Source organism: Monodelphis domestica, chromosome 5 (genome assembly GCF_027887165.1).
Source record: "Monodelphis domestica isolate mMonDom1 chromosome 5, mMonDom1.pri, whole genome shotgun sequence".
In the NCBI taxonomy this organism is placed as follows: domain Eukaryota; kingdom Metazoa; phylum Chordata; class Mammalia; order Didelphimorphia; family Didelphidae; genus Monodelphis; species Monodelphis domestica.
This window is the reverse complement of record NC_077231.1, coordinates 95900950-95973038: the sequence shown is the minus strand read 5'-3', so window position 1 is coordinate 95973038 and position 72089 is coordinate 95900950. Positions and strand designations below refer to the sequence as shown.

Sequence of the window (72089 nt, the reverse complement as noted above, 5' to 3'; positions counted from 1 at the left end):
TTTGCAACTACAAAAAGAGCTGCTATGAATATTCTTATACAAATAATAGGTCCTTTCCCCTTTTTATTATCTCTTTGGGATACATACCCAGTAGTGGTATTACATAATCAAAGAAAATGTATTGTTTTATAGCCTTGGGGAATAGTTCCAAATTACCCTCCAGAATGGTTGGATCAGTTCACAACTCCACCAAAAATTCATGAGTGTCCCAATTTTGCCATATCCCCTCTAAAATTTATCCCTTCAGGAGCTACATTTCAATGAGAAAGTAAATAGAAAAAAATTAATAATTTTTTTAAAATTATAAATGTTTTATTTTTACATCACTTCAATTTCACCTCTCATGCAGATTGGCTTCCTAGTGTTCTCTATACCTTGACCTTGGCTGTCTTTTCCCATTTCTTTTGTAAGTCTCTTCTTCCTTAGAATGTAAGCTCCTTGAGGGCAGGGACTGTATTGATTGCTTAGACTTCTATCCCTTGAGTTTAGCACAGGGCCCATACTACCATGCTGATTTTCAGCCATTTCAGTCTTGCCTAACTCTTCATGACCCCATTTTGGACCTTCTTCGCAAAGATACTTAGGTGGTTTGCCATTTCCTTCTTCATCTCATTATATAAATGAGGAAATTAAGTCTAACATAGTTAAATGAATTGCCTAAGGTCACATGGGTAGTAAGTTTCTGAGGTCAGATTTCAACTCAGGTCTTCCTGACTCCAGATTCCAGCTCTCTATCTATCATGTCCCCCAAGAATTTCCCCTCCACTACCTTTCCTAGGCTTGAATCTAGAAATGAAACACAGAGATTAATATTGAAATTGTTGAGCACTTAATAAAGAACCAATTGACTTCCAGGCTGAGAGCCACAGAGTAGAAGAAAGGGTCTTCTTCTCCTCACAATAGACCAATGTAAAGCGTCTCAAAAGGACAAAAATCAAAACTAGATGAGTGAAGGGGCTCTGCCTTGAAGATAGGCAAGGTTTAGGCATTTCCACACTATAAGCGGAATTACACCTACCAAAGAGAGAGCTGATCACCCCTCCTCCATACCACCTACTGCCCCAGAGTTAGGAAGGGCCAGGGCAGCCTCTAGGTTCTCAGGGACTGGCTGAAAGCACCACAGACTTACCCCTGAGAGCAGTGCAAAATCTTGGCAGCCAGACTTGGGACCTGAAGCTAAGGATCATGGAGCACGTGGGCAGAGATAGAGCAGAGACCAGCTGTCCACAGCAGACAAAGCAGAGACTGAAAAAATAGCCTCAGAGCAAAAACCGCTTGCTGCCTGCCCTTCTCATTCAGACTTCTGGCTGGGAAGGGAAGAGAAAATTAACATAGCAATGGTCACCAATATCCAAGAACTACAATCCACCATTACCAAATATATATATATATATATATATATATATATATATATATATATACAACAGAAAAAGTCTCTGACTTTGAAGAACTTCTATGAAGAAAATTAGCAGAGTACAGAGGTGACAGCAGAGAGTGACAAACAAGCAAATACATCCAAACTTTCCAAAAAGAGTAGAAATTGATCACAAGCTCTTGGGGAACTCAAGAAGGAGTTCAAGAACCAGGTAAGAAATATGGAGGAACAATGGGAAGAAAAGTGGGAGAAAGAAATTAAAGTAATTCAAAAGGAAAATAACAGTTTAAAAGACAGAATCTTCCATTTGGAAAAAAAGGCACAGAAATCACATGAAATAATAAGCAAATTAAGACCAGAATCGACCTGCTAGAAGCCATGAAAAGCAGAATAAACCAAACTGAGAAGGAAAATAAAAAGATCATAACTGAAAACTAATCTTTAAAGACTAGAATTGGACAAGTAGCAGCTAATGACCTCACAAGACAGCAAGAATTAATAAAGCAAAGTAAAAAAAGAATGCCAAAATAGAAGAAAACATGAAATATCTTATTGAAAAAAACAACTGACCTAGAGAACAGATCTAGGAGAGACAACTTGAGAATCATTGGTCTACCAGGAAACTTGGGAAAAGAAATAGAGGCCTTGACATCATATTACAAGAAATTATCCAAGAAAACTGCCTTAATATTCTTGAATAAGAATTCAAAATAAACATCGAAAGAGTCCATAGATCACCCTCTACATTAAATCCTCAAAAGACAACCCCCAGGAATGCCATTGCCAAATTCAAGAGCTTCTAAGCCAAGGAGGAAATATTGCAAGAAGCCAGAAAGAGACAATTCAGATATCAAGGAGAGCCAGTCAGGATTACATAGGACATGGCAGCCTCCACACTAAAGGACCACAAGGCTTGAAATATGATATTCAGAAGGGCGCAAGAGAATTGGGTCTACAACCAAATATCACCTACCCATCAAAACCAACTGTATACTTGCTGGGGAAAGAGTGGGAATTTAACAAAATAGAAAATTTCCAAGTATTCCTAAAGAAAAGACTAGAACTAAATGGAAAAATTGATATCCAAATATAAAATTCAAGAGAATGATGAAAAGGTAAACAAGAAGGGGGGGGGTGCTAAAGGCTTCAGTAAGGTTAGATTGTTTATATTTGTAAAGCTTAAAAAATTAAGGTTGGACTAAATATAAGAGAAATGTGGTTGCTGAAATTATTACTCAAGTCAGAATGACTATAGCAATTTAGTTATAAAATGGAGAGGGAAACAGTAAGGTAGAGAGATGAGAGAGAGAGAGAGAGAGAGAGAGAGAGAGAGAGAGAGAGAGAGAGAGAGAGAGAGAGAGAGAGAGAGAGAGAGAGAGAGAGTAGAGAAGGTATCTATCCTATCATACTAGATAATTACCTTGGCCCAGTTTGAACCAGGCAGGGCTTGTTAACCCTCTACTAGAAAACCATAAGTCAGAGGTTCCAATGGTGAATAAAGCAAGGGTTCCAGCCACAAGGCCTCCTTTAAGATAGGGAGGCCTCTCCAGAAGCTAGTCCCTTTAGGAGTCAGGAAAGGAGTCAGTCTTTTCACTCACCTACATGGTAGTCCTAAAGGAAGATCCAAGAGCAGTCTGAGGTCCCAAGTTGGAGCCCCTCCAAGGTCAAATTCAAAGGTGAAAGAGCTTGTCACAGGAAGTTGCAACTACTTTTAAAGACCCTTCTTTGCATCATTTCCTGGGCCTTCCTTCCACATTACATAGACCAATCATAGTTTTGGAATTTTCTCAGAACTGCCCAGTACTGATTCCAAAACCAAGCAGACAAAAAACAGAAAAAGAAAACTACAGACCAATCTCCTTAATGAATATAGATGCAAAAAATCTTGAATAGAATATTAGAAAAAAGACTCCAACAAGTGATCACAAGCATTATTATGATCTGCTGGGATTTGTACCATAAATGTAAGGATGATTTAATATTAGGAAAACCATCTACATAATCAACCATATCAACAACCAAACCAACAGAAATTACATGATTATCTCAATAGATACAGAAAAGGCCTTTTACAAAATACAACATTCATTCCTATTGAAAACACTAGAAAGTACAGGAATAGATGGGCCTTTCCTAAAAATAAAAAACAGTATACATATATAAAACCATCAGCAAACATCATCTGCAATAGGGACAAGTTAGAAACCTTCCCAATAAGATCAAGAGTGAAGCAAGGATGCCCAATATCAACCTCTATTATTTAACATTGCACTAAAAACACTAACAGTAGCAATTAGAGAAGAAAAATAAAATGAAGTGATTAAAACAGGTAATAAGGAAACTAAACTATCACTCTTTGCAGATGGTAGAGGACCTACTTAAAGAATACTAGAGAATCAACTAAGAAGCAACTAGAAATAATCAACAACTTTAGCAAAGTTGTAGAATACAAAATAAACCTACATAAATCATCAGCATTTCTATATATTTCCAACACAACTCAACAACAAAAGCTAGAAAGATAAACTCAATTTAAAATCATTCTAGACAATACAAAATATTTAGGGGTCTATTTGCCAAGACAAACACAGAAATTATATGAACACAACTACAAAACACTTTCCATACAATTAAAACTAGATCTAAATAATTGGAAAAATATTAATTGCTCATAGGTAGGATGAGCTAACATAATAAAAATTACAATCCTACCCAAATTAATTTACCTGTTCAGTGTCATACCTATCAAACTACCAAGAAACTTTTTATTGAATTAGAAAAAATTATAACAAAGTTCATTTGGAAGAACAAAAGATTAAGAACACCAAGAGAAATAATGGGAAAAATGGGAAGAATGGGGGCCTAGCAGTACCAGGTCTTAAATTGTACTATAAAGCAGCAGTCATCAAAACAATATGATACTGGCTAAGAGCCAGAAGGGAGGATCAATGGAATTGACTTGGGATAAATGCCCTCAGTAAGATAGTATATGATAAATCCAAAGATCCCAGCTTTGGGGACAAGAATTTACTGTTTGACAAAAACTACTGGGAAATCTGGAAAACAGTATGGTAGAGATTAGGTCTAGATCAACATCTCACACCCTATAGCAAGTTAAATTCAGAATGGGTAAATGACCTAAATATAAAGAAGGAAACTATAAGTAAATTAGGTGAATATAGAATAGTATACCTGTCAGATCTATGGGAAAGAAAAGAAATTTAAGACCAAGCAAAAAAATGGAGAATATCACAAAATGTAAAATGAATTATTTTGATTATGTAAACTAAAAAGATTTTATACAAACAAAGCCAAAGCAACCAAAATTAGGAAAGAAGCAACAAACTGGTAAAAAATCTTTATGAAAAAAACCTCTGACAATGGCCCAATTTCTCAAATTTATAAGGAGCTAAATCAATTGCACAAAAAATCAAACCATTCCCCAATTGATAAATGGACAAGGGACATGATTAGGCAATTTTCAGATAAAAAAATAAAAACTATCAATAAGCACATGAAAAAGTGTTCTAAATCTCTCATAATTAGAGAAATGCAAATCAAAACAACTCTGAGGTGCCACCTCACACCTAACAGATTGGCTAATATAACATCAAAGGAAAGCAACAAATGTTAGAGGGGATGTGGCAAAATTGGCACATTAATGCACTGCTGATGGAGTGGCAAATTGATCCAACCATTCTGGAAGGCATTTGGAATTATGCCTAAAGGGCTTTAAATGACTGTTTTCCCTTTGATCCAGCCATACTACTGCTGGGTTTGTATCCCAAAGAGATAGTAGGGAAAAATACATATACAAGAAAATTTATAGCCGAACTCTTTGTGGTGGCAAAAAAATTGGAAAAAGAAGGGATGTCCATCAATTGGGGAATGACTGAACAAATTGTGCTATCTGTTTGTGATGGAATACTATTGTGCCCAAAGGAATAAAGAAATGGAGGAATTCCTTGTGAACTGGAAAGACCTCCAGGAATTGATGCAGAGTGAAAGGAGCAGAACCAGGAGAACATTGTACACAGAGATTGATTAACTGTGACACAATCGAATGTAATGGACTTCTCCATTAGTGCCAATTCAATGACTCAGGACAATTCTGAGGGACTTATGAGAAAGATGCTATCCTCACCCAGAGGAAGAACTATGGGAATAGAAACAGAAGAAAAACAACTGCTTGATCACATAGGTCAATGGGGATATGATCGGGGATGTAGACTCTAAACAATCACCCTAGTGCAAATATCCATAATATGGAAATAGGTCTGGACCAATGATACATGTAAAACCAAGTTGAATTGCTCATTGGTTATGGGAGGGGGGAAGAAGGAGGGGAGGGAAAGAATATGAATCATGTAACTATGGAAAATATTCTAAATTAATTAAAGAAATTAAAAATAATAATAAAGAACCAATAAGACAGAAATCAAATCAAATTCTTAAGAATCAGAGGTCAGGAACCAGGAACAGAGACAGAGAGTGACAGACAGACAGACATAGAGATAGATATAGACAGATTGACAGACAGGACAGAGGTGGAGAATGAGAGAGAAACAGAAGACAAGACAGTGAAGATTCACCAGTTGGCCTCAGCAGCACAAATGATTCCAGGTACTTTTTCCTTAGTGTGTCAGCATTTGCTCCCATGTTAGTACACTCAGTCATAGTGGCAGTAATGGTAGGTCCTGATTTTCCTGACTATTTCCAATTGGCCACCCTTTTCCTTCTACTCATCTCTCTTTGGGTTTTTATTTTCCCTTTCTCTAATGAGAGGAAGATTTCCTTGTAAATCACATACTATATTCATCTATACAAGCGTTAACCCATTGCAGTTCCAGAGAAGAAACACCAAAGGAATGGCCATCGTGGGCAACTGACATCCATATCCAGTGTCCATATCTCTTTGCTACCCAAAAGGGTCCTACACAATCAAACCAACCATGGCAAACCATGGAAATCCCTAGACCACAGACCCAAACATTTCCTTTGTATGGTAGTAAGCTCCCTGTAACTTCTTGATTCTGAGATTGGTCCATCTTGATTCTGAGATTCTATGATTCTATGTGGCCTCAGAGGCAACTGGTGGTTCTCTCTGCTAGTGACCTTGTAAGAATCTGAGAGTAATTAGTGAATGAGTGAAAAAGCATTTATTACGTATTTACTATCCCTAGGGATGTGATAGCGATCACTTATATCTTGTAACAAAAGGAAAAAAAATCTATATTGGAACTCAAAAGACTTGAATTCAAATCCCACCTTCTTCCACTTGTTACATGCTTTTAAGTCAAATTATTTACCTTGATCTGGGTCTGTTTCCTTATCTGTAAAGTGAAGGTCTAGACAAGGAAGGTTCTGAACTGTCTCTGAACCCATTGCCCCATTATCCTATGATCCAAAATTCAGTTTGACTATGCATTCTGACTTGTTCCCTTCAAACACACAAACAGTAGGACTGTCATTGCCTTGTTCAATAGACACACACCAAATAATTAACTCACAATTATTAACTCACAAGATTTTAATGATGGAAGATGTCAAGATCAACACATCCCTGAACAAGAATCTACTCTGTGACTCCCCAACAAAAAATCAACCAGTCTATGTTTAAAGACCTCCAGTGACTGAGAACTCATCACCTCCCCAGGCAGTCCATTCGACTCCTGAATGATTCTGAGCATCATTTTTTTTGTCAGTTTTTTCCTGACATCCAGTCTAAATCGCCCTCTCTATACTCTCTGCCCACAGCTCCTAGTTCAACCCTCTGGGGCAAAGCAGAATGAGTCTTTCCCCTCTTCCATATGGTAGCCCTTCAAACATACTTGAAAGCAGTTATATCTCCTTAAATTTCCTCTTCTCCTGGCTAAATAGTCCCTAGATGGCCCTAAATTCCCTTTCAGCTCTGTGCTTATGATCCTAAGCCTATTCTTTGGGCAAATATTGTAGCAGATAGTGGCCTCATTATTTCCAAAGTGAAGAAAACAAGGAACAGAAAAGTTAAGATATTTGGGGTCACAGAATGCAGACGTATTAGCAGAGCCCGAGATGCAGGAGATTTCATTCTGTCCTATCTCCACCTCTAATGGGCGTTGTGGACTTGCTCAGAATCTTTAATACCTGGAGAATTTGTCTTTTCATCAGCGTGGGTATTCCCATGCCTAATGAAGATGGGAACCTCTCTTCACCTTAGCAAAAGATTCTTTGGAATTGCTGGTGTCAAAAATAAAATCATCTGCTGCTACTGTCTGAGGTCTGCCTCACTAAATCTGCATTTTTTAATATTCTGTGCCGAAAGAGGAAGAAAAAAGGAACAATCCCTAAAAAGATGCTTCAGGGATGTAGAGAAATAACAAACCTTAAAGTGCAGCATGGCTCCTGCTTCACTGCGGTCTTTCCCACATCTTCCATATTTCATATGTAATTATCCTTCCTGCTTACACACACAGTATAACGAGTACGAATGAAAAAGTGAGGCATTGACATAGCCTTCTAAGGCAAGGGCTTTGGGCTTTTTATGTGTGTCCTGGACCCCTTTGGCTGCCTGGCGATGCCAATGGCTCCTTCCTCAGGATGATGGTTTTTATATGTATAAAATAAAACATAGGATTACAAGGTGGGTCAATTATATTGACATAAAGATGCAATTTTCCCATCCCAAGTTCATAGATCTCATGAAATCTACCCACAAATCCTTTGGGTAAAAGTCTGTGATCCCCATGTTTCGAACCTCTTTCCTTAAGTCATGTTGAAGATCTGTAAGCACCAAAGAGCCTGTCATAGGGGCAACCCCAGCATCAGGCTATGCACATGCCAGTGGGTGAGTGCCATTATACATAATTAGATCATTACTTCCACAGTGGTCACGTAATGACAGACACACCAGCTTTTCTAGCTTGATTGGGTCTTCTAGAGTTTGAACTCTGCTGGCAGAGACTTTGGAAATCCACAAACGCTAGCACACAATGAAAAAGCTTCAGAGGCCATTAGCAAATGGCAACTTTTCTGCCTTCCTTTCCTCTATCTTGTAAAATGACATTGCTTAAATGGGTAACTAGGTGGAGCAATGGCTAGTGCCAGGCCTGGAGTCAGGAAGATTCTTCTTCCTGAGTTCAAATCTGGTATCAGACACGTCTTGGCTGTGTGACCCTGGGCAAGTCACTTAACCCTGTTTCTCTCAGTTTTCCTCATCTGTAAACAAGCCAAAGAAGGAAATGACAAACCACTCCAGAATCTTTGTCAAGAAAACCCCAAATGGGGCCATGAAGAGTTGGACATGACTGAAATGACTGAACAATAATTGGTTAAAATATTGCATACATGATCATAAAAGAATGTATAATTTAATTAGTCCACTAGTTTCCAAATCCAGGTCCTATATTAAGCACAATAAATATAAGTAAAAAGAACCAAACAATATCTACTTATAGCTTGGACCTAGGCTGGAGTGGCTTGTTCCAAATCCCATCATGGATAGTGAGTGGTCTGCTTCCTAGGAACACAAGTTTAGACTAGACTAGAACTCAAGGTCATTCAGTCAAACTTCCCCATTTTAGAAGGAAGTTGAATGACTTGCCCAAGATCACACCAGTCATAAGTAGCAGATGGTCATGTAACACCAGGTCCTTCTGTCCCATAGCCAATGCTCATTCCATTGGACCATGGTTCCGCCCAGAGTGAATAGAAAAATTGGATGGCTTCAGTTTCAATAATTTAATAAATTAAACATTTATTAGGCACTTCCAGTATGCAGAAAACTCTGCTTTCTGGGAAAGAGCAAATGAAGCATGGACCCTGCCTTCATGCTGCTCCCCGTCTAGCATGTTGGGGCACAGAGAGGGATGCCTTTGAGTTTTTTTGTGACAGATTGTGCTGGTCTTTCACAGGCAATAACAAAACTGAAATACCAAGTCTCACTTTTTTCTGCTCATATTCTTTCTTGTAACATGTAGTTTTACATATTTAATTGCCCATGAAATAATGGAAAATTTCATGCTATACCAGAGTACCCGCTCTCTCTATTAATGGGTGCCGTACTAGATGACAAAGTGAAGCAGGTTCACTGAAGCAGCCCAAAAGGAAAAATTAGAGGTTATCAGAATGAAAAGTCTTAGAAATCTTTGGGGTTTTTTCCTTTCCTTTCTGTAAAAGGAGCTAAGCATCTGACTTAGGGAATCAAAAGTATTAACTATCAAATATGTTAAAATTGGAAAAGATCCTGAGTATGTAATTTTCCAAGCCAATAGGGACCATCATTCTGCCTTCCCAAGCTGCTTCTCTTCTTCAATCATTTTGTGCCTGAGATCCACCTCTTTCATCAAGGCCTTCTGAATGGTTAAGAAAGGGAAAATGTTTCATACAATTATTTTACCTCAGAAGAAGATTTAAGGGATAAGCTAGAGGCCTCGGTGGATAGAAAACCAGACCTAGAGATGGGAGGTCCTGAATTCAGATCTGACCTCAGACCCTTCCTAGCTGTGTGATCACTTAACCCCCATTGCCTAGCCCTTACCATTCTCCTGCCTTGGAACAAGTACCCAGTATTATTGATTCTAAGATGGAAGTAAGGGTTTCAAAAAAGAAAAGAAAGAAGACTAACTTCTCTCCCCCTCTGCCCCCTTTCCACCATTTCATTTATCCCTTTCCCACTTCTCCTTTTATTAATTTCTATTTGTGTACATGGCCTCAAAGAGGCAATTTAGGATGACTCAAAAGTCAGCAGAGAGAAATTGGAAAGACTGGCCCCGAAAAACTGAGCTGGAGACCTGACTTTTGCCCCTTTATATTCTACTGGACATTGGGCAGGTCCCATCGAACTCTCTGAACCTCAATTTCTTTAAAAAATGAGGCTACAAATGCTTGTAATTCCTATGTCACAGAATTATTGGGGGATCAAATTGGTTGATGGAAGTCAAACACTTTGTAACTGTAAAATATTTAAATGGGAACTTTTATGATTCCCTTAATGTCCAGGAGAACAGGGCAATGTCTACTTAACTTACTTGGAATAGACCATTTACAAGAGTGTTTTAATGCTCTTTTTGGTAGCAAAAAAAATTGAAAAATGAGGAAGTGTCCATTGATTGGGAATGGCTGAATAAGTTGTGGTATATGTTGGTGATGGAATACTATTGTGCCAAAAGGAATAAAGAACTGGAGGAATTCCATGGGGACTGGAACAACCTCCAGGAAGTGATGCAGAACGAGGGGAGCAGAACCAGGAGAACATTGTATACAGAGACTAATACACTGTGGCACAATCAAATGTAATGGACTTCTCCATTAGTGGCAATACAATGATCCAGGACAATTCTGAGGGACTTATGAGAAAGATGCTCTCCACATCCAGAGGAAGAAGTATGGGAGCAGAAATGCATTAGAAAAATATGTGATAGATCACTTAGTGTGATAGGGAGATGATTGGGGTTTTGATATTAAAGGATCACTCTACTGTAGATATGAATAACACAGAAATAGGTTTTGAACAATGATACATGGATAACCCAGTGGAATTGCTTGTTGGCTTTGGGAGTGGGAAGGACAGAGTGGGGAGGGGATCATGAATCATGGAATCATGGGGAAATATTTTAAATAAAAAAGGAGAAAAACAAGTGTCTTGACCCTGAAGGAGAAGTGGAGAAAGAAGAGGTAAATGGAAGAAGGAAAGGGGGAAGGCAGGGAGAAAGGGAAGAAGGGAGTGAGGAAGATGGAGAGGGGAAAATAAGAAAGAAAGGACAGAAGGGAAGGGGGAAAGGAAGGGAAAATTGAGGAAAAGGAGGAAGTAGAAGAAGAAAAAGGAGAACAAGGAAGGAAGGAGAGAAAATGAGGAAGAAAAACAAAAGGAAACTCATCTTTTTAAAAAACCCTTACCTTCCATCTTAGAATCACTGCTATGCATTGGTTCCAAGGTCAAAGAGTGGTAAACAGATAACACTGGCTAAGTGACTTTCCCAGGGTTACACAGCTAGGAAGTATCTGAGGCCAGATGTAAATCTAGTACCTCCCTCATCTTTGGGTCTGGATTTCAATCCACTGAGCCACCTAGCTGCCCCAAAAAGAAGATAATCTTAGAGTCCAATAGATGTCATGGAAACAATATACTTTCACATACCTTTTCTCACCTAATCCTACGAAAAAACAGCTCCATGAGGTAGATAATACTAATATTGTCCTTTTATTTTATATATGAAAAAATTAAAACTCAGTACCACCAAATAAATAGCAAATTCATTTCTTAAATTCAAGTCTTATAATCAGTTAATGAACTGTTAATAAAGCATTTACTATGTGCCAGGCATGATGCTATAATTCCATATCTTGTGAGTAACCATATATTCTTAGTTTCAAAAAGTCAACATGGGGCAGCTAGATGATGGTTCAGTGGATTGAAAGGCAGACCAAGGAATGGGAGATCCTGGGTTCAAATCCTGCCTCAGACATTTTCTAGTTATATGCCCCTGAGCAAGTCACTTAACCCACATTGCCTAGCTTTCATCACTCTTCCGCTTAGGAATCAATACACAGAATTGATTCTCAGATGGGAGGAAAGGTGTTTTGGTTGTGTTTTGTTTTTTTAAGTTAAATTTACAAATACAAGACATGGGAGGAAGGGCTAGACAGCTGATTGGGGAGGGAAATATGGAGATTTTAGTTGACTGTAAACTGAAAAATGAGTCAACAATGTAAGTTAGAAGCTTAAAATATAAATCTAAGAGAAATCTAGGTAGCATTGAAAACTTCAAAGGTGCCTCACTTCCTGGAATAAAGGGCTGATAGTCAATTACACTCTGCTCTATCCAAGTTGGATTTCATCTCCAATATTATCTTTAGTTCTAGGTACCAGAGTTTCAAACTGGCATTGATTAGCTCTATAGACTCCAGAGGAGGGCTACCAGGATGGTGAAGAGTCTTGTACTTATATCGCATGAACCTTGGGGCAGCTAGGTAGTTCAGTGGCATAAAGAGAAGAGATCTTGGATTCAAATCTAGCCTTAATACTTCCTAGTTGTGTGGCCCTGAACAAGTCACTTAACCCCCATTGCCTAGCCCTTAGCGCACTTCTGCCTTGAAACGGATACTGAGCATTGATTCTAAAACAGAAGGTGAGGCTTTAAAAAATAATAATAGCACTTTCCCCCTGAGTTGGTGTGAGGATAAACTGAGGTAATATTTGTAATGTGCTTAGCATAGTTTCTGGCACATAGGTACAAACAGACACAGATAGCTATGACAATATAACCATATAGGCAGTCATCCCCTCCTATCTATGATTTCATTTTCCAGCATTTCAGTTACTCATAGTCATTCCAGGAGAAGGAGGGGAAGAAGGAAGGGGGGTCACAGGCAGATAAGGGGGAAGGCCAGCACATGATTCAAGGACTTAAGGCCAGGACCCAGCACAGAGGGAAGACAGATGTGCCTAGGCAGGTAGGTGGGCAGAGAATGGCAAAGATCTCCCCTCTTTGCACCAGAGGTCTCCCTGTGGCAGTGGTCTACCCATATAGAGGGCTCTCCACTGTCAGTTCTGCTTTCACTTAAAGGGTTTTAAGAGATTTTTTGGAGGAATAGAGTAGAGTAGAAGACCCCAGGGCACCAAAGAGAGGGGCAGGAGCAGGGAGAGAGAGCTCAGTACTGTAAATAAAGTTAATGTAGGCATTAAAAGTTCAAGTGAGAATTGTCCATGTTTCTAAGCATCCACTGGGCATCTTGGAACTTAAACCCCAGAGACAAGGGAGGGATTATTGTATAGAATTTTATAATAATGTACAATATACTTTATTACTACTATATTTGATGTTGGTAATACTGTACTATATGATTAATATATCAAATAAAACTATCATGCATGTGTCTGTACAAGAAATCACTTAATATATGAGGTCAGTAGATATTTGCCCATTTCACAGTTTCAGCCATCCACAGTAGGTCTTGGGAAACATCCACTGTAGATACAGGGGCCCTGCTTTATAGCTATTGATATAACTATATATCTAGATAGATAGTTGAATAGATAGATGGATGGATGGATGGATAAATGGATAGATAGATAAATAGATAGATGGATGGATGAATGGATGGATGGATAGATAGAGTGATAGATTTTCTACAAATTTTTATCAATAAATAATTTCTATCAAATCTTAAAAACCTAAATATATATGTATATTTACATATATAAATGTTTTACATTGGGGAAAGTTGATTACCAGAATGTAAAGACAACTTATCCAGAATCATACAAATACCATGTGGCGGCATTTAAACTGAGGGTTTTGTGGTATGGTAGAAAGAAAGCTGAACTTGGAATCTTAAAATATGAATTCAAATCATGCTTTTAAGACAAAGCATCAAATAGATCATTCAACTCTCTGGAGATCATAAAATCAGTGGACTCTTTAACTAGATGGCCTCTGAGATCCTTGCCAGTCTATCATTCAACCAGACTATAGGCATTGACTTTAAAAAAAGATTTTAATTAATCTCTTTTTGTTGTTTATATATCACCTGGATATCACTTTGTAACATTCTCTATCTTCTTTCCAAAAACTCATCTCTCTCTCTCTCTCTCTCTCTCTCTCTCTCTCTCTCATCTCTCTCTCTCTCTCTCTCTCTCTCTCTCCTCTCTCTCTCTCTCTCTCTCTCTCTCTCTCTCTCTCTCTCTCTCTCTCTCTCTCTCTCTCTCTCTCTCTCTCTCTCTCTCTCTCTCTCTCTCTCTCTCTCTCTCTCTCTCTCTCTCTCTCTCTCTCTCTCTCTCTCTCTCTGTCTTTTGAAACCCTTACCTTCTGTCTTAGAATCCATTCTAAGTATCAGTTAAGAGCAATAAAGTCTAGGTAGGTGGGGTTATGTGACTTGCCCAGGATCGCACAACTTGAAAGTATCTGAAACCAAATTTGAACCCAGAACTTCCTGTCTCCAAACCTGGCTCTCTATTCATTGAGCCACCTAGCTGCCCCAGAGCCAATTCTTTTAATAAAGAATTTTTTAAAAGGAAAAAAAGAACAAGAAGAAGAAAAAAGAAGACAAAATCAATCAATTCCTGGAAAAAAATCTGACAACCTATGTAATGTTCCAGTATTCTATAAATATCTCCTACCTCTGGACAGAATTGATGGAAGAGAAGGGAAAACTATCTCCTCTTATCTCAGCTCTGCTTTGGGGCCAAACTTGTTCTTTAGTAATTTCGTAACATTCACCTTCAATTATGTTGTGGGCTTTGTTCTTTCTATTTACATTGCTCTAGTCATAATGTGTTTTCTTTTCCTTCCTCTTCCTAATTTACTTTGCATCAATTCATTTAAGTCCAAGCTTCCCTGTATTCATTATGTTTCTTTCTGCATAGCAATATTCCATTACAGTCATGTACCGACATTTGTTTAGTCATTCTTTAGTCACTGGTTATCAACGTTGTTGCCAGTTCTTTGGTACCACAAGAACTATTGCTATAAATATTTTGATCTAGATGGAGCCTTTCTTTTCATCACTTACCCCGCTGGGGTATATGTCTAGCAGTGGAATCTCTGCATTAGAGGATATGGATGTTTTAGCCATTTTATTTATATAATTCCAAATTGTTTCCCAGAACAGTCATCCTAATGCACAGCTTTTCCAAGAATTCATTAGTGTATCTAGTTTTTCACATCCCCTCCAACATGGACAAATTCCATCTTTTGTCAATCTTTGCACACATGTTCATTTTTACATATGTGTCTGCACAATGTGTGGTATTTTGATATGGACACATGTGTATATACATGTATTTGTTCAGGCATTTCAATCTTGTCTTGTGACTCCATTTGGGATTTTCTTGGCTGAGATACTGAAATAGTTTGTCATTTCCTTTTCTAGCTGATTTTACAGAAGAGAAAACTGAGGCAAACAGGGTTAAGTAACTTGTCCAGGGTTGTGCAGCTAATAAATATCTGAGACCAGATTTTAACTCAAGTCTTCTTGATTCCAGGCTTGCCACTCTATCCACTACACCATCTAATGGTCCTCTACACATGTATACATATATGCTTTTGATTTTGTAAGTTTATTTTGTAGTCTGCAACCTTGCTGAAGCTATTTATTTTTTCAGTTTTTTTTTTTTGTGGATTCTCTAGGATTTTCTAAATTGAGCACAAGGTCAGTAGAAAATAGAGAACATTATCTACTATTTGTCTGTCTTTACATCTTTACTTCTTTTATTGTTCCTTACTTCTATTGCTGCATTTTTCTAACTCTATCTGGTAATAATGAGAAAGGGGACATTCTTGATTTTCTACAGTATTTTGGAGAACTTCTAGCATATCCTGATTGTGTATGAAAATTGCTTATGAGTTTAGATAGACACTTTTAAATGACTTTTTTGTTGTTGTTTAAAATTTCTCTCTGTATATCTTTCCTGGAGAGTTTTTATCATAAATGGTTATTTTAATTCACTTATCCTAGAATTCTCTCCTTCCTTTTTTTGTCCATTTTAAAAAACCTTTACCTTCTGTCTTAGAATCAATAATAAGTTTGGGTTCCAAGGCAGAAGAACAATAAGGGCTAGGCAATTGGGGCTAAATGACTTGCCCAGCCCTAAAAGACTGTCATTTGACCCAGTCATACCACTGCTGGGTTTGTACCCCCAAAGAGATAATAAGGAAAAAGACATGTACAAGAATATTCATAGCTGCGCTCTTTGTGGTGACAAAAAAAAACTGGAAAATGAGGGGATGCCCTTCAATTGGGGAATGGCTGAACAAACTATGGTATATGTTGGTGATGGAATACTATTGTGCTAAAAGGAATAATAAAGTGAAGAAATTCCATGGAGACTGGAACAACCTCCAGGAAGTGATGCAGAGCGAAAGGAGCAGAACCAGGAGAACATTATACACAGAGACTGATACACTGGGGTACAATCGAACGTAATGGACTTCTCCATTAGTGGCAATGCAGTGATCCTGAACAACTTGGAAGGATCTATGAGAAAAACCACTATCCACATTGAGAGGAAAAACTGTGGGAGCAGAAACACCAAAGAAGAACAACTACCTCATTACCTGGGTCGAGGGGATATGGTTGGGGATAGACTCTAAACAATCGCCCTAGTGTAAACATCAACAACATGGAAATAAGTTCTGATCAAGTACACATGTAAACCCAGTGGAATTGAGTGTAGACTATGGGAAGGGATGGGGGTGGGGGAGGGAAAGAATATTATTCTTTTAACCAAGGAATAATGTTCTAAATTGTCTAAATTAAATTTTCAAAAAATAAAATAAAATAAGGTAAAATTGAAAAAAATAAATAAAATAAATTACTTGCCCAGGGTCACACAGCTAGGAAGTATCTGAAGCCGAATTTTAATCCAGGACTTCCTATTTCTACCCCTGAGGTCTTATTCACTGAGCCACCTAGCTGCCCTGTCCATTTCTTTTCCTCATCTCCTGCCTTCCCTGGCACCTGTTGAATCCCTACCTTCTACAAGAAATTGTTCTCAATGTTCCTTAATGGTAATGGATTATCTCCAACTTATCCCGTCTCTATCTTGTTTGTACATGGTTTACATGTTGCCTCCTGTATTAGATTATGAGTCCTTTGAGAGGAGACATTTTCTTTTGCCTTTCTTTGCTCCCTCAATTCCTGGCACATAGTAGGTAGGCACTTAATAAATGCCCATCAACCATATAGCCTATCAAATGCTTTTTCTGCACCTATTTGGAAAATCACATAGTTTGAGCTATTTTTGCTCTTATACAATTCATTATGTTGATTTTTTTTCCTTCAGCAGCCATTTATCAAATACCTACTATGTCCCAGGCACTGTGCTAGGGTACCATCCCCACTCATGAAGCCTTTACATCCTAATACAGGCAACAACAAGGTTATAAGTTTATACAGAATAAATCTGTGATACCATGAGTCCAAATTCCAGACTTTTTTTCCAAATCCCAACTGCCTGAATATTCATAGAGAGAGAATATAGTAGTGGCATGCATTAAAATGCCAAGGAAAAGGAAATTTCAGCTTATTTTATGATGCATTTTTCTCTGGCTCTGAACCTGGCTCCATATCAGAGTGACATATCTCCTAGGAGCTGAAAATCTAAATGAAGCCTATGAAAGAGCTCCTCCACCTATAGCTGGGGGCACAAGGGTAGCCAGAGAGATACTTGCCATGTTTCAGGGATCTTAATATGCATCCAGTGCATTTATGAGCAAACAAAGGCTCAAGGCAGCTCTCAGAATCTGCAGAAATGCAATCTACTTATGGGGCGGGGGTGCTGAGAGATTGGTGAGTTTTGACAGATTTATTTTCTCTTTAAGAGCCTTCCCTTCTCTAAGTGGTCTCTGAGTGCCAGTATGCTAAAACCTGGGCTAGAGGAATTAAAATATTTTCAGCAGCTACCTATGGGACCAATAAAATCACTCAATAAGGGAGGTATAAAAGAAAAACAAAAGAAAATCCACTGACTGAAGGCCTGGGCTTGAGCTGCAATGGCCAAACCCCTAGAAAGAAGGCAGGGCTATCAGGGAACTCAGATGAGACAGGGTCTTCCTGGGGAAAAAAAAGATGCCAGGAATCAGAGACCCTGGAGTGTCAATTGGAGAGCTATTGTCAGGGGCATGTTTTATTAACCCTTTCCTTCTGATTCTAAAAGCCGAAGAGCAGTAAGGTCTAGACAACAGGGGTGAAGTGACTTGCCCAGGGTCATACAGCTAAAAAGTATCTGAGGCTTACTTTTTAAAATGCATAGAATTACAAAGGAAACCAATACTATCAAAATACATTTGTTAAAATCATAAAATTTCCTAATTCGCTGGTGTTTTAGAAATGTTGGCAGACTTCATGGGGGTCTTGATCCCCAAGTTAAGAACCTGGATACAGATTATCCTTTTTTATTTTTCAAATGAGGAAACAAGATAGCCCAGGCCGCAGAGTAAATTGTATTTGGGATTTGAATTCGGGACTTCTGACTCTCACTGTTTCCATTGTGCCATACTGCCAACCTGGGGGGAGGAGACAAGGGGGCAGTGTAAGCAGAGATGTATCAAATAGCAATGGAAGGTCGCCTCCAAAAATCAAGCCAAGAAAAATCCCTGATCACTCCCTCCTGAGTCTGTGATGACTGGATTTAACCAGGCACCGTTTCCCCTTCTAGCTCTGCCTGGCATCCTAGAGCTGTGAGAAGCAGAGTTAATCCCCAGGGCTCCTTGACTCCCAGTTCATGTTTCTTTGCACTTCAGAGAGTCCTTTTCTCCATTTGTTACGGGAGATCTGAGCGCTGGTGAGCTGCCAGACCGCTTAGCTTTCCAACAGGAAAGCTCACCTTGCAGGGGCAGTTGTCTCCTGCTTAGCCAAATTTCAGACATCAAGATTTCCTGCAGACACCTCCCAGGAAAAGGGCTTGGGTGCTCTCGATTGCAAGGGCCAATGCTGCCACCTTGTGCCTGCCGCTTTGCGCAGCTGCCCATTGCACAACCAGCTCCCCTTAGCAGAGACGTGGCGCAATTCCAGGAGGCAGCCCAGCCCTGAGAACTAGCCGCAATCTGCCAAGCTCAACAGACACTATTTAAAAGAGCAAATGATCTCTAATAAGGAGGGCGATTAAGTAAACGAGGAGACTGGGAACAAAAGAATTCAGCACCAGGACAGCGCGGCAGCTGGAGGGGAGCCGAATAGGGGAGCCACCTGCCAGACTGTAGAGACCCAGGGACAAACCGCTCAGGTCCCGTTCCAGGTCTTCCCTCTGTGGCTGCCCGTCTGCAGTGATGCTGACATTATTTCATAGGTGTTGCTGGTGAAGAGCCCAGGAAGACTGAACACAATGAAGAAAGCAAGAGAAAACTTGGAAAAAAATATCTTTAAAAGAATTCAAAAATAGTAAGGTGTGATCAATTGAAGGCGATGCCAGTAACTCCAGGGACTGTGACCTCCCCAACAGCATTCATTTCCTTTGTTTAACTCTTACCTTCTATCCTAGAATCAATACAAAGAATCATCTCCAAGGCAAGGGTTGACAAATGGGTTCAGTGGCTTGCCCAGGGTCACCCAGCTAGGAAGTGTCCGAGGTCAAATTTGAACCCAGGACCTCCCATTTCTAAGCCTGGCTCTCAATTCACTGAGCCACCCAGATGCCCCCAGGTCATTCATTTCTTCAAAGATTTAATATTTGCAGACTACAAGTACCTAGTACAAGGATTACTGCCACATCATAAAGATTACAGATCTAAGAGTTTAAGTGCCTTCTAATGTTGCAAAATTGCCCACTTAGAGCTAGACGGGACCTTATCAGGTTCATTCCTTTCAACCCCCACATTTTGTAGATGAGGAATGGAAGTGTAAGTAAAGGGAATGATTTTCCTAAGGTTGGACATATAAACAGTGTCAGAATTAAGGTCTTCCTCCTTCTAAGTCCAGGATTGCAAATACTGTCACTTTTCTGCCAGTTAAGCCCACAGCTAATAAATCTTAGAGGCAGAATTTGAACCTAAGCCTCTTGATTCTTAGTTAAGCATTTTATCCACTGGGTCACTTTGCTAATACTCAGATTGTAGGATTATTGATTTAAAACTGGAAAGAGAGTGGTGAGGGAAGAAATGAGCATTTATTTTATTAAGAATGTACCACAATCAAACGTAATGGACTAGCAGCAATGCAATGACCCAGGACAATTCTGAGGGGCTTATGAGAAAGATGCTCTCCTCATCCAGAGGAAGAACTGTGGGAGCAGAAACACAGAAGAAAAACAACTGCTTGATCATATGGGTCAATGGAGATATGATTGGGGATGTAGTCTCTAAACGATCACCCCAGTGCAAATATCAATAATATGGAAATAGGTCTGGATCAATGACACAAGTAAAACCCAGTAGAATTGTGTGTCAGCTATGGGAGGAGGGTGTAAGGAGGGGAGGGAAAGAACATGATCCATGGAACCAGTGGGAAATAGTCTAAAATTTTTCAAATTAAAAAAAAAAGGAATGTGCCAGTCACTGTGTTAAATTAGGACTTTACAAATATTTCACAATGAACCTAGGGGATAGATAAATATCTAGACATCTAAACACCTATATAAATATTGCTATATCCATTTTACAATTGAGGAAACTAAGGTAAACAGAGGTTAAGTGACTTTCCTGGGTTCACACAGTGAGTAAATTTTTGAGATTAGATTTGAACTTAGATCTTCCTGAACCCAAGTCCAATGCTCTGTCCACCATACCATCTAGCTGCCTTAGAGTAGAAGAACTAGTAGAGATATTCAAGTCCAACTTTTTTTGCTCTATAGATGACAAAACTGAGGCTCAAGGAAGGAAATACTTGTCTAAGATTACACAGGTATTAAGGAATACATTAGTAAAAGCAGCCTAAAACAAATGTTCCCGTTATCTGAATTTCTTTCAATATTTTTGTCATTTATGGGTTTTTTAAAAACCTTCACCTTCCATCTTAGAATAAATATTGTGTGTTATATCCAAGAGTAGAAGAATAGGAAGGGCTAGGCAATAGGGGTTAAGTGACTTGCCCAGGATCACACAGCTAGAAAGTATCTGATGTCAAATTTGAACCCAGGACTTTCCATCTCTATGCCTGGCTCTCAATCCACTGAGCAACCCAACCACCTCCCTGTAATTTATCCTACATGTGATGAGAATCACTAGACCTCGTAGCCATATTCAAATTCAGGAATTCTAACTCTAATGTAATTATAATATAATACAATAGAATTAATAGAATAGAATAGAATTGTGGTTCTCTGAAAAGTTACTTCACTCTCAGTACAGTGAGCAATTTTCTAAGATTAGCAGGTACAAAGGAGCTATTGGTCTTCATCTGTGAATGAGGAGTTCCATACTGGGAGTTCTCTATGCCAAAGAAGTAATAAATAACTCTGGTCTACAAAAGGATATATATATAATCATATCAGATAGATATCATTGATTCATTTTATGATATTATTCCTTCCCCAATGTTGTCTTATTTTTAACTTTTACCTTCTGTCTTAGAATCCATATGAAGGGGGCAGCTGGGTAGCTCAGTGGATTGAGAGCCAGGCCTAGAGAAAGGAGATCCTAGGTTCAAATCTGACCTCAGACACTTCCCAGCTGTGTGGCCATGGGTAAGTCACTTGACCCCCATTGCCTAGCCTTTAACACCCTTCTACCTTGGAACTAATACATAATATTGATTCCAAGATGGAAGGTAAGAGTTAAAAAAAAAAGAATCCATATGAAGTATTTCTAAGGCAGAAGAGTGGTAAGGGCTAGGTAACTGGGGTTTAGTGATTTGCCCAGGATCACACTGAGGAACCATCTGAAGCCATGTTTGAACCCAAGACCTCCTGTCTAAACTAGTTGCCCTTTCACTAATTCTTCTTCTCCTCCTCCTCCTCCTCCTCCTTCCTCATTAATATTGATTCAAATTTAGCTACATAGTTTTATTTTTTAATTAATTCAATTAATTAATTTAGAATATTTTTCCATGGTTACAGGATTCATGTTCTTTCCCTCCCCTCCTCTCTTCCACCCTCCCATAGCCAATAGGCAATTCCACTGGATTTTACATGGGTCATTTGATCAAGACCTATTTCCATATTATTGATATTTGCACTAGAGTGATCGTTTAGAGTCTACATCCCCAATCATATCCCCATCAACCCATGTGGTCATGCAGTTGTTTTTCTTCTGTGTTGTCTACATAGTCCCACAGTTCTTTCTCTGGATATGACTAGGGTTCTTTCTCATAAATCCCTCCGAATTGTCCTGGGTCATTGCATTGCTGCTAGTAGAGAAGTTCATTATGTTGGATTATGCCACAATCTATCTGTCTCTGTGTGTAATGTTCTCCTGGTTCTGCTCATCTCACTCTGAATCATTTCCTGGAAGTCATTCCAGTTCATATAGAATTCCTCCAGTTCATTATTCCTTTGAGCACAGTAGTATTCCATCACTATCAGATACCACAATTTGTTCAGACACTCCTCAATTGAAGGGCATCCCCTCATTTTCCAGTTTTTTGCCACCCCAAAGAGTGCAGCTATAAATATTTTTGTACATGTATTTTTCTTTTTTGCCTAAAATATGTTTATTTTAAATATTTATACATTAATATTTAACACATTTATAATAATATTTTAGCATTTATGTTTATACATTATGATTATATTTTAGTGCCAATATTTTTCTGTTTTTTATTTTATTTAATTAGTTAACTTAGAATATTTTTCCATGGTTACAAGATTCATGTTCTTTCCCTACCCTCTCACCAATTCCTTCCCATAGCTGACATGCAATTCCACTGGGTTTTACATGTGTCATTGATCAAAACCTATTTCCATATTATTGATGTTTGAACTAAGGTGATCATTTAGAGTCTACATCCCCAATCATATCCCCTCCAAACCCATGTGATCAAGCAGTTTTTTTACTTCTGCATTTCTGCTCCCACAGTTCTTTCTTTGAATGTGGATAGCATCTTTCTCATAAGTCCCTCAGAATTGTCCTGGGTCATTGCATTGCTGCTAGTAAAGAAGTCCATTATATTTGACTGTACCACAGTGTATCCATCTCTGTGTATATAATGTTCTCCTGGCTCTGCTCCTTTCTCTTTGCATCAATTCCTGGAGTTCATTCCAGTTCACATGGGATCCCTCCAGTTCATTATTCCTTTAAGCACAATAGTATTCCATCACCAACATATACCACAATTTGTTCAGCCATTCCCCAATTGAAGGGCATCCCCTCATTTTCCAGTTTGTTTGGGTTGTTTTTTTTTTGCCACCACAAAGAGTATGGCTATAAATATTTTTGTACATGTATTTTTCCTTATTATCTCTTTATAAACCCAATAGTGGTATGGCTGGATCAAAGGACAGGCAGTCTTTTAAAGCCCTTTGGGCATAGTTCTAAATTGCCCTCCAGAATGGTTGGATCAATTCACAACTCCACCAGCAATGCATTAGTGTCTCAATTTTGCCACATCCCCTCCAACATTTATTACATTCTTTTGATGTCATATTGGCTATTCTGCTAGGTATGAAGTGATGCTTCACAATTGTTTTGATTTACATTTCTCTAATTATGAGGGATCTGGAACACTTTTTTATGTGCTTATTGATAGTTTTGATTTCTTTATCTAAAAACTGCCTATTCATGTCCCTTGCCCATTTATCACACCAATGTCTTCTAATGACAACTCATTAAGGATACCTGGGTTCTCAAAACTATGCCAAGTAGAGGGCAAGTTCTGGAAGCATCTATTAAGTTACAAAGGTTTTGAGTCTGGACTCAGATAGATCTTAGAAATGTTCCCCAAGTTCCCATCTAGGTAACTACTGTAGTGTGTGTCAATACATGATGTCCAAAGCACCCTATGGAAACTCTCAAAGCACAAAATGGCACTTAGTCTAATGGAAGCTTTGAGTGACACTACAGGGGGAGAGGATAGAGAGTTCCAAGTATCATAGTTTTTAGACCACTTACACCCTTAATTCAATTGTTATCATTCTTGATGTGCAATATTTGTCCAATAACTAAGCATCGACACAATGACTATGTATCTAGATTGCCATGACTATGATAATTTAAGATGGACATCAGAATTTAGTTCCAGTTAAATAGAAGTATTGTCCAGAAAATTATGGAGATGGTGAGTGGAACCTTGGGAGAATATATTGACACAGTCTATCCAGGAAACAATAGAGTTGATGTGGACATAGTTCAAGTTTCCAGAACTTGATGAGGGCTGAAGAAGGGTGGGGAGAAGGAGAGGCTCTGACCACAGATATGGTGAGTAATTAAGGGCAGCTAGGTGGTACAGTGGTTAGAATATTAAGCCTGGAGTCAGGGATACTCATCTTCCTATGTTCAAATCTGACCTCAGAAACTAGCTGAGACCCCAGGTGAGTGACTTAACCTAGACTGCCTCAGTTTCCTAATACATAAATGAGCTGGAGAAAGAAATGGCCAACCACTCCAGAATCTCAACCAAAAAAAAATGGGATTATGAAGTGTAAGACATGACTAAAAATGACCAAACAACAATAACAATAAAAGGTGGCTAGTAGAGAGACAATGGTAAAAGTGTCCAGAAACTATGGGAGTTAAATGAAACATAGAGCTCTCCCAAAAAAAGTGTTCTGGGAAAGAAAATATTAGTCAAAAAAGTGGAACTCTGGGGCAGATGTACTTCAGGGCATGAATTCTAAAGTGAATGTTGAGGTTGTTGGTGATTCAGTCATGGGGGTAGGAAGGAGAGATCATAGATTAGGAGTTGGAAGGGACATGAGAGATCAGCTAGTCCAGCATCCTCTTCCTAACTGCGTGACCTTGGGTGAATCACTTAACTCCCATTGCCTAGTCCTTACCACTCTTCTGCTTTAGAATCGATTTTGATTCTAAGACAGAAAGTAAGAGGTTGGTTTTTTAAAGTGTATGAACTTGAACAAATATAAGCAGAAAAACATCTCAGCTAGATGTGATACAACTTTAGAAGCTGTTCAGTGAACAATTTTCAAGATACCTCAGAGAAGAAAAGATTTCAAAAGAAAGAAAAAATATCGTCAATCTTTTTATCACTATCTCCTCCCAATATAGGCTACCAAGAAGACATAAGAAACTACCAACCCATATGCCTCCGTTTTCATCTCTATAAAAGCCTTCATGAGAAAGAATGATCTATGTTTGCATTGAGGGGATCACTGATAAGAATATAAGCAGAGAACAGGCTGGATTTCACAGACAATTTTCTAGAGCTAAGCACATCTTTATGGTCATACAAGTGACTGAGAGTGTAGGGAATATAAATGAGCTCCCTTAGCATTTAGTGTTCATTGATTTAATGAAAGCATTAGTATAGGAGAACAAAATGCTACCTTGGAGGCTCGCCTTAGACAAAGTGAAACTTGCATGTACATTAAAATTATATAAGACAGTGACAGATACATTCACAGACATAACTTTGTTCATTGATCTATGGGGTAGTGGCATAAATCCAGGTGCCAAGAAGGCAGATATGTTCATGTAAAGTGACAGGATCATAGATTTCAAGCTGAAAAGGACACCAAAGGTCATTTACTCATAGGATCATAGCATCAAAGATTGAGAATGGAAAGGGACCATGGAGACCAGCTGCTCCAGCTCCCTGACTTTAGAGAGGAGGAAACAGGAACCCAAGAAATAAAGCAATTTACTCGAGATCATCCAAGTAACAAAAAGGAGAATCAGGATCCTCACTCAAGTTTTCTAAGTATGAATCCTGTATGTTGTCTAATGCACCACAATGGACATTGTGTTCAACGATGTCATGGTGATCTTAAGTACCCAAATACATTAAAAGTTTCAAGAAACTTTATCTTCGTTTTTCCCATGAGGAAAAATGAGTTTGGGGTACAGGATTGTCCAGGGTTACACAACTAGTAAGTATCAAAGATGAGATTTAAACACAAGTTACTATAGAACCAATTTTTTTATCTTCCTATTTCCATGCCTTTCTTGGAAGATCAAAATAGAGATAGGAACAGAGACTGTTTTATTAGAGAACTCCCATTTGAGGAAATTCTCTTTACCAATGAAAAGAGCCCTCTATATTGATTTAGAAGACCTAAATTCCAAACAGGGCTTTATCCTCGCTGACTTTAGTGGGTTTTAATAAGTTGTTTACATTCTTTTGACCCTCAGTTTTCTCATCTGTAGTATAACCTATTGACTAGAAGCCAGATTTAATTAAAAAGACATGAGTTCAAGTTCTTCCTGTGCCACATCCTGTTTGTGTGTCCTTGGGTCAGTCATTTAATCCCCTTAGCACTGCCATTCTCTCTAAAGTAAATTGTAGAGCAGGTATCTTGGATGGACATTTAAAATGAGAATAATAACAATTAAAGAAGATTATTGACAAGCTCATAAAGTCAAAATGAAATAAGTTATGTATAGTGTTGTATAATCCTCCAAGCATAATAGAAATGGCAGTTAGAATAACGATCTGAAGTCACATGGGTGACCTAATATCATATATTTTAATGCTGTAATTTTTCTATGTGGGTTATTTCTTGGCAAGAATTATTTCATTTTTGCTTTTCCCATCCCAGTACATAGAAGAATCAGAGTGGGAGCCTTATATGGAAGGTATTGAAGGAGGGACAGAGGAAAGGAAGGAAGGAAGAGAGAGAAAAGAAGGAAGAGAAGGAGGGAGGGATATGCTTAATAATTGCTTATTGCATTGCATAGAGTACAGAATTAACCATTATATTTTCTGGCTAATGCAAAAGAGATCATTATATAGATAGTTTCCATTGGCTTACAAAAGACAGCACCAGTATTTTTTCTGTAGAAAGAATATTAAATGCCAAGAGAAATGCATGTGTGTATCCTTGTAGAAAAGACTTAGGATCACCAATGGACCATGTCTTTGATTTAGACTTTTGAGAAAGGTACAGAAACTGTTGAAATGGGTCTTTCTTTGGTATGTTCTTTATAGAGGTTGAAGGCATCACATTAAAGTATTAACTCAGCAAGGATAATGTCACTGGGTCATTTAGCTGTCTGATACTCTCAGTCAGTGATTTCAAACTCAGACAGAAACAAGGGCCATTAATCCATATATTAAGGATCCCTGTAGGCTACAAATTGCCAATTTAAAAAATGTAATATTATTTCTCTTTCATTGTATTTTTATTTATTTTGTTAAATACTTCCCAATTTTAATCTGGTTCAGGCAGCACTTGGGAATGTTGTGGGCCAAACATGGCTTGTGTGTTTGACACCAAAGTTGATGCAAAAGGAGTCCTTAAATTGCCCCCCCCCCCCAATGGACTGGACTCTAATGAAATAATAATTATCCTCAAAGGACTTTTGTCAGATGTTAGATCTCAAATTGTTTTTTTCCCTCATTTTTAAAAAATTTTAATTCTCTCCACAGATCAATCACATTCATTTTTAGTCCCAGGAAATAGTTGAGATCCTTGTATTGTCAAATATTCTTTGGCCCAGTGACTTTGGACTATGACCTACCAAAGATACAAAGAAATTACAGTGACCTTTAGGGGCAGAACTTTATAGTGAGAACCTCTGTTCTAAACTGTGGTGTGTGCTGGTAAATGTTTGAGAAGTAGCTTTTTGGGGAATAAATGTGCAGGCAGCACACATTTAAGTTTAACTTGCGTCATTAACATTTTCTTTATCCCTTTAAAAAATCTAGATAATCAGCAAAACCAAACAGTAGAAAAAAAATCATAAGAGAGTCCTTGCCCTTGTTACAAGGGAATCACTTTAAAAGACATATATATATATATATATATATATATATATATATATATTAATTTAAGGTCGCCAAGGAATCAGCTATGTAATTCCTAAATGAAAAACTCAAGTCAGCCGTCAGCCTTTTTTGGAGTTTAATTACAATAGGAGCAAGAAAGGAATTAGAGATATATATAGAGAGAGAAAGGGGAGAGAAGGGATAAATAGGGCTTAAATACCCCTTCTGTTTAGGCTGGGCCAAAAGGCCCAAGCCCTTAGATAGCTGGGGCAAAGAAAAAAGATCAGTCCCTATTACTCACGTGTCCAAAATGGAGAAACAGTCTCAGAGGCCCCCACCTTCAGCTTCCTTCAGAGCAAGCTTCCTCAGACCCCAGGAACCACAAAACCAAAAACTCAACACCCCCTTCAGTCTCCAGACCCTCCTATCTTTAAGGAAACCATCCAAGTTGCCTCCCCTCAGTCCTCACATCTACCAAGCACTCTTCATCAATTTCCCTGTCAATGGAGGCTCTCGCTTAACCCAGGACCGCCCAGAGGTTTCTGGCTTTTGCACATGTCTGTTGAAGGTCATATTTTTCAAATGATTAAATCTTTACTCCTTTGCTACAGCCCTTTCTAAATCCTGTTAACTTGAGTATGGTAGAGATTGGAATAATTAAATTTTGATCTAGGCTGCAGCCCTTACTCAATCCTATTAGGACTGAATAGGGTGGAGATTTATTCCAAGTATCTCCATTGTATCAATTCTAAAATCAATCAAGACTCAAAGAAATTCCTGTTCTATGCTTAAGCATAGGTCAAAGTCCTTTCCATTGTTCAGCAAAAGGTTTCTGTCCTAAAGTAATCTTAAGAAGGGAAGAGAAGGAACCTCCCATGCCAATGGGGTTCCCATTCCAATAGACTATCAGTAAGAAATTTTCCAAGTATGAAATATCCCAATGGTGAAATTACCAACATTTATAAGTCTAAGGAAATTTGAGGTTTACACCCTCAAAGAGCTTATAATCTAAGGAGCGAAGACAATTCATTTGAAGAAGCTAAAGAACAAGAGAAGGAGATACTGGCATGTGCTAGGGGAGCACATGATGAAGTATTACAACTGGGGAGGGACATGATCTGAGGGAGTGAACATTTCAGAGTTGCAGAAAGAGGAGTTTCTCAAGATCATGAAGTCCAGGAAAGCATGGAAAATAATGAAGCGAATTCTCTGAGATCCCTCCTAGCGGAGGATCAAGGAGGAAATCTCCAAAGTCCATGGTCTTCTCTTCCCAATCAAAGGGAGAAAAAGGATTCTGGGGACAGAAAGTGCTGAGGAGCTGAGAGTTTCAGTGTTGATTTCATCTTGCCTTACAAAGGGTACTGCTCATTCACTAAATATTACTTAACACCCCCCATCTACTCAATAAAAATCCTTTACAATTTACATATGTATAATTTGTGAAAAAAATCATGATAATAACAACAATATAATTAATGTGACTTATGAACTGGTTCAGGGAAGCAGAGTTTCTCAAAACATGATATTGTTGTTAATATTAATATTCATTCTTGCTCATGCTTTAATCAAGATCAATATTCTGTCTGTACAACAACCACCTCAGAAAACTCATTTCATATAGATAAGATGCTATGAATAGTTACTAAATTTGTTCTGCTTTCTTTGACATCTTGGAGGATTCTTTACTTACCCGTGGACAAAACATAATAAGAATTTTTTTATTTTGGAGTTTACATGCTTCTTGTCCAAATGCAGCAAGAATCAAGACAATACAACTCATCTGTGTTGTGAGCCTGCCCTGAAGGGTGATGCTGGTGGCAGACCGTGGCTTTGTTGAGATTTCTGAGGCGCGTGTGTGCACACACACACACACACACACACACACACACACACACACCTACTTAAACTTGGCTCCATTTGTTCATATTGTCTTATCATTGAGTTGCATTGATGATAGAAAAGATTCATCATGTTAGTTTCTCTTGGATCTAATATGATGTGAATTTCGTTTTAAATTAAAACAATAAATATTTATATGCTGGCATGATTCTCAAAACCATCATTTTGACCTTAACTTTGTACTCCCTAATATTTCCATCCCTACAGCATGGGAAAATTCTGATCTCAGGCTGTAAATTGCACAATAGTTGCTAATCTGAATTAATTAGGGACCTGGGGTGGGGGAGACATCTAATTGGGAATTCTCTCTATAGATAAATTTAAAAATCACTCTCTCAGAAAAGAAAAGGAAAAGAGTTTTTAAAAGGACAAGGACAAGACCTAGGTTTTCATTTTTAGGGAACTTCCAAGGAAAGAAACTTCTCTTTCCAATGGAAGTTGACAACATCTCTACAAGATATGTTCTTTGATAGTGCCTTTAGCATTGAGGGTTTGTGACTTGTACAGGGTAATATAGCTAGTATTTGTCAGAGAAGGGACATGACCTTGTATTTCATTTGAGGCCAATTATCTATCCACTAGCAGTCATACTACCTTACATGTAGAATACAATATAAATTATAGTTTTTAAAATTATTTTTCTGGGTAATCTATGACAAAAAAAAAACCCAAATCTTTGGGAATGGAGGTTTATTTATTCCCAAGAACCCATCTGGCATATTGATTGGGTAGCACAATGACAAATATCAAGCCTGCACCTAGAAAGCTGATAAGACATCATAAGTTTCCCAACAAGCTTCTGTGGCCATGTCCCAGTTCTTGTCATCTCTTTGTCATATCCAGTAAGCATGGTGTCAGCAGCCAGCTCTCTGCTAGGAAGTGAACTGGTCTTGTTTCAAGTTCCACACAACAATGTTTGTAAGAGTTCAAGCCTAGGAAATAGAGAGAAGCAATATATTCTTGAAAATATCTGGGATGGAAATTTTTATATCTGGTGTCACTTTGAGATGACCATAGAGAATTAGGAAACCTCCTTGTCATTTCTCCAGTGAATTAACCTTTGGGTAGGGGTTTGGACTAAGTGGATTCTTCTTCAGAAACTACAGAGCTGGGAGGGTGGAGTCAAGATAGCAGCCTAGAAGGAGAAGAAGTTCAGACCTCTGAATACCCTTTCTTACCTATCACAAACTGAATGCTCCAAGGGGACTGAAAATCAAACCTAACAACAAGACAGAGCCAAGGAACCCTCCTGCTGGACTCAATTCAAAAGGTATGCCCCTGAAAGCTGGAATCAGAGAACACTCAGGTTTAAGGGGAAGGCAGAAGAAAGGTCCCAAGACCCATCCCCCCCACTTAGGGCGCTAGGCCCCCAGTGGCAGCAGGAACCTCTGGGTGGGCAAAGGTGCTGATCTGGAGGGTGTACCTTGAGGCAGGGCAGTGCCAAGCTTGGATTGTCAAGCACAGATGGCGGTGAAGGAGCTGGAGAGGGAGCTGGCAGCCTGGTCAGAGCCATGGAGATCTTCCATACTGCTCCAGCCTTCCAGGATATTTTTAGTCTCAGAGCACACCTAGCCTACCCAGCTGAACTTAATCTCATCAAAAGTCTTCAGAACTCAAGAGAAGCCTTAGGCTGTAACACCACTCCCTCACAGACTGCTGGACTTTAATCCAATCAAAAGCCTCCAGAGGACAGGGAAGAGCAAATTCCAACACTCCTCCCCCAGAGACTGCACTGAGAGATCTGACAAAGCTCCAAGAGGGGAGACTGACAGAAAGCCCCAAAACCAAAAAAAAATGAGGAGCAAGATCACAGACAAATACGGGGAGCAAAGAAGGGGTAAATATAAGCAAACAACAGGAAAAGAAGAAATAAATTACAATTGACAGCTTCTGCACAGGCAACAAACCAATAACAAACAATACACAGGAGGACACAAGTAATTAAACAGAAATACCAGCGAATTGGACACAGGCTTTGGAAGAACTCAAAATGCAGTTCAAAACACAATTAAGAGAGGCTTAAGACAATTGGGACAAGAATTTGAAAACTAAGATAAGTCATCTGGAAACAGAAAATAGTGTCTTGAAAGCCAAAATCAATCAGCTTGAAAATGAGGAAAAGGAGATTAAAGATGAGGCAAAGAAGATGAAAGGTGAGGCAAAGGAGATGAAAGGTGAGGCAAAGGAGATGAGGGATGAGGTAAAGAGAATGAAAGATGACCTCCAAAGAAAATCAGACCAGAAGGAGAAGGATGACCAAAAAGCCAGAGATGAAGTCCAGTCTTTAAGAACCAGAATACAACAACTAGAATCAAGTGACCTCACAAAGCAGCAAGACACTATAAAACAAAACAAAAAGAATGAAAAAATTGATGAAAATATGAAGTATCTCATTCACAAAACAGAGGATTTAGAAAATCGTTCCAGGAGAGACAATTTAAGAATCATTGGTCAACCAGAAGACCATGACAAAAGAAAAAGCCTGGACATAATACTACAGGAAATTATTCAGGAAAACTGTCCTGATATTCTGGAACAAGAGGAAAAAGTGGAGATTGAAAGAATCCACAGATCACCTCCTGTTCTTCATCCCCAACTGACAACACCCAGAAATGTTATAGCCAAACTCAAGAACTATCAGACCAAAGAAAAGATATTACAAGCTTCAAAGAAAAAGCCATTCAGATACCATGGAACCACAGTGAGGATAACACAGGATCTGACTACCTCCACACCAAAGGACTGAAAGGCATGGAATACAATATTTCAGAAAGCAAGGGAACTAGGTCTACAACCAAGAATCAACTACCCATCAAAACTGACTATATTCTTATGGGGGAAAGTATGGTTATTCAACAAAATAGAAGAATTCCAAGAATTTGTAAAGAAAAGATCAGACCTGAACAGAAAATTTGGTGCCCAAGCACAGAACTCAAGAGAATCATCAAAAGGTAATTTTAAAAAAGAGGGGGAAAAGGAAAAAAAAAAACCTTTTTTAAAAGAGACTCTGTAAGTTAAAATGTTATGTATCCCTATAAGAAAAGAGGTCATTGGTAACTCTTAAAAACTGTTGTTCTCATCTGGGCAACTAGAAGAATTACACTTAGAGGGAACAATGACAAACTCTATAGCATGAAAGGACAAAACAGAAATAGGTATATAGATATATGCATGTATAAATACATATACATATGTGTATATGCATACACATATATACATATATATACAACTAGAGCTTTAAAAAGAGGTTAATACTAAAAGAAATGGGAAAAGAAAGAAACAAATGGGGTAATTTATATGTCACAAAGAAGTTCATGGCGGGAGAGGGGATAACATCAATACACCGGAAAGGTAAAGAGGTTGGAGATAGGAAATAATCAACTCTTATATGCATTGAAATTAACCCAAAGATGGAAGAACAATCCAATCCATTGGGTCAGAGAATAGATTTGCGCCTTATAGGGGAGTAGAAGGGTAACAAACGGACTGGTGGGAAGGGAAGCAGTATAATGGAGAGAGAGGGTGGAGGTTAGTTTTAGAAATACTACAGGGAAAATAAGGGGGGGAACAAGAAGGGAGTTGGGTAGAAAGGGAAGTAAAATAAGGATGGGAACTAGGGAGACTGATTAAAAACAAACATTGGTGTAGAAGGAAATAGTGAAAGAAGAAAAGGAAGGACCAGGAGTAGAAATCAAAATGCTGGGAAATACACAGCTAATAATCATAACTCTGAATGTGAACCCATAAAACGTAAGCGATTAGCAGAGTGGATTAGAATCCAAAACCCTACCATATGCTGTCTGCAAGAAACACACATGAGGAAAGTAGATACGCATAGGGTGAAAGTAAGAGGATGGAGCCAAATCTATTGGGTATCAACTGATAAAAAGAAGGCAGGAGTCGCAATCATGATATCTGACAAAGCCAAAGTAAAAATAAATCTAGTTAAAAGAGATAGGGAAGTTAATTACATCCTGATAAAAGGCAGTATAGACAATGAAGAATTATCAGTACTCAATTTAATGCACCAAATGGCATAGCATCCAAATTTCTAAAGGAGAAACTAGAGGAGCTCAAGGATGAAATAGATAGAAAAACTATACTAGTGGAAGACCTGAACCTTCCTTTATCCGAACTAGATAAATCAAACCAAATAATAAATAAGAAAGAGTTAAGAGAAGAAAATGAAATCTCAGAAAAAATAGAGTTAGTAAGCATGTGGAGAAAAATAAATATGGACAAAAAGGAATACACCTTCTTTTCAGCAGCACATGGTACATTCACAAAAATTGACCATGTATTAGGGCATAAAAACATTGCAAACAAGTGCAAAAGAGCAGAAATAATAAATGCAACCTTCTCAGATCACAGTGCAATGAAAATAATAATTAGTTAGGATACATGGAGAGGCAAATAAAAAATTAATTGGAAATTAAACAATATGATTCTCCAAAACCAGTTAGTTAAAGAACAAATCATAGAAATAATAACTTCAGTGAAGAAAATGACAATGATGAGACATCCTTTCAAAACCTATGGGATGCAGCCAAAGCAGTACTCAGGGGAAAATGTATATCCTTGAGTTCATATATTAACAAATTAAGAAGGGCAGAGGTCATTGAATTGGGCATGCAAATTAAAAAACTGGAAAGTGCACAAATTAAAAATCCTCAGAAGACTAAATTAGAGATCCTAAAAATCAAAGGAAAAGTAAATAAAATTGAAAGTCAAAGAACTATTGATTTAATAAATAAGACCAGAAGCTGGTACTTGGAAAAAACAAATAAAATAGACAAAGTACTGGTCAGTCTAATTAAAAAAGGAAAGAAGAAAATCAAATTGACAGTATTCAAGATGAAAAGGGAGACCTCACCTCTAAGAGGAAATTAAGGCAATCATTAAAAACTATTATGCCCAATTATATCACAATAAATATGGCAATCTAGGTGATATGGATGAATACTTACAAAAATATTAACGGCCTAGAGTAACAGAGGAAGAAATAAATTACCTAAACAACCCCATATCAGAAAAAGAAACTGAACAAGCCATCAAAGAACTCCCTAGGAAAAAATCTCCAGGTCCAGTTGGATTCACAAAAGAATTCTATCAAACATTCAAAGAACAACTAATCCCAATATTATACAAACTATTTGACAGAATAAGCAAAGAAGGAGTTCTACAAAATTCCTTTTATGACACAAACATGGTACTGATTCCAAAGCCAGGCAGGTCAAAAACAGAGAAAGAAAACTATAGACCAATCTCCTTAATGAATATAGATGCAAAAATCTTAAATAGAATACTAGAAAAAAGACTCCAGCAAGTCATCACAAGGGTTATTCACTATGACCAGGTAGGATTCATACCAGGAATGCAAGGACGGTGCAATATTAGGAAAACCATTCGCATAATTGACCATATTAATAAGCAAAATGACAAAAATCACATGATTATCTCAATAGATGCAGAAAAAGCCTTTGATAAAATACAACACCCATTCCTATTGAAAACACTAGAAAGTATAGGAATAGAAGGGTCTTTCCTAAAAATAATAAACAGCATATATCTGAAACCATCAGCAAACATCATCTGCAATGGGGATAAACTAGAAGTCTTCCCAATAAGATCAGGAGTGAAACAAGGATGCCCATCATCACCTCTATTATTTAACATTGTACTAGAAACACTAGCAGTAGCAATTAGAGAAGAAAAAAAATTGAAGGTATTAAAATTGGCAATGAGGAGACTAAGCTATCACTCTTTGCGGACGATATGATGGTTTACTTAAAGAATCCTAGAGAATCAACCAAAAAGCTAGTTGAAACAATCAACAATTTTAGCAAAGTTGCAGGATACAAAATAAACCTGCATAAGTCATCAGCATTTCTATATCTCCAACCCATTTCAGCAGCAAGAATTAGAGAAATTCCATTTAAAAATCACCCTAGACTATATAAAATACTTAGGAATCTATCTGCCAAGACAAACACATGAACTGTATGAACACAACTACAAAACACTCTCCACACAATTAAAACTAGATCTAAACAATTGGAAAAAAATTGATTGCTCATGGGTGGGATGAGCTAACATAATAAAAATGACAATCCTACTCAAATTAATTTATTTATTTAGTGCCATACCCATTGAACTACCAAAAAACTTTTTTACTGAATTAGAAAAAACCATAACAAAGTTCATTTGGAAGAACAAAAGATCAAGGATATCCAGGGAAATCATGAAAAAAAAATGCAAAGGAAGGAGGACTTGCAGTCCCAGATCTCAAACTATACTATAAAGCTGTGGTCATCAAAACAATTTGGTACTGGCTAAGAGACAGAAAGGAGGATCAGTGGAATAGATTTGGGGTAAATGACCTCAGCAAGACAGTCTATGATAAGCCCAAAGATCATAACCCACTATTTGATAAAAACTGCTGGGAAAATTGGAAGACAGTATGGGAGAGATTAGGTTTAGATTAGCATCTCACACTCTACACCAAGATAAACTCAAAATGGGTGAATGACCTGAATATAAAGAAGGAAAGTATAAACAAATTAGGCGAATGTAGAATAGTATACTTGTCAGATCTTTGGGAAAGGAAAGACTTTAAAACCAAGCAAGAGCTAGAAAAAAATCACAAAATATAAAATCAATCATTTTGATTACATCAAATTAAAAAGCTTTTATACAAACAAAACTAATGCATCCAAAATTAGAAGGGAAGCAACAAATTGAGAAACAATCTTCATTACAAAAACTTCTGACAAAGGTCTAATTACTCAAATTTATAAAGATCTAAACCAATTGTATAAAAAATCAAGCCATTCTCCAATTGATAAATGGGCAAGGGACATGAACAGGTAATTTTCAGTTAAAGAAATCAAAACTATTAATAAGCACATGAAAAAGTGTTCTAAATCTCTTATAATCAGAGAAATGCAAATCAAAACAGCTCTGAGGTATCACCTCACACCTAGCAGATTGGCTAACATGACAGCTATGGAAAGTAATGAATGCTGGAGAGGGATGTGGCAAAGTAGGGACATTAATTCATTGCTGGTGGAGTTGTGAATTGATCCAACCATTCTGAAGGGCAATTTGGAACTATGTTGGGCAATAAAAGACTGTCTGCCCTGTGATCCAGCCATAGCACTGCTGGGTTTGTACCCCAAAGAGATAATAAGGAAAAAGACTTGTACAAGAATATTCATAGCTGCACTCTTTATGGTGGCCAAAAATTGGCTTCCAAGATCCTCTCCAGCTCCAGGATTCTAGGATTCTCTATCACCAGGACCTTGTTCTATACTCCCATATAATGTCTATGGACAGAAATATGCCTTCTTTTTTCCCCCATCTGAAACACTGGACTATTGCTGTGGCAAATATTCATTCCTAGGAACCTAGACCTGGTGCTAGAAGGGTCTTTAGAGACCATCTAATTCAAATCCTATGTTTTACAGATAAACAAATTGAGGAAAAGAGATGTTGGATACCTTACTAAGATCACAGAAGTAGTTAGCTTCAGAGGCACAATTTGAACCCAGGTCCTCAATGCCAGAGCCAGCACTTATAGTTCAATTAAGTCAGGCAGTTGCTACTATGTGCTGGTTTCATGTTCTCTCTTCTATGACCCAGGAGGTCACTTATTTTGGGAAGTGACTCTAGGAGCAAGTATTAATCTATCCGCTACCATTTTAGTTTTGTTCTGGTCATGCAACACAAGCTGCATTATCCTAGGTAAATTGTTTCCCCACTTGTTCCTTAGTTTTTCCTTTTAGAAAATAGTGAGGATAATGCAGTTATCTAATATTCTCCAGTTTTTCAAAAGTAACAATCGTAGTAGCAGTAGCCGTAGCAGCAGCGTTAAGGCTGGCACAGTACTTAAAGTAATATTATCTCATTTCATCTTCTCAACGCCTTGTGAGATGTTATTGTTTCACCCATTTTCTAAATGAGAAAGCTGAGGCTCATCAAGATTGTGTCATCCATGGTAACACAACTGGTATCACTTGGAATTCAAACCTTGGTTTTTCCTGAGTTCTAGAGTTCAGTGCCATATGCCATCCTGCCCTGTTCTTAGCCAGAACATCATATTCTGTTGCAAGGAAAACTCTTTTTTTTCCTACTCCACTTCTTCCATTAAAACGCTTACCTTCCATCCTAGAATCAATTCTGGTTATCAGTTCCAAGGCAGAAGAGTGGTAAGAGCTGGCAATAGGGGTTAAGAGACTTGTCCAGAGTCACACAGCTAGGAAATATCTGACCCCAGACTCCTGTCTCTAGGCCTGGCTCTCTATTCACTGAGCTACCTTAACTGCCCCTCTTTCACTATATTTCCAGGAGAGCAGGATTCCTTTCTCAGGCCCTACTTCTTTGACACACACCAAAAAGACTTCAGTAACTATCTATTAGGGCCAGTGTAATATGGTGGCATGAACATTATTTTTGGAGTCAGGGGACCTGGGTTCAAATGCTTGCTCTGCCACTTGGCATATGGGTAACCCTGAGCAAATCCTCTGATTCTTCTTGGCCTCAGCTCCCTCAGCCATAAAGTTAAAGTGTTGTGCTAAATTAAATTTCCAGCTCCAACCCTATAATTCTAGGGTTCTCTTGCCTGCAGAAAAAAACCCATTACCTCTTTAACATAGGGTTTAAGTCCATGAACCTTCTGCCTCCAACATCTTGCAGTCTTTGATCCTGGGATGCAACTTTCTCTGCCCTTCAGGAAGGAAGCCTATGGGCACCTAAGACAAGGTGATTGCCATAAATGACTTTAGGATTTTACTTTGGAATTCCTGATCCCCAAGGAAAAAAGGAAACTCATGGATTATGTAGTTTTCTTCTGCCTGGCAAAAATAATCATACTCACTTGTCTTTAAAGGTCATAAGAGATATGCAGAATCAAGGAATCTCAAGAGTTGGATTCAGTCTCCTGAACCATCTTGTCCAATCTGTACCTAGAAAAGCCTCTTTTCTATTCCATCCTTGGCAAATGGCCATCCAGACTTTTCTTAAAAACTTTCAGTGTTTGAATGTAGTGACCCTTTCCTATAATCTCTGCTACGGAGGAGACTGAGGCTGAGGGAGCTCTTGAGCTCAGGAATTTTTTTATTTTTTTTTACATATTTTTATTTATTTCATTAAATTTGCCCAATTACATTAAATTTTTTATTAATATTATTTTTTTTAATTTTCCAAAGTGTTTTCCTCCCTCTGGCCCTTTTCCCATTCCTCAAGAAGGCAAGCAATATGATATTGATTATACATCTGAAGTCATACAAAACATATTTCCATAGTAGCCTTGCTGCAAAAGAAACACACACACACACACACACACACACACACACACACACACACACACACACACACACACACACACACACACACACCAAGAAAAATAAAGTGAAAAAACATGCTTCAATGTGCACTTAGTTCATCAATTCTCTCTCTGGATGGGGCATAGCATGTTTCATCATGAGTGCTTTGGAACATGAGTGCTTTTAGATCATTGTCTATAAGAATTGTGAAGATTGGATTTGACTCTCTCTTGATTTTAACAATGAAGGTACTTAGCTCTTCCTTTATTGTGAAGATTAAATTGTAATCCCCTGTCTATTTTTAGATTTTAAGCCCCAAAGTGTAAACCCAGTATTTAAAGTAGATCTACCCATTTTAACAACAAAAAGGTATGAACTAACCACAAAAAGGTATGAACACTCATTTCATACATTGAGTGGGAGGTCTATGACCCACATGTGAAAGAGTGGGCAGTCCTGGTGTGGAGTGTCAACTGTGATTGGTAGACATAAATTTTAGGGGAGGGGACACAAGAGAAAAAAGACTTTAAACATTGGGAAACAGAGACACAGAGGATCATCATCGATTGGTCAGTCACTCAGAATTGGATTTGGAGTGAAGTGAGACACTTGAGGAGAGCCTGGAAGAGAGACATTCAGACTTGGAGTGAAGAGACTTGACTGTGGAACTGGACCTCTGGAGGAGCTCATGCAAGAGACCTCAGACTGCTTTCCTTTTATACAGTCATCGTGGTGAGTGAAAAGGTTGACTTCCTTCCTTGCCCTTTCTGGAGGTGTGAACCTCTGAGAAAGGCCCATCGTCTTGAGACTCCTTTCCCCTGACTGGTGCCTTAAAATTTCTACCTGGCTCAGAGGAAGCCAAAGCTCTCTCGCTCTCTCTCTCTCTCTCTCTCTCTCTCTCTCTCTCTCTCTCTCTCTCTCTATATATATATATATATATATATATATATATATATATACATATATATATATATATATGTATGTGTGTGTGTCTCTCTGTCTGTCTCTCTCCTCTCTTCCTTAATATCTTCCCTCTATTGTAAAAATAAATTACCATGGATTCCATTTACTTGAGTAGAAAATTTAGAAATTAAATCCCTGGCAACCACCAATTTAATATTCAGTCCAACCATATAAATTTAACAGAATAGTGAACTTTTCCACAGTTGAGCATCTTTATAATATTGCTGTTGATGTGTACAAAGTTCTCCTGTTCTATTTTGCATCCATTTGTGTAATTTTTCCCAGGTTTTTCTAAAATCAACCTCTTTCTCATTTCTTCTGATGCAATAATATTCCACCACAATTATATGCCACAATTTGTTCAGCCATTCCCCAATTTATAGGCATCCTCTCCATTTCCAGTTCTTTACTCCCATGAAAAGGAGATGAGGAGTTCTATACTCCAGTGGGCTAAGTCAATGAGGTCTCTTCATAACATCAACATTGATATGGTGAGCCCTAATTCCCCTGGAAGGGAAGACCACAAGGTTGCCCAAGTAGGAGCAAATTGATGCAGGTAGGACCCAAGTAAGTCAAGGCTCCCATGTGGATTAGGGGTGTGATTTTGCTTATGAGTAGCCCCTACATTTCTAAGTTGCAGGGATATCTTACTGCTTAAACAACAATGACAACAAAAAAACTCATTGAAAGGGAATTGATTCTCTCCCAAGGAAGTTCATTCTATTTTTAGACTTTTTCTATACCTAAACTTAAGGAAAAATTTAACACATGAGTTCTTATGCAGGATTCTTCCAGTCTTCGATTAGAAAGTGTTCTTGTTTTTGGCTCTTAAATCTACTTTGAAGACACTGTACAAATGGTTATTTCTTGCAATAACTTTCATAAAGATGAAGGCATCGCATTTAATTGTAACTTGTTAAAAGGTCTCTCTAGGAAGGCCTGAAACAATGTGCTCCAATAACCTAAAAATACTTAATAGAACATAATAAAATGAGTCATCCAAATATATATGAACTGCCTCTTTCAAATATCTGAGCTTCTATGGGAGTTAATAGCAAGTGCTGGACCATAAACAATCTCAAATCATTATTTGCTTAAAAAAAAAAAACCTTACCCTTTGTCTTAGAGTTGATACTAAAGATCAGTTCCAAAGCAGAAGAGTGGTTAGGGCTAGACACCTAGGGTTAAGTGTCTTGTGCAGGGTAACACAGCTAGGAAGTGTCTGTTGCCAGGTTCAAACCTAAGACTTCCCCTCTCTATGCCTGTCTCTCTAAACATTGATCTACCTAGCTGCCCTCATCACTATATACTTTTCAAATTTTTCCCCTATATCAATAAAAATTGGTTTTTAACAACAGGAAATTGTAAGAAGGATTTTTTCCCTAAATACATGCCTCAGAGCTCATTAACTTTTTATTTTAATTTTTTTAATTAAAAAATTTTTAATAAGAAATTTCTACATGAGTTTTCCAAAGTCATATGACTCAAATTTTCTCCCTCTTTTTTTCCTTCCCTTCTACAAGAGCTGGCAAACAATTCCATCTGGTTTATACATGTATTGTCATACAAAATATGTTTCCACATTACTCATTTTTGTAAATAGATAATCTTATAAAACCAAAACTCTAAAACATATACCCAAATAAACAAATGATAAATCATATGCTTCCATTTGCATCCATACTCCCACAATTCTTTCTCTAGAAGTGGATAGCATTCTTTTTCATAAGTCTCTCAGAATTGTCCTGAATTATTGCATTGCTTTTAAGATTGGCTAACATGACAGCAAAGGAAAGTAATATATATTGGAGGGGATATGGCAAAATAGGGACATTAATGCATTGCTGGTAGAGTTGTGAATTAATTCAACCATTCTGGATGGCAATTTGGAATTATTCCCAAAGGGAATCTAGAGTGATTTCAAATGGAATTTCTCTTTCTAACTCTTGCTGCTGAGCTTTGTTAGAAATATATAGAAATGCTGATGATTTATGTGGGATTTTTTTGCATCCTGCAACTTTGCTAAAGTTATTAATTATTGCAACTAGATTTTTTAGTTGGTTTTCTAGGATTCTCTACGTATACCATCATATATCCACAAAGAGTAATAGTTTAGTTTTCTTATTGCCAATTTCAAATTGTGAAATTTGAAAAGAAAGAGAATCCTTTATTTTATTGTCTATTCTGAGTTAACACTAACTTAAGTACCCCTACATAGTACCTCACTAGACTGAAGACAGGATTAACTCCCCCTTGTCTACTTTTGAATTGAATCAACAAAAGATTAAACACCCTACTTAGAACAAGTAAGGTGAAAAGCTAGCAAGGTACTTAAAGAATTCACACTCTTAGAAATTCAATCAGCTGGGAATCTGGGAATCTTTTTGATGAGAACTTAACCTTCAGAAGGTGAGAAGTTGATCCTACATACACTACCCTCTGGGCAGTGCTAGACAATATGGAAATGGTGATTTGCCCCTGTGAACGGGGAGGGGACAAGAAGTCACCATAAAAAGCAAGCCCTGAACTCCTTCAGAGTAGATTGTCTTTAAGAAGATAGTCTGAAGAGATTGTCTTCTGGAGATAGTCTTCTATAGTCTTTGAAGGAGCTTTGCAAGAAATTACAGCTTGGACGGTGGGCTTGAAGTTCAGCTTCTACTTGGATTCTGACTCTTGGATTACTTAATTGGGTGAGTAAAAGGCTAATCCCTTTCCTAGCTTCTGGAGAGACTAGCTTCCATCTTGGAGGAGGACTCGTGGTTATTCACTATCAGTCTTCCTGACCGGGAACTAATTAATCTCTGCCTGGATAAGCAGACTTGGAGCAAAACATTTGGTTTGATAAGATAGATAACTTTTCTATCCCCTTCACATTTCTCTTCTTTATTGTTTCTGATATATTTTTAAATAAAATTTCTGACTCAAGATATAATAAATACTGGTGACCACATAATTTCATATTATCATCATTCAACCATTAATTTTAACCTTTATAAATTCCTTTAATTTCTTTTTTTCTTTAATTGCTAAAGCCAGCATTTCTAGTACAATATTAAATAATAGTGGTGATAATGGGCAGCCCTCCTTCATTCCTGATCTTATTGGAAAGGCTTCTAACTTATCCCCATTGCAGTTTATACTTGCTGATGGTTTTAAATAAATACTACTTATTATTTTAAGGAAGGGCCCTTTTATTTCTATGACTTCTAGTATTTTTAATAGGAATGGGTGTTGTATTTTGTCAAAGACTTTTTCTACATCTATTAAGATGATCATGTGAGCTCATTGACTTTTGACCAGAACCCTTCACATGTGAACTATAGTTATAAGCAGATACGGTTTCAGTATAGGGAGCTAGAGTGAGTCACCTTTCTGTTGGAATGAATATAATGTGTAATATAGATTTCTATCAATTTTTTCTCCTATAATTCTTAGTATTTTTTGGAATCCAAAATGCCATTAATAAAAATATCATCTTCTCTCTTGTTCTATCTCCCTATTTTTAACTACTCCTGCTTTCCTATCTGTTGATTTGATTTAATATTAAGTGCCTACTGTGTAGAAGATATGGTACTGGCTTCCATAATATTCTGGTTTTCCAATATCCCAATGGTAATCTTACCCATGGTAATATTCCCTCCAATGCTGCAGAGCACAAACCATGCATACCCACCAATTCTATGCAGACTTTCTTGAAAAGTCTTTAAATTCAAGCCCCAGATCTTCTGTCCAATTTGCAGAGAGAGGGGCCTTCCCCTTAGTCTTTCTTGGCATTGTGATGATGGCAATAAATTGTGTAGACTGTCTAAGGTTACCCCCTTGCTTCTTCTACCAGTATATTAGAGTTTAACCAATCATCATGTGTTGAGCACATAGGTTTGTAAGAGTTAAAATGGTTTTGGTCAAATAAAGAGTTATAAAAAGTTGTGGTCATTGTTTATAATAATTAAAAATTAAACTATAAGTCTGTTAGTAGCTTTATTACAGCAAAGTAGAGATAGCAAAGAGAGGGAAATGTTGGAAGGTTGTAGAAAATATTGCCTAGCCAACTACCCTAAGTCAGTATCCAAGTGCTTCCAGACCATGAGTACAAATCCAAATGTCAATATCACCAGCCCATGAGAGTGTCTTCAGCCAAGTGTTTCACCATCCAAAAGACCAATGCCAAAGAAACTAAGCCACAAAAGGCAGTCTCTAACACCAAGGAGGCAAGAGTCTCTCCAAAGCAAGTGTTCCTCTTCAGCCTGAGTCACCAATGCAGCAATCTGAACCCAAATGTCCTTCAGAATTTAAAGTCCAAATCAGGAAGCCAAATCCAAAATGAGAATCCAAAATCAGAGTGCCTGACTTCTTGTTGGGTCTCACCTTATAAGCACTTTTCTCTACCCAACAGTTCTCTCACATCACATCTCAGTAACCAATCATAGTTCCTTAATTTGTCTAGCACTGCTGGGGCCGGGGGGGGGGGGAGCGGGGGGAGAGAAGGTTGGTAGTACTCGTGGGATCCACTTCCCTTCCTTGAGGGTGTGAACTTCCTTTTCTATTAAAAGGTTCTTCAAGTGCCTGAATGATTAAATGTGAAAGTAGGGGCACTCCAAGTTCTTGATTGATTAAGTTAAAATAAGCAAAGTGAGTTAAAAATTCCCTTTCACGGGTTATCAATTGTTTTAGCTATTATAAACAGCAGCCATTTTGTGCATGTCTCCTTTTAAGATAATTATGGGATAGAGACCTAAAAAATAAAATTTCTAAATGAAAGATGTGACCAGTGTTGAGATTTATATATATATATATATAGTTATATTACACCACATTATATCTTCCTAAGTATCTTTTTCTCCACATGCTAATTAGCCCTGGATTTAATCCTTCTAAAACTATGATAATTCTGTTCTAGTAATGGTAATGAAGTACCTTAAGGTCATTCTGAGCTTAAGAAAATTTTAGCATCTCTTTATATATTTAATGGTAATGGGTATTTCTTCCCTTTTAAAAATCATCTGTATTCTTTGATCATTGATGTATTGCATGAAGGAGGGAGGTATTATCAATATCATTTTAAATATAAATATATGTCAATTCTTTTACAAGTTCTAGATGCCAATATTTCCATTTGGTTTAGTTACATGAAATATTTTCCCCAATTTATTTACTTTCTTTTACTTTTAAGGATATTTTCATTCTGCAAGATACTTTTTATTCTTATATTAGTCTTAAGATTATTTCTTCCATTTGTTTAATTGATAGACTTATCCTATGACTCCATAGTTGAGATAAATGATTCCTTTAATATTCTAGTTCTAAGATTTTTTTAGTTGATCATTAATCCTATTAGAGTTTATTATGGTATGTGACATAAGTTAAAGATGAATCTTGTAGATAGAGCATATAACTACCCTATTTTCTAGCATTGTTTTGTAATAGAATAGCGAATAGATTTCTCATTATTTTATTTTGGTTTTATTTTTAAGTGTATATTTTTTTGTTGTTGTGCAGTCAATTTAGTTGTGTCCAACTCTTTGTGATCCCATTTGGGATTTTCTTGGTAGAAATATTGGAGTGGTTTGCCATTTCCTTCTCCAGATCATTTTGTAGATTGAGACAAACAGAGCTAGTAAATGTCTGAGTTTGGATTTGAACTCAAGAAGATGAGTCTTCCTGACTTCAGGCCAGGCACTCTATCCATTGTACCACCTAGCTATTCAAGTGCATATTTATCACTCACTAATCTTTTATATTTATTGGATTATATTTATTGATATATAAAGAATCCTATATTCTTTTCCCTTGTGTTGTCTACAAAGAGAGAGTTTTTCAGTGACAGTGCTTGTTTCTTTCCATGCCTTATTATTATTTCTTAAGAATTCTAAATAATAATCATAATAATGGCTAGGAGTTATATAGTGCATACTCTGTCCAGGCACTGGGTTAAGCATTTTATTAATTTTATCTCATTTGCTCTTCACAACAATCCTGAGAGGCAGATGCTATTATTATCCCCAGGTTATAGATAGGGAAACTAAACAGAGATTAAGTGACCTGCCCAAAGGTAGTAAATGTCTCAGGGTTGATTTGAACTCAGGTCTTCTGACTCCAAGACCCAGAACTCTCTTTACTATTCCATCTAACTGCCTCTCATAGGAGTGACAAGAGTAGGGGTTTGTGTTGGTCACCTTTCACTGTTTAATCTATGGTGTCTCTCCTTATATATAATATACAATAAGGAAGTTATGTGGTATGATGGATAGAGTGCTGGATTTGAATCCATGAAGACCTGAGTTCCAATTCAGACTAAGACAAATAGCAGCTGTGTGACTATAGACAAGTCATACTACTTGCCTCAGCCTCTATGTTCTTATATGTAAAAATGAGTTAATTATAGTCCTTTTTCCTAAGTTCTTATGATAATCAGATGAGTGAGGATGTATAAAATGCTTTCCAGACTTTATAGGGGTCAAGCCTGGATTTGGGATTTATTTAGTAATGAAAACAACTTGACCAAGGAAAGTTGGCAATTTCTCTGCAACTAATGGGCTAAGAGAATTGTTTAAAACACCTCTGACATGTTAGGTGATGTACCCAGGGTCACACATCTAGTATGTGTCAGAAGTAGGACTTGAACTCATGCTTTCCTGGCTTTGATTGAGTCCAGTTCTCTATTCTACCACACCACCTTTCTTTGATGACAAATGATCATGTCAGCAGCTCTTGCTGCTGGCCAAGCCCAGTGAGCCAGATCTCACTTCCAAAACTATTATGAAAGCAGGAAAACTCAAGACAAATCCAACAAGACTGTGATTTCAGTGACATCACAAATTAGTCAACACCAAGTGAATTAGTAAACAACGAATGCCAGAAAGTCACCAAACAACCAAACAAAAATCCACAAAATAGAAAACAAAATGAAGTGAAGACCTAATAGGGAGGCAATGGCACTTTGAATAGTCATATAATTATTGAAAGCAACCTGGCAGGAGAACTGATCAACCATTTCAACTGGAACTGAACTTTAGCATGATATGGTACTATGATGATAGTATAGGAGTTCAGATGGATTCTGTGGATGAACTATTGCTCAAAGAATACATTAAGTGGAAAATGGAGTATTACTTCAGTATAGAAAACTTGGAATGGGAATTCTTTCTTAGAGTGAACAAGTCTCCTGGCCGATTTCTCTGATTACCAGTTTCTATCATGTTCAGTCCCTGACTACAAATGCTAATCTCATTTTAGAGGTTCAAAAGACAGTACAGACATTGAAGGAGTGGACCAGAAAATGATGGAAGTGGTGGAGCCAGAAAGATGGCTAATCCCTGGCCGTGCTCCATGTAATGTGCTACAAGCTGACTTCTAGCTCAGCAGCTTCCCAGAGTTCATACCAGAAAAAGCCTTTGGCTCACATACTGGTAACAGCTTTTCTTTTTCCAGAACAGACAGTCTGGCCCAATCCTATCCTTTCCTTCAATGTTGTTGGGTTGGTTTTTTTTTTCTTTTTGGATTAAATAAAAAGAATCAAGTTCACACAATGGCTTCTGATGTCCTGAATTTTGATCATGTAATTCCCATCAGTGACTACAAACTACCAAAATCAGGTATCCAAGAGTGAAAATTGAAACAGTATTCTTAACTCACCTATCATTCTTTCAGATAGGCAAGAAGTTTCAGCCTAATAGCTTTGAACCTTGATGATTATTCAGTCATATTTTTGTAACTGAATAAGGAAAATGAAGCTAGACGATTTTCAGATGCAACATGCCACTTTTTTCCCAAGTAAATCTAATGTTGGAGTACTCCAGGTGTTTATGCCTGAAAATTGTTCTTTTATCCACAGTACAGGCATAGCAGAGCACATGCAATTACAACGCAAACTTACCTTAATTTTCCTGCCAATGTTCTTCAACCTTGACTTGAAGGGACACAGACCTTGTCTATACCCTAGTTAAAGGAGAATTGTTGTTGTTATTCAGTCATTTCAGTCATGTACGACTCTTTGTGACCCTATTTGGGGTTTTCTTGGCAAAGATACTAGTGGTTTGCCATTTCTGTCTCTAGCTCATTTTACAGATGAAGTAATTGACAGGATTAAATGATTTGCCTAGGATCACACAGCCAGAAAGTGATGGCTATATTTGAATTTTGGTCTTCCTGACTCTGGGCATGCTTTCATCCACTGCACCACCAAGGTGCCCCAAAGCAGAATTAAGGCATATCTGGAAGATTATTCTCACTTTGTTGGTTAGAAATAATTCTAACTTCCATTTGATAATGTTTTGTGTTAGATGGTTTCCTGGGGCATACTTAAGGTATACCTCCAGGAAAATAGGTATTAGAACTATTTTTTGGTCGGGATGATCTTCTGATGTATCTGGATGACACATGAACAGACTGTTCAGTAAAAACAATAGTTGACTCATTGAAAGTTGATCTAAATCACTTCTGGAGTTTTATGATCTAACAAATCTGAAATTAGGATTCTCTCTTCTTATTTGCATGAGAAAGCTTGCTTTTTGGCTCCTGTTACAGAAGCATGATCCATCATTGCAATGGAGAGTCTACCGATGAGATGATGTCATGGTGGACTAGAGGGTTATCTTGTCTTACCCATCAACACAAAGTGGGCCACATGGGCTACTCTTTCTGGAATGAGAGAGAGTCTACAGAGAGAGTCTATGGAAATCTAGCAAGTGCATATGTGTTTTTGCCACCAGGCTCATGGGCATCTGCAGCGTTACAGAAATAGGTTTGAATGTGAACACATTTCCCAAATGATACGGCTGTTGGCTAATTGGTCTACTCTTTATCAGTGGCTCACTACTGATAGAAGTTACATATGTAATTCAATGTAGACTGATGGAATCTCACATGTTTTCCTGAGTACTGATTCTCTAAAAGAAATTTTAAAATATCATACAATTTATTTTTTTAATACAGAGAAGGATAAAGAAGATACTTTTTCCCCTCCTGAGTTGAATTATTGGTGGTGTTTCAAAATACTGGAAATTCTAATTGAGTCAGTAATGATGCTGAACAATCTCAAGAGTTGTTTTGGTTTTTCTGATCTGATTGTCCAGCTGTTGATGTCCACCTCTGTGTCTCTCTTACTTTAGCAAATGTGCACTGTAGCATTATTTTATGGGAATTAAAATGGTCAAGTGAGTTTTTTAAGTGAAGGAAAGGTGACCCTGCCTCATGACAACATGGGCTGTTTTTTCATGTCAGAGATTTCTAATCTGTACTGTGTAAAACATCACGGAATTCAAGATGGAAATTTAACTTGACCTAAGAACAGGAATTTCAGAGTTAATAGTTCAATGCAAATGTTGTCATGAAAAATACCATTTGCAGGGCAGATAAATATAAATCAGTCAGATTGGAGCTACCATTCATCTTTTTAAAAAATAATTTTTTAAAATGGCTTAACATCAAAATTTTGTTTTTGATCCTAGAGGTGACAGAGATACTAGAATTCATGAAGCAGAAAGGTAACATGGGTTGATCTGTGCTTAAAGAAAATCAGTTTGATAGCTAAATGAGGGATGGATTGGAGTGGGAAGAAACTTGCCGCAAATAGACCCAGAGATAGCTTTTGCAGTAGTCCACAGTTGAAGTGAGGAGGACCTGCACCCAGGAGGTGGCAAGGAAGTATATTTTAGAGATGCCACAAAAATGAAATAGATGAATCTCAGCAACAGATTGGCTATCGGGGTGGGGTGAGCATTAGTAAGGAGTTAAGGATGGCACTTAGGCTGTGGGAGGGACTGGGGAGAATGGTTTACTCTCGAGAATGATTGGGAAGTTAGCAGTGGAGAGAGTTATGGGAGGAAAATTAAAAGTTCTGTTTTGGACATGTTGAGTTTGAAATTTCTACTGAACATCCAGTTTGAAACATCCAAAACTCAGTTGGAGATTAGAGGTCAGCAGAAAAGTTTAAGGCAGGATAGGTAGATTCATGAATTATCAGAATAGGGACAGTCATTTAATTTATTGGAGCTGATGAGATCATCAAGAAAATTGTATAGAAGAGAAAGCAGCCCAAGGTTAACTCTTGTGGGAGACCTATGGTTAGAGTTTTGGTGTGAATTAGGATCCAGGAGGAAAGGAAACTGAGAAGGAATATTCTGGTAGATAGGAAGAGAAACAGGAAAGAGTTGTGTTCCAAAACCCTAGAAAGATGAGCGTTATTAAGGAGGAGAGAATGATCAATACTGGTACAGAGAGGTCAAAGAGAACTAGCATTGAAAGAAGGCCACTGGATTTGGCAATTGTTGTTATTGTTTGTCTTTCATTTTCAAAGGGGACCAGTGACATTAGGGAGTGAGGCTTTGAATTGTCCATGAATTGGATTTAAATGAGGCAGACATGAAAAAAGTCTTCAGCCTCTTTCTTTCTTCCAGAGCCTTCAAAGTCCAGTGGCAAGACAAAAATCAGGATGGCCAGTGATGACCAGGATGCAGTGGATGACCCTGACATATTTGATGTATGACCAAGTGCTAAGCCAATGCTCAAGCTGCCTTCATGGGGTGTGTGGGCATTTAAGAAAGAACTAGCACCTCTAGTATGAGGGTTTGTCAAGCCCTTTTCAGGGTTGCTTGTCTACCTTTGGGGTCCACTTGGCATTCAATTCTCACCTGTGGCTCCAAGAAGGTATAGCATGCATAGCAACCACACCTTGGAAAGCCATTTGGCAATTAAGATTATTGACAACTTTGAAGAGATCAATGTCAATGAAATGGTGAGATTAGAAACTAGATTATAAAGAGTTAAGAAGTGGGTGAGAGGGCAGGTAGGTAGCACAATAGATAGAGCGCCAGGCCCAGAGTTCAAAAGACCTAGGTACACATCTGGCCTCAGACACTTGCTGCTCTTCTATCTTAGAATTGATGCTAAGACATCAGTTAAGAGTTTTCTTTTAAACCCTTACCTTCCGTCTTAGAATCAATACGGGTATATTGGTTCCAAGGCAGAAAAGCCATAAGGGGTAGGGCAATGGGGGGGGGGAGGGCTATGTGACTTGCTCAGGGTTACACAGCTAGGAAGTATCTGAGGTCAGATTTAAACCTCGAATCTCCCATCTCTAGGCCTGGCTCTCAATCTACTGAGCCACCCAGCTGCCTCCAAGAGTTTCTTTTTAAAGAAGTAAGTGAAGGAATAGAAATTGGAGGAACCTTTTGTACTTTTCTAGTTGTTCAAAAATAAGACACTCATCTCTGTATAACTCAAATGGAAATCCAATGAGCTAATGCATGGAAATTGTTCTACAAATTTTAAAGCATGACATAAATGCTAGCTATTATTAATGTCTAAGAGTGGGGGATTTTAATGATGACTTAGGAATCAGCATCATAAACTGCTGAAACTAGAAATGCTGGAAAGGCCCATCTTCCAACCCTCCTTATTTGAGCCAAGCAAGAGGTAAGGGTGGCCCTAAGCCAGAGCACTGTAAGAGACGGCCTGGCACATCCTGAGTTTTGCTGTATCACTCAAATAGTGCCTGGGTAGGCATTTACCTCTGCTGCCAATTCTGATACCTTCCTGGCTCAGAATCTGCAGTCTCATCACTGTTTAATAGCACTATGGTCTCTGGTGGGTGTGATCCAGCACTAATGGGGGAGAGAGGTACAGTAGGTCACTCTGTAGAATCTTTGAAAGGCCTGGGTAACTCTGGGAGATAGCAGATATTCCTTAGACCCACTTCAGAAATTCTTAGCCTTTAGCTCCCTAACTTTCACCTGCAATTCAATGATTCAATTTCAGGTAACATTCGCTAAACATCTATGGTATAGATACTATAGAATGTATGCCTCTTGAATACCTAGAACCTATTCTATCTCCTGGTATGTAGTAAGTACCTAATAAAAGCCCAGCAATTGATTGACTAACTCACTCAAGGAGAAAGGCAACACAGTTATCAGACCCAAAATGAAAGCAGAAAATCTCAGGAGGGCTTTCACTTAAATTGCCTATGAGTCTGGAGAGTAAGGAAATTTGTCTTCTAGCCCTTCCTTAGCCAACAACTAGCTTTGTGACCTTAAGAAAGGTACTGACCTTCATTCTTCCTCACTTTCTACAATAATAACAGTAAAGTCTTGGAGTAGGTAACTCCTACTGTCTCTCTGAACTCTGTTCAGTCCAAACAATACTTTTGCCATTATAATTGCATTTGATTTTTATTGTTCCTAAAATTCAGAATCACTTCTTGCTTCCCCTTTTTTCCTTACTTAGGACTGCTTAAGTTAGAATCTCTAGAAAAAACCGTGACATTGATTTGATAATACCTAGGGTAGTGTCCAACACAGAGGTGGTATTTTGAAATGTTATTGACTGATGAATAGAACAAATACTGTGTGAGCATGTGGATGACATTTTGATGAAATCTTCAGTTTGAATTTTCCTGTGTCAGTCAAAAAGGAAAAGATATGAGACAAACAGAAAACTGAGAGAGCCAACAGATAATCAAGGAAGAAACACAAGAAAAGATTTGAATCCCAACTCAACTTCTGATATTACCTTCAGTAAGCCATTTAATCTCTGTGCACATATAATAGGATAAGTAATAACTCCCATTTTGGATGCAGCCTCTAGTATATATCTTCCAACCCTGGATCCCAACTGGTTGAAGGAACCTGATTTGCTCAGCTTGCATGAGCATCCAAAATGGGAGTTATTACTTATCCTATTATATGTGCACACAGAAACAGACAACGAAGATGACCATAGGTTTAGGGTTAGTAAGGATTCCCTCCCCTTTTTTTAGAGAGAAGGAAACAGAGATCATTCTTCTTTGCACCTAGGTTGTTTGGTAATTGGGTAAGCAATAACAACATTTCTTGAGAGATTGGGAATAGGTGGATAAGAGAGAGGAGTTGAGTGAGTTGGATTTCTTTAAGTGAGAGTAGAATCTCAAAGAAGAATGATGAGAAGAGATCTTTCCCAAAGAGCCTTCAGAAAGTCAGTTGAACCAACGATCTCACTCTTTGGGCTGTCCTGATCAATAAAGGTTGTCCAAAGAGCTTGCTCTGAGAGTTGGAGAAGATCTGGTGAATTTATCTCTTGAAAAACATCCTAGCCAACAAGAGAAGAGCGGTACCGCAGTACCACCATTTCACCAGTGATGACAGGAGAGAGCAAAGGCTGATTGGAGAAGTCAGTGAAGTTCTAACAAGTGGAATTTTCATCTGAGCAGCAGGAAAGAAATCTGACTTATTCCTCTCTGTTTATTAAGTTTACAATTTTAGTTTAGGGTAGAAAGTTAGTTAATTTGGGGGATTATATTAGTCAGTAAGAGTAACTAGGTCAGCCTCAACTTTTTTCAAGGGAGAATCACATCTCTTGTGGGACAGATTTGGGGTTGGTTTTAGTTAAGATAAATTTAGAATTAGGGAATTACATTGCCTAAGCCTTTCCAATTTCAGTATCTCAAATTTCCTTTTCCTATCATTGTTTCCATAGAAGTAAATATAAATAAATGGGTTTTTATAGAAGATTCCTCTCCAGCCAAGTCTCTTCAACTACTGATCCAACCACCTCTCCACCACCAGACCCCAACAACTAAATCTGTTTACAGTCTATAAATAGGCTTTTATATTTACAGTCTATAACTGATCTAGCCCCTAAAATAACAAGGCAATGAAAGTGATGGATTATCTGTGAGTTCAATCCCTGACTTGAAAGGGTTTCGACTAGGTTTTTCCTAATCCCCTACTGCTAATTCCATCTCCTACAAAAACTCATCTATCTAATATCCCTACATATATGTGCTTAATGTCTCCCCATATAGACTATAAGCTCTTTGAAGGCAGAAAGTATATTTATAATATTTTATTTTTCCAAATTACATGTAAAATTTTTTAACTTTTTTTTTTAATTTTGAGTTCTAAATCTTCTCTCTCCCTCCCTTTCATCGTCATTGAGAAGGTAAGCAATTTAATATAGGTTATACATGTACAGTTACACAAAATGTTTCCTTATTATTCAATCTTATTCTTGGCTATGGCCAAAGATCTATAGGAGGAAACCTCAAAAGTTAAAGGCTCACAGAACTATCTTATCTCATTCTATTCCAATCCAATTCAATCTATTTCAATCTAATGAGTATATATTAAACTTACTAAGCACAAGGCTCTTTGCTAGGAGATGGGGATAGAAATAAAGCTGTAATCAACCAAAAAGCATTCATTAAGTGCCTATAAGGCACTGAGTTAGGTGATAAGAATGAAAATGCTGATGTAAAAATAGTTCTGGCCCTGATGGAATACTATTGTGCTCTAAGAAATTATGAACTGGTTATCCTCAGAAAAAACCTGGAAAGACTTACATGAACTGATGCAAAGTGAAGTAAGCAGAATCAGAATACTGTACACAGTAACAACAGTAATGTAAAATGATAAACTGTGAATGACTTAGCTATTCTTAGCAATGCAATGATCCAAGACAATTCTAAAAGACTCATGATGAAAAATGCTTCCACCTCAGAGAAAAAACTGGTGGAATCTGCTGCAAATCAAAAATTACTTAAAAAAGAACTTTCTTCATTTTTCTTTATTTTTGGCCTGCAGTTTTCTTTCACAACATCTTTCTTTCACAACATTACCAAAATCTGAGATTTGGTAATAAATCATAAACCTCCCACCCATAGCTTAAATGTGAAAAGGTCCCTCTTCTTATACATCCATGTAGAAGTCTATCTTTCTCCTGATGACATTTTTATTTGTTGAAAGAGAAAGGAAAAGAGCTTTTTGTATAAAGCAGAGAAAGACAACTAGAGGAAAAAACACTGACTATGCAAAGAGAACCAGAAGGGGGAAAAAACCAGCCCCTTGGATTAACATTTTAAGAGGATCAGAGGAAGGATATATCTCTTCAAAGGGAAAGATGATAGAGATGCATTTCCCACAGATATTTTGAATATGACTTTTCATGACTTTGAAAGTTATCATTAAGAAACTCCAACTCAAAGAATTATTCTGTGGCCCTGGGACTATGATATGTGGATTACTTGTGGCATATAAGAAAATAATTTTAACATATCTTTAAAATATCACATCTAATGTAAATATGAATTTGGGACTTTTCAACCCAAACTGTAAGTTATAAGTACATCAATGTCCTAAATTTGATGAATTAAAAGACAAATCAAAATGCCAAAACTGAAGAAGCCAAGGGCAGGAGACACATCTGAGAAGCCATTGAGAAAAGCTGCTTAAAATCAATCAACAAACACTGGGGATACAGTGAAAGGCAAACACATTTCCTGCCCTCTAAAAGCATCCATTCTATTGGGGGATACAGCATGCAAACACATGAAGACAATCTAGGATTTAAGTCTTGAAGGAAGCCAACGGGAGGTTAAGCAACAGAGCACTCCAAACATGGGGGATAGAGAATGGGGTATCATGTTTGAGCACCTATAAGTTGGCCAAGATCAAAATTTATGGAAGCCAAGTCATTGGAAGCCTATGGATTTGTCTTTTTGACAGAATCCTATGGAGCTGAAAAACTAGCAGAACTGAGAGGCTCATTAAAGGTTTTGGCTGTTGATGAGGGTGTTGATCTGAGTAGAGGAGGGCCATTGAGTGAAAGAAAAATACTCTAGGAAGCAGTTTGATGGTTCAGCAGACTGAAATCCAGGCCTACAGAAAAGAGGACCTGGGTTCAAATTTGGCCTGTGACACATCTTAGGCATATCCCTGGAGCTTAGTACAGTTCCTGGCACTGAGTTTGTTTAATATTGTTAGATATTTTTAAATGCTTGTTGACTTAGCATGACTAAATGAATCATTCATATTCTTCAACCCATCAGGAAGCATTGAGTTGCAGTGTGGTATAATGGGAAAAAAACACTGGATCTAGAAGATGGAGTCTTAGATTTGAATCCTAGCTCTAATAATTACTGCATTGGTGCCAATGGCAGTGTGCTTTGGCAAAAAAAAAAAATCATTGAAGTCACAGGACTTGAATCCAAATCCAAGCTCTACTTATTACATTCTATGTGATTTGGAGTGTTTTTTTACTTCTCTGAATATCTGTTTCCTCGTCTGAAAAATGAAGGTGTTGGACTCAATGACCTCTAAACTCTCATTTGTTCTTATGACCAGAGAGCCTCAGTATTCTCATCCTTACAATGATAATAATATTTCTTTCTTTTCTTTTTATTCTTTCTTATAAAGAATGGCTCTCTGGGAGTGAAAGAAGAAAGTGCATATTAGAAAATGAATGTTTTTTTTAATCGTGATTCATTTTTTAAAAATAACAATATAATGTTATTACACGCCCAACATTTCTTACAGAGTTATTGTGAGGAAAGTGTTTTGTTAATCTTAAGGTGCTGTGATGTACTCTTTATCAGATGCTCCCATTTTCAGATGACAGTGTCAAGCAGTACACATAATCCATATAATGAGGAAACAAGACAGACAGATCCCTAGATGAGGCAAGTGGCTTTCTTCTCTTTCTCTCTTCCTTCATCCTCAGCAAACAAATAGCTTCAGTATGATTCCAAAGGATAAGCATTTCCTAAGTACCTACTATGTGTGAGGAAGCAAGCATGTAAAAAATGAAAACACGTAGGGATTTCTTTCAGTACTAGACCAAGAATTAAGAACCCTTTTTTTTGTCTCAAGGACCCCTTTGGCAATCTAGTAAAGCCTTCTCAGAGTCATATTTTTAAATAATTGAAGGAGATACTGTTTTTCATAGAGATTTAGTAAAAATAGATATGAATTTTTTTCTCATCCAAATTCATGGACACCCTGAAATCTTACCACAGATACCCTCAAGGCCTGTTGATCCTAGGTTTAAAAGTGCCTGAACCAGGTGGATGCTGGAGTCCTTTACAAGACTCAGATTTTGTGATTTCTTGGTCTTCAAACTTTTCATTTTATTTTTGCTTTTCTCACCTCATTTTTCACATGACTGCACTACTTGGAGATTTCTCTAACTTTTCCACCGTGCCCCAGGAACCTCATCATTGGGAAATCCCATTATCCTACAAAATTGAATCAGCCTTGATGATCATTCCTCATCACTACCCTATCCCCCTTGGACTGGCAGGCAGAGCTATGAACTCCAAAACTCCATCTAAGGAAGGAGATTGGACTAGGCATATCCTCATTTCTCATCTGACTGAATTTCTTTTGGGGTTTCTTTGACTTTTCCACCATGTCTTGGAGTCAGGTACCTCTCACTCCTCTTTTTAGTTTCCTTCCTTGGGTTGAATCCCCCCTTAGAATGGAAGCTCCCTAGGGGCATCTAGGAGAAAGGAAGCAACAACTCATTGGCCAGCATGGAGGTAGTTTCCAGATATGGCATGTAGGTGGTCTAAGACACATATAAAGAGGAAACTCCTTACATCAGTCTTCAGATCTCCTGAAAAGTTTTTTGGCTTAGTATAACCTGGATGTCCTGAGTGGTCTTTTTTTTTTCCTTTAAACCCTTACCTTCTGTCTTGGAGTCAATACTGTGTATTGGCTCCAAGGCAGAAGAGTGGTAAGGGCTAGGCAATGGGGGTTAAGTGACTTGCCCAGGGTCACACAGCTAGGGAGTGTCTGAGGCCAGATTTGAACCTAGGACCTCCCGTCTCTAGGCCTGGTTCTCAATCCACTGAGCTACCCAGCTGCCCCCCCTGAGTGGTCTTAAACAAATCTGGTCTCTAAGCAACAAGTCTGGTTTCTCTGCCACACTGGGTTAGCTTCAAACAATACGGGAAAATTTTCCCTTTGGGGGGATTGTGTATAGATGCATAACTTCTTTCCTAATGCAGTGCAATCCCTTGGTAATCCTGGTTTTGAAGGACAGAGTGCACACTGACCTTATGGGTTAGGCGTGTTATGTCTGCTTTCAAACATGCCCTTAGGGTGATGGGGCAGAATTTCAGGTAATCTCCTTATCAGAGAGGCAGCATAAAGTAACTTACAATACTATCTCATCACAGATTCTTGCCTTCTCAGGAAGCTGCCAAGACATAACCTGCCACAGGGCAAGCGCCAGCTAGCTGGTATGACTCTCTCACCCAGTCATTTATTCATCCATTCAACAAGCATCAAGCCCTCACTGTGTGTAGAGGATGAAAAAAGACATTGGAAGAGATTCAAAGTTTAGATTGTTCAGTTTTCGTAAAAGATAAATATTGAAAAAATATAGCCCTAATGGAGGTTTTATTCTAATAGTCTTGTGCCAGAGGACAGAAGGTTCCCAGGGCAGGAAAAACACAATCACACGTATTGATTATTTCCCCTCTAACACCCTGTGAGTTAGCATACAGCACATGAGACTCAAAGATATACCCACCTTAGGGGTTTGGAGCCCCTAGACAATACAGTTCTAGCCTTTCTGGTGCCAGGGGCTCACTGGATTCAGAATTTCATTCAGTGAAAAAAGCCCACTCTTTCCAAGATGATCAGACCATGCTATCCTAATTATCTACCAGCACTTGCTAATTTCCGTTCTTTCTTTCTTAGATAATCCAGTTAGTGACACTTCTATTTGCCACTTACAATTACTTGAATTGTATTGAATCTGGTCCTTGCTTCTTAGCAACATGTTTATAATTATACTTCAAGTAGCTTTAATGATTTCAGGGAAGCTAACATAGCCAAATCTGCAAAGTGATGAGCTCTATTCAATAAGATAACATATAACTCTCCTATTTTTAACGTACGTGTGTGTGTGTGTGTGTGTGTGTGTGTGTGTGTGTGTGTGTGTGTGTGTGTGTGTGTGTTGGGGGTGTGGGCAAATCAGATGAATCATATTTCAAGTATATGACCTACTTTTTCTATGGCTAAAAGATTTGGGAGTTTTTATCTGCATCTTGGTCAAAGTCAGCCAACAGGGCACATGTTATCATTCAGAGATGAATGTTCCCTCACTCTCACTCCCAGATTCCCTGCCTGATCTTGTTGTGGACATTTGTAGCAAGGAAAAATGAAATGAACTGACCCATGGTGGAGTCACAACTCATGAGGAAGCTGGTAAAATACTGACAATTAAACTCACCTGGCTGTTGTATACTGATTTGAAGGGAAAGCCTGTGGACCTGAACCGGAGCCCAATGCCAAGTCAGCTTCAAGTTCAAGCTGACCAAAGGCCACTAGACTTTCAGACTTTATTTGTCCACTTTGGCTTCTGCATCACACTCCCTTCAGCAGCTGCTCCAGAACTTCACTTCCCTCTTCCCAGGTCTTAGACTCAGCCCCTCATTCTCTGATGAAGCCTTTGCCTCCTACTTAGCTGAGAAGATCAGGGATTACACTATGATCAATTCAGTTCATCAGATCCTAGATTTCAAACTATAGAGGACCTGAGAATCCATTAAACTCATCCCATCCTCCATTTTTACGGACGAGGAAACCCAATTCAATTCAATTGTTATTAATTACTCACTGCAAAGATCTGTGGATATAAAAACTTACATCTTACAGCAATAAATAATTTCTGTACTTATTTTCTCATCTTTCCCTTCAGAAATAACTGTATGACCTTGGAAAATTCCCTTCACCTCCCTAGACCTCAGTTTCCTCATCTGTAAAATGAAGAGATTGCACTAGATTGGACTTTAAATTATGGATTTATTATCCTATCATCCCAAATCACTTAACCCTCATGGGTCTCATTTTTGGCATCTGTAAAACAGAGGGACTGATCTCAATGATTTCTGAAACTCTTTCCAGGCCTAGATCTAAGATCACATGGTGCTTTCAGTGGCAAAGCAACCTAATCACTTACAGTATAGTATGGGGGGTTGAAATTATGGGATTGGGAAGAAGGTGGAGGTCCACAAAAGCTGCTAAGATCTCTCCCAACTCTATATCTATCAATGTTCTTCCTCTTTTAGAATAACCTTTCCTTAGGTTCCTTGCTCCTTCATTATGCCAGCCCTTCTCCTGGACCCTCCCTTAGCATACCTTTCTCCTGGCTCTCCTTGCATCTATCTGATTGTTCCTTTTCAGTAACAGAAAATCTTCAGCTAACAAATGTATTGCTTATGCTGTGTAAGCTGCTGATTCTCCCAAGACAAACATCCCCTCCAGGGATTTCAATTCACTGTCTACACTCCAGGTTCTCGCCAGTAACTTTAGCATCTAGAGCAGAGATCATGGTGGTTTTAACTCCTTCATCTCAGGAACTTGCACCCTAAATCCCCACTCTTTCATTTAGTGACAGCCCCCCCTCACCTACTATTTCAGGCTGATCGCAGTCGTGCTCCCTGGTTATCACTCTTTCCTCCTTACCCTTCTGTTTTTATAATATTGAACAAATCAAATACTGCCTTGTTCCTACAAGGTATATGCCGATCTTCACCTTCATGGCCCCATTTATCATTCTCCTCACTATCTTGACCAGTGATCTTTCCTAGCCACCTTGTTCTCTCGCCACATAAGAATCCCAGTTTTTAAGGGCAGAGGCGGTCTTTGCTTTTTGTTTCTCTAGCATTTAGCAGCTCAGCTAGATGATACAATGGATAGAGCCCTCCGTCCATCCAGAAGTCCTGGGTTCCAAATGAACCTCAGACACTTACTAGCTGTATGACCCTGGGCAAGTCACTTAATGCTGTTTACCTGTTTCTTCATCTGTAAAATGAGCTGGAGAAGGAACAAGCAAACTAGTATCTCTGCCAAGAAAACCACAAACGGAATTGCAAAGAGTTGGACATGACTAAAAACAGCTGAACTAGCACTTAGCAGGGTGAGACAAGAGACAAGAGACTTGACAAGAAGAGACAAAATACATACAGATGAATAAAAACAAAGCTTATATGAAATGAAACAAAGTGAATTTCCATTTAATCTGTTGGTTCACTATTTGTCTGTTCCCTACCCAACCCCTCAAGAGTGAATATTTCTAGAAACTCTGTTCTGTTCTTTATTTTCTTCTCTCCCTTAGTGATCTCATCAGATCCAATAGGTTCATCATTTGGGTTCATATTGCTCCCAGTCTTTATATCCCCAGCACTGCTTGCCTGTGGGACATTTCTATGTGGATGTTCTATCAGCATTTCAAACCCAATATTTTTAACAAATTTTTAACAAATTTAACAAATATTTAACAAATATCATCCAAAATAAACCTGAAAATCTTTCTGGAAACATCTGTTTAAAGCATGGGCATTGCCACCTTCTAGTTCACCCAAGATCCAAAGTCATTGTATCATCCTTGATTCTTCTTTCTATATTCAACCAATGGCCATACTCTTTAAATTATTCATCTCCCCCCTACTGGCCACTCACACTGCCACCTACCTAATTCAGACCTCCATTGTCTCTAACCAGGACTACTACACTAGGCTTCCCACTGGCCCCATTCTCTCTAGTCTCTCCACTCTCCCAATTTCTTTTTATCCCTGTATCTAGTCTTTTCAACCCTACTTTTCAACTTAGAATCATTACCAGGTATTGGTTCCAAGGCAGAAGAATGGTAAGGGCTGGGCAAATGAGGTTAAGTGACTTACCTAGGGTCATACAGGGAGGACATATCTGAGGCCAGATTTGAACCCAGGGCCTCCCATCTCTAAGCATGACTTTCAGTCCTCTGAGTCACCTAACTGCCCCTAGCATGTATAGTTTTAAAGTAGACTAACACAATTAACATGGACAGTTGGGTGATGTGGTGGATGAAACACTGGGCTTGGAAATAAAACTCATTTTCATGAGTTCAAATCAGCCCCAGACACTTACCTATGTAGCTGTATGATCCTAGATTAGTCACTTTACTCTGTTTGCAAAATGAGCTTGAGAAGGAAATGGCAAAATCACTCCAGTATCTCTGCCAAGAAAATTCCAAATGGAGTCATGAAGTGTCTGATGCAAATGGAAGGACTGAACAAAAACAAAAATGGTAGAATCATATCCCACTTCATATGCATCCATGACTTCTTCAATCATTCACCAGTAATAAGTGTATGCTTTGTATTCCTTTTTACAAAAACAATGTTATAACTATTTTTGTATGTATGGCTACTTTTATCGTGCCTTTTCTTTTTTTTTTTTTTTTGAGGATACAGACCTAGTAAATGGGGTTCCTATGTCAAAGGGCTAATAATTTGGTCACAACTTAGTAAAATAATGGGGCTGGACCAGAAAACCTCTAAGGTCTTTTCCAGTTCTAAATAAATCATCCCAAGAATCTAGGGCATATTTAGAGCCAGAAGAAATCTCAGATGTTATTGAGTTCCGTCGTCTTCATTTTACACAGGAGCAAATTGAGTTCCAAAATGGGTGATTTTCCCAAAGTCTTCTGTAAATATCTAATCAGGAATTAGAATATATGTCTTCTACTTACAAATCCAGTGTATCTATTATACCTTGCTTGATCATCCTTGACAATATTATAATTACAACTGACACTTTTTATTCTTAGTTCTTAGTTCAGGGGTTTTCAGTTTCTATTTTCCAACATGGTCCTCTTTAACAACTATGGAACCTAAAGGAAGATTACGGCCCTTTTTTCGGATAATTTTTTTAAAATACATAGAATAAAATATATAAGATCAGAAAGGAATACATGCATATTGAAATATAGTTATCAATTTTTTTAAATTAAATTCACAAAGCCCCAGGCTAAGACTCCCATTCTAAATGTTAAGAATAGAGAAAATAAAATAGCTTACCTTCCCCCATTTAGTTTGAGGCAAAATAAAATGTAAGTCTCAACTAGTCACATGATCAGGGTAAATCAAAGGCCTTATGTTGTTTTCCTGGTAATCCCTCCATGATTCAAAATTGACTTGTCCATTAAAAAGAGTGGAGTGTCTCCCTCGGGTCTCACAAACTATCAGAAAGCTTAGAACACAGAAGATCCAAAACTGCCTCCAGTCCTCTGGGAAACTGAGGATTGGAAATAGATTCCAGTAAGTAAAAAGAAATTGTTACACGAGTTGACCAAACTGGAAATCTTGGGAAGAGCTTGGCTCTGGCTTTTGAGGATTTTCTTCCTCTTCTTTGGTTCTTCCCATGGAAGTCTAGTGAGTAACAGAGAGTGTCAATAGAACCCTTCTCTTTCTCCCTTTCCTTACTCCCATGTTCCCCACTTTCTTCCTCTATTTGATCCAGAATCAGGAAGTCTTAATGGTCGTGTGTCAAGGTAGGCCCAGTTAGATCTAGGAAATGTAAGAAGGATTAAGATTAAATTTAGATAAATTAAGATTAAAATTAAGAAGGATTATTATATTTCAAGTCAGAGGACTGGGGTTCAAATCTCATTTCCATTAGTTATTGCCTATGTAACCTTGGGCAAGTCAATTCACTTTTGTGGACCTCAGTTTCCTTATCTGTAAATTGAAAGTCCCTGGTCTACATAATTGCTAATAATGTCCCTTAGAGCTATAACCTTATCATACTTGGAAATATATATTGAATTATCTGTATCATCCTTTAAATTTTATATATATATATATATATACATATATATATATATGTATAGATATGCCTCATTTTGTTGTCTTTGGGATGACCTAGAAGTGTCCTCAAAAGCATGCATTCTCTCTAGTCCTCATTAAATGCTTTTTGGTTTGACAAAGCTGGTCGTATGTTCAGTGTCTAGTCAGCAAAGTGCCCTATTGCCCCTTGCTGAAGAGATCCCTATCGGGCTAAAGCCAGTCCTGGCTGAGCGGTTCAGTCCTGCTGATGCCTTTGGCCTCTTTCTACCCTACTGACATTTCCCACCACATACTATCACGCCCTTCATTGTAATAACAACAAGCAAAAAATAAAATGGACGCAGCAGCCACATCTGTCATCACGTGCAACCACAATCAGAGACCTTGAGAAGGAGGGAGAAGCTCCGATGCATCTAATCCAAGTTGGGCTGCAGCTACCTTATTGGAGCTGTTGTGGGAGAGTCGGGAAAACTTTGGCTCTGCGATCCTGCACAAGTACCTGAGGATGGTGGCTGAAACAGTGGCCAGATTGCTGACTCCAGAGTCGAGAAGACACGCCTTCAAATCCAGCATCCTACCCTTAAAAGCTGTACAACCCTCAAGAAGCCAGCTAGTTCTCCACCAATCGTGTAACTATGGGAAAATAGTCAAAATTAATTAATTTAATTTAATTTTTCAATGAAAAAATGTAAAAAATAAGACCAAAAAAAGCAGCTAGTTCTTGACTGCCTCGGTTTCCCCAACAGTAAAATAAGGATAATAATAATAATAATAATAATAATAATAATAATAATAATAATAGCATCTTCATCCTGGTGGTCTTGTCTCCTTCATCATATTTCTTAACATTCATGTACAAAAATTTGTGCAGTCGAACCCCATATTACGGTCACCTACTTTCTACAATTGCTACCCCAAAAAGTAGGTTTATAAATATTTTGCTCTATAATAAAAGCGGACTATGGAATACTTCAGTTTTACAAAGTGCTCCGGGTTGCTTTTTAAATTTGCCCCTCGGAAGATCATCGTGATAACTGTTATCATCGCCTCCGTCGCCATTTTACAGCTGAGGAACTAGCATAATGTCAGTGAGTAACGCAATCCTCCCTGAATAGGACTCAATTCAGCATTTCCCAGGGCCAGCAAATCCTCTCCAGTGCCTGTAGAGGGCGCCCACGTACCACTAATCCAAAGCAAAGTCCCCAGTCCCAAACCATAGGAAATCCAGAGCCCTCAGAACTGTTGCGGGACTGTCCTGGCTGACCCCCGCCGCCGGAAGTGAACATTTCCCGACGTTTTTGAGTAAATTCTTTACAATTGGATGATGCTAATGTTCGGAAATGCTTAGGTCCTCCTCTTCTTCTGACCTGGATAAAAAAGTGAATGGAGAAAACCTGTCCCTCCTGAATCACCAGGGATACAGATGCCCTTCCTCCAGCAAAAGAGAAAGGGGAAGGAATGAGCATTTATAGGGCAACCACTATGTGCCAGGCACTAGGCTACCTCATCTGATCTTGGCAATATCCCTGTGATGCAAGTGCAAGGTCAAGGTCCCTCCTGAGGGTCCCATTCCCTTTTTTTTAACCCTTACCTTCCACCTTAGAATGAAAATGGAGTATTGGTTCCAAAGCAGAAGAGAGGTAAGGGCTAGACAAAAGTGATTGACTTTCCCAGGGTCACACAGCTAGGAAGTGTCTGAGCCCAGATTGGAACCCAGGACCTCCCATCTCCAGGGCTGGCTCTCATTCCACTGAATCAAGCAGCTTCCCTCTCCATTCCCCTTTGTTTAACAATGGTCAGCACTATTTATTTAAGTGCTTCTCTAGGATCTACTACCAACAGAGGACAACAGGAGATGCCAGAGTGGACAGAGTAGCCCCTGCCCTGGAACTGGTAGAATAAGCCCCAACCGAATCAGAGGTCTGGTCCAACCCCAACATTCCACACCTGAAACCTCCACCCTGAAAGTCCACCAGAAGAAGGATGGTCTAGTTCACCTTCTCTCCATTGGGACCAATATTGGCCATTCTGCTCGCTTCAAATTTGTCTTCCTTTTGCTGTTGTTTTGTATTCCTGGAGTCTTTGTGGCTGCTGTTCTCCTTTTCTGCTTACTTTGCTCTTCCTCCGCTCATACAGACCTTCCCTTGGTTCCCAGAACTTGTCATATTCATCGTTTCTTGGTAGCGTTCCCCTCCATAGCCTCTCCATTTTAAATGTGAAGAAACCGAGGCTCAAAGTGTTACAGGAATGGGGGTGGCAGACAAAGACTTGGCTATGGTCACACACATAGAGTTGGCATATAGTGGAACTTTAGTGCCCTAATACCAAATCCAGTATTTTCTGTTATACCAGAAAGGCTCTCCTGCCACTTCTCAGCCCAGTATTCACCCCATGAGGGCACAATAGCACCTTCTCCAGTACTTATAATAAAAGCTTGTAAGTCCAGCTGGTGGGGAGATATTATTTGCAAAACTCTAAGTTAAGCAATGGGGTGAAGCCACTACCAAAAAATTAACTTTATGGGGAAGGGAGGGCCATATCTGAGAATATTCTTCTCTGAGCCTCAGTTTCCTTGACTGTATGAGGAACATGGACTAGATTACTTCTAAGTTTCCTTGTAACTCTCAGTCTGATCCACTGAATTGTTCTTCATAGGCTATTCATTTATTTGGGCAACTAGATGCCACATTGCCTAAAGTCTTGGGCCTGGAGTCAGGATCACTCATATTCCTAAGTTCAAACTTGGCCTCAGACACTAGCTGTGTGACCCTGGGCAAGTCACATGGCCCTCTCTGCCTCAGTTTCCTCATCTGTCAAATGAGCTAGAGAAGAAACTAGCAAACTACACTAGCTAGTATCTTTACAAAAAAAAAAAAAACAAAAAACTCCAAATGCAGTCATAAAGAGTCAGACATAACCAAAAATGATTGAATAACAAAATTCATTTATTTGCTTAGTGAAGAAAAGATGGCATTAGATCTTAGTTTTTTAGATCAGAGGACATCTAAGTTGTCTCGTCTTTGGACAATACCTTCCCAAACTTCAACTGATCATCTTAAAAGACAGTCATATTAAGTAAAGATTCCTAAGAACCATCAGGCACTAATTTTCTCTTTGTTCCCTCCAATTCTGCTGCACTTTGGAAAGTGGAGTATGCTGGAGGACATAATACCTAATACCTGACAAGATCTCACATTTTACTCAGCTTGTGACAGCTTTGTGACAAATTACATTCTTCTCCTTTCTGAACCTATCTAATAAATGGAGATAACGCTTCTAGAACCTGCCTGACCTGATAGGTGAGGGTCCAAGGATATAATAGTTGCTCTATTATTACCTATTATTGTTGCCTGTTTCCATCCATGCAAAAAGAGAGGTAGTGTGAGGTAGTGGTTAGAGTAGGAAAGATTTGAATTCAAGTCTCACTGTTCATAGCTAACATCTGAATGACCCTGAACAAGTCTCTGGAGTCACACCAGGATTCTAAGACTAACTCTGATGTGCACTACCTGTGTACAAGTTATTAAACCTTCCTGGGACTCGATTTCCTAAACTGCAAGTGAGGTCTACAGAGTCCTTTCTAGCTCTATGATTTTCTTAGTGCTGCAGGCAAATAAAACTAAAAGTTGATTTGCATTGATAGAGGAAGTTCCAATGGAGAAACCAACTGGAGGAATATTATGTTGTCATTGAGTTGTTTCCATCATGTCCAATTCTTTGTGACCCCATTTGGAGGTTTCTTGGTAAAAAACACTAGCTTACCATTTCCTTATCCATTTCATTGACAAATGAGGAAACTGAGGCAAACAGGGTAAAGGGCTTCACACAGCAAGGAAGTATCTGAAGTTGAATTTGAACTCAGGAAGATGAGTCTTCCTGATTCCACGCCCACCACCCTATCTATTCTAACTACCACCTAGATGCCCCAGAAGGAATTATACCAATGAGATGATAGAGTCCAACCCCTTTTCCTTCCCTCCCAAAAATCTGGAAGTGGTTATATGACTTAATCCAATAGGTAATTTGAACATTATTCAGTTTGGCTTATGGGTTTATATTATATTTCCGGAGTTTCAACTGATTAGCCCCTGGAGGAAGATAGTCAAAGAACATTATAAGTGAGGAAAGAAAATGGACTTGAGTTCAGGAATTCACCAGGGATAATCCATATTCGTGGATAATCAATTTAGCTTCTGTTCACTTTTGCATTTGGTTGTGGGAGTTATTTCTTGAACTCAAGCCCATTCAATGGATCATATAGACTTAGAGCTGAGAGACATCTTAGTAGTCATGTACCCCAACATGCCTCACCTTCATTTTGTTGTTGTTCAATTGTTTTAGTCATGTACCCCATGTTTCATGACCCCACTTTGGGCTTGTTGGTTTGTTTTTTTGGCAAAGACACTGGAAAAGTTTTCCATCTCCTTTTCCAGATCATTTTACAGATTAGAAACTGAGGCAAACAGGGTTAAGTCCAGGGTCTCAGAGCTAGAAAGTTGTTGAAGTTAGACTTTAATTCATGAAAATGAATTTTCCTAATTCTAATCCCAATGCTCCATTTACTGTGGCACTTACCTTTCCCCCTCATTTTACAGAAAAGGAAACTGAGACTTAGAGAGAGGAAGTAATAAGTGCAATATTATGGAAAGGCTTGAGGTCAAGTTCCCACATATTACCCATTAGCTTTGATGTCTAGAAGACATGTAGCATAGTAGAAAGATCTGAACTCAAAAGACCTAGGGCTCAGTTTTTAATAAATAATAAAAAAACTATAAAATTAATAAGTAAATAAATAATAGTAAAAAGTATTAGTTTTTGAGTAACTAAAATTCCATGAGTATCCTTTTTGTTGTTTAGTTGATTAGTTGTGTCCAACTCTTTGTGACCCCACTTGGGGTTTTCTTGGCAGAGAAACTGGTGTGGTTTGTCATTCCCTTCTCCAGCTCATCTGACAGATGTGGAAACTGAGGCATCTTTATTCTATGAAATAAGGTGATTTAACCAGCTGACCTCTAAAGTCTCTTCCAGCTTTAAATCTATCATTCTCTGAAATTGTCATTTTTCCTTTCCAGGGCTGTTTCATCCCGTATAAAATTGGGCAATTAGACTTAAGGTCCTTTCCAGCTCTAGGTTTACCAGTCCTGTGTTCCAAGATCACATCCTCTTTGTACTTAGTTTATCATCAGTAAAAAAGAGGAAGTTGGACTAAATAGTCCAACTTTTTTTTTGAAGTTCCTTCAAACTCTAAATTGAACCAATACACTCATGTTGATTTCACTGAATTTCAGTTTCTGAATTCTACTCATCCTTCAAAGTCTAAATCAAATAACACTTCCATGAAGCCTTCCCTGTTTGCCCTGGCTTCAGTGACCTCCCCAATATTTGCATTATTATTATATACATTAGACACTTAATGGAGTACCTGCTCATGTTAGCCTTGAACCATGTAATCCTAGAAATCTTAGTCATCTATTCCCAACTTTTACTAGAAGCATTAATCTCATACATACATATTTTATCTACCCAACTAGATTTTAATTTTTCTTAAGACAAGGACTGGGTCTCATGGCAAAAAAAGGCTGGCACTGGAGCCATAGAACCTAAGTTAAAATTCTGTCTCTGAGGCACTTTTACCTATATGACTTTGAACTGTGCCTCAATTTCTTCCTTTGTAAAATGAGAAAGTTAAACTTGGTGACTTCATGTCCCTTCTTGATATAATTCTATGGTTTACCCGATAAACTTTATTATCTTTGTGACCTTGGGCAAGTCACATACTCACTCTGTTTCAGTTTCCTCAGCTGCAAGATGAAAGGGGTTGGATTGGATGATCTTGGTTGATCTCCAGGACTAAATTACAGACGCCCCTGGAAAATGATTAGAGACCTGAGAATCAAACCTTTTGCCATGAGACCCACACCTCTATTTACAATGACATTCATTTGCTCCATGACCTTGACCAAGTCTCTTCTGGTCTTTGGATTTCATTTTGCTCCTCTGCAAAACTTTGTATCACCTTCCTCAGAGAGATAATCCATGTATATCCAGAGGCTTGTTCCTGGGATATGCTGATTTGTAGTTAACCTGTATCAGTAGCAATAACAGCAGTTAACTGCAATAACAATACTATTATTATTTGCCCAATTCAGTTCAAAAAGTCAACCAGAACCATTAAACAGAACCTCCCTCAAATTTTTTTTCAAGATGAGAGAACTAAATTCTGGTCTCCAATACATTCAAAAGCTTGTGTGTGACCTTGAGCAAATAAATCACTAGACTTTGCATTTGAGAAGATGGTCTTGACATTCTTTTGAGCTTCTCCATTCCCTGTTCTGAGATTCTCTTAGCTCTGATGCTTCATGACCTACTCCTAATCCATCCCTGATATTCCCTGTTCTAAGGGTCTTGCAGCTCTGGCATTCTATGTTCTAGAGCCCATCATAGCTCTGATGTTCTAGCTTCTAAGGCATCTTCCAGTTCTGACATTTCCATGTCCTAAAGCCCTCCTCAACTCAGATTTTCTGTGTTCTAATGGTCCATTTAAGCCTTGACCTCTCATGTTCTAAGGCCCCTCCAAGCTTTAACCTTGTTCTATGTGTTCTTCCGGTCTTCCAAGCTCTGAGAGTGCATTCCAAGGACTCTCCCTGTTTGGATGTTCTCTGATTCTGTAACCGACAAACAGCTGCCATAGACTATAGTGGCTCCTTTCCTGTCAGACGCCATTGAAGAGATCTCATTTCTATGAGATCCCGAGTGCACCTAGACCTGCTTCGCCCCTCCCTGGGCCTGGGCTTTGGACGAGCTTGGGAAACAACAGCTGCTAGGTAAAAGCTCCCCATCTATTCAATACAAATCCATCACCACGAGGCACGCCTGCTTCTAGCCTGCCTTGCTCATGTTCATTTTTCAGATTTATAGCAAGTGCTTAAAAGGCTGAGACAAGGTAGGGATTTTTCTTCCCAAAGGCAGACTGAGCTGTGACTCACTCCCTCATCTCTGGGTGTCTGCTTAAGCATCATGCCTGGTTTTCTCATTTTAGTCTAAGAGAACTGCAGGAGGGGGAGGGAACACAATAGGGCAGGAAGCTAGAGATGGAGAGAGAACCAAGAGCCCTGGGGATCGTGCCAGGCTATAGACGATATGCTAGGCAGCTTTAGGCAAACTCTGCCGTTCTTTGGATTCAGGGCCTGTGGGGGAAAGTGACTGACTGTAAAGGGCCTTTTTATATCCATGCACTATTATGCTTACTAAATTGTGGGCATATCCATCAGGCTTTAAGGCAGTCAAATGTCACAGACTGGGAACTTGAACTTGGAGCAGATGAAATGGCCTTCAGTCTCCTCTAAGCTTTAGTGTTTTCATCTGTATAATAAGGAAATGAGGGGAAAGAGTCCTGTTTTGAGGGTAATAAAATCAGTTTCCATCCTATCTCTGATGTTTACTAGCTTTGTAACTTGAATAGGACCCAGGAATTCTTGGACCCTCAGTGTCCTCATCTAAAAATAGAGAGAATGTTTCCCCCTACTCCTTACCTCATGGAGGAGGAGAAGGGTAAAATGAAAGGGCTGGAAGGGACCTTAGTCTAACACCTTGATTTGACATACAAGGAAACTGAGGTCCAATGAAGTTTAATATTTGTCAAAAGTCTCTCAGTAGGTATTATTTGCATTTCTTCTTGTTTGGTCATTTTAGTCTTGTCTGACTCTTCATGACCCCATTTAAGGTATTCTTAGCAAAGATACTGGAGTGGTTGGCCATTTCCTTCTCCAACTCATTTTACATATGAGGAAACTGTGACAAATAGGGTTAAATGACTTGCCCAGGGTCTTACAGCTCCTAAGTGTTCTGAGGTTAGATTTGAACTCAGGAACATGAGTCTTCCTGACTTTAAGCCCAGTGCTCTCTCAACTGTGTCCCCTAGAGCCAAAAGGAAGTTTAGAACTCATCAAGTCCAAGCCTCTGGTTTTACAGATGAGGAAACCAGGAATTGAAGAGACTATGTCTTGCCTAAGTCATAAGTATTGGGTATCAGAAGTAGGTTGGAAATATGGCTATCCTGACCCCAAAATTCAGGGTCCAAATTATCTCTAAGATCTCTTCCAGCTCTGAAGTTCTGAATTCCAAACACATCCTTTTTATGACTGCATCATGTTTAGTTGTTTTTTCAGTCAGGTCCAACTCTTTAGGAACTCATTTGGGGTTTCTTTCACAGAGATACTGGCATGGTTTACCATTTCCTTCCCAAGCTCATTTGACAGATAAGGAAACTGAGGCAAACAGGGCTAAGTGACTTGTCCAGGGTCAGTAACTAGGAAGAATCTGAGACTGGATTTGAACTATGGAAGATGCCTTTTTGACTCCAGGCCAGAAATTCTATCCCCTGCATCCCTATCTGCCCTACATCATGGAATGTGGCATTTAATCTGCTCCAGTGACCTCAGATCATTTTCCTCCACCATCACCCCTGATGTGGACAAGTCTAATCTCTCTCCTCAACTCTAGAATGTGGCATTTTCAGTCCTCTCCTGATCCACTTTCCCTCTCCAGCCTAAGCTCCCACCCTCTCTGCTCATAGCTCTTCCTCCCCTGATATCCAGCCTACCTGGCATACAGAAGTGATGACTGTCAGTTGATAAGATAGAAGCCTCATTCCTAGATCTTCATGCTCTCTTGGCTTTATGGAACTGTATTAAGTCTCTTGCATGTATCTTTCAAACTACTCCTAACACATTATACAATTAGAGTGGCTTTCAGTGACCCACCATGCCAAATAGCTAGAATCAGTTAGGTGGCATATGAGTCACAGTGCTCAACTTGCAGTCAGAAAGACCTGAGTTCAAATGTCACCTCTATAACTTAAATAAGGGATATGGTCCTATGTAGGTTATAGATATCCACATGGATGTGTCTAGATGTGGCTTGTAGGAAG

The 72089-nt window shown here is 38.4% G+C and overlaps 1 long non-coding RNA gene and 1 pseudogene across 1 annotated transcript; one reads left to right on the top strand and one right to left on the bottom strand.

The window, feature by feature from the left end:
- Positions 1–30179: 30179 nt before the first annotated feature.
- LOC103093626 (uncharacterized) lies at positions 30180–31796 on the bottom strand. Its single transcript, XR_472562.2, has 2 exons — positions 30930–31796; positions 30180–30438 (listed from the first exon to the last, which is right to left on the bottom strand). It is a non-coding gene; the product is annotated as an uncharacterized LOC103093626 (long non-coding RNA).
- A 1024-nt stretch (positions 31797–32820) lies between these two features.
- On the top strand, positions 32821–63857 carry LOC130454713 (la-related protein 1B-like; annotated as a pseudogene).
- The last annotated feature ends 8232 nt before the right edge of the window (positions 63858–72089 follow it).